Source organism: Hemicordylus capensis, chromosome 3 (assembly GCF_027244095.1).
Source record: "Hemicordylus capensis ecotype Gifberg chromosome 3, rHemCap1.1.pri, whole genome shotgun sequence".
Taxonomy (NCBI): domain Eukaryota; kingdom Metazoa; phylum Chordata; class Lepidosauria; order Squamata; family Cordylidae; genus Hemicordylus; species Hemicordylus capensis.
Window position 1 is genome coordinate 196,115,968 of NC_069659.1, and position 72,089 is coordinate 196,188,056.

At 44.8% G+C, this 72,089-nt stretch overlaps 2 long non-coding RNA genes and 1 other non-coding gene across 3 annotated transcripts; all 3 read left to right on the forward strand.

Annotated features, from left to right (window-relative positions):
• The first annotated feature begins 10,791 nt into the window (after window positions 1–10,791).
• On the forward strand, window positions 10,792–10,953 carry LOC128352629 (U1 spliceosomal RNA). The gene has a single exon (XR_008320545.1). It is a non-coding gene; the product is annotated as a U1 spliceosomal RNA (small nuclear RNA).
• A 4,542-nt stretch (window positions 10,954–15,495) lies between these two features.
• Window positions 15,496–30,202, forward strand: LOC128348845 (uncharacterized). The gene is made up of 4 exons (XR_008318380.1): window positions 15,496–15,594; window positions 17,177–17,271; window positions 24,463–24,635; window positions 29,263–30,202. It is a non-coding gene; the product is annotated as an uncharacterized LOC128348845 (long non-coding RNA).
• Window positions 30,203–56,336: 26,134 nt separating this feature from the next.
• Window positions 56,337–58,550, forward strand: LOC128348844 (uncharacterized). The gene is made up of 3 exons (XR_008318379.1): window positions 56,337–56,605; window positions 57,944–58,177; window positions 58,286–58,550. It is a non-coding gene; the product is annotated as an uncharacterized LOC128348844 (long non-coding RNA).
• The last annotated feature ends 13,539 nt before the right edge of the window (window positions 58,551–72,089 follow it).

Sequence of the window (72,089 nt, forward strand, 5' to 3'; positions counted from 1 at the left end):
GCTCTGCACCCTTGCAGTTATGTAGATAGGCTCTACCTCCCTCGCAGCTCAGGTGGAAGAGGAATGCTGCAAGTCCATCAAACGGTAGAGGAGGAGAAAAGAGGCCTTGAAGAATATATCAAGGACAGTGAAGAAGATGCACTGATCAATAATGAGAAACTATTCAACACCAATGAAACAAAGCAGGCCTACAAGAAAGAACAAGTCAAGGATCGAGCAGAAAAATGGAAAAAATAAGCCACTGCATGGTCGATATTTGCACAATATGTGGAAAATCAGACATCACCAAGACCTGGCAATGGCTTAAGAATGGCAACTTGAAGAAAGAAACAGAGGGTTTAATACTGGCAAGAACAGGCACTAACAAGAACAGGCACTAAGAACAAATGCAATAAGAGCAAAAGTCAGAAAATCCACAACAAACAGCAAGTGCTGCCTTTGTAAAGAAACAGATGAAACAGTGGACCACCTAATCAGCTGTTGTAAAAAGATTGCACAGACTTCAGCCATCCCAGGTCCTTGGGAAGGACTCGATGTCTGGATAAAACAAACCATTCGATAACACCTGTCTGACTGTGTAAATTAATAATAATAATAATAATAATAATAATAATAATAATAATAATAATAAAGTATCATTACATATCATCCTACCTCTGCCAACCAAGATCAATTACAATAAATGATGGCCCCCAGTCTTGCACCATTCCTCGAAGATGCTCAGGCTTGGCCTTTGACAATTCTTCAATGGCTGTCCCAAAGAACACTGCTTTGTGCACACTTACAGTCCTTATATTGTGCACAGATGGTAAACTTCCAAGGGTGAAAGGTAGTAATGGGTTGATCTCCCAGGTACATGGAGCACAGGCTATTTAGTTAATCATAGCCAATGTCTTAAACTGCTCTGGAAGGCAGGCAGGAGCCAGAGCAGATGTTGCAACATCATTGCAAAGTGTTCCCATCTCCATCAGAAGAAGGGTTGCCATCTTCTTCATTAGCTACAGAATCACCAATGGGATTAGAGTCTAACCTCAACATTCCAAAACATTTCAGATGGTAATTGATTGATCCAAACTAGAGCTTTGCCAAAAATGAATTTTTGAGTCAGGTTTTTTTCTGCTCATGCAAACTAACTGAGGAATTTTGAGAGGAGCAAAAAGAATTTCAGTAAGTCTAGAGCAGGCTTCCCCAAACTGCGGCCCTCCAGATGTTGCTGAACTACAACTCCCAGGATACCCAGCCACAATAAATTGTGGCTAGGGATGCAGGGAGTTGTAGTTCAGCAACATCTGGAGGGCCGCAGTTTGGGGAAGCCTGGTCTAGAGTCTAGAGCAGGCTGGCTTAACTTTGCCCCTCCCCCAGCTGCAGGGGCATAACTACTATTAGGCAAGGGGAGGCGTCTGCCTGGGGACCCCCATGCCTCGAGGCCCCCCCCCGAGGCAAGACATATGACTATATATTGTGAAGTGTGTATCAGCGAGGGGCCCATTTTAAAATTTTATCTCTGGGCCCACTCCAGCCTTGTTACGCCCCTGCCCAGCTGCTTTTGGACTACAATTCCCATAATCCCCAGCCACAGTGGCCAATAGCCAGGGATTATGAGAGGTGTAGGCCAACATCTGCAGGAGGGCCAAAGTTGAGCAGCCCTGGTCTAGAGTTTCAGTAAGTATCTGCTAACTGAGCAAAGCACCACTTTTAAAGTGGTGATTCTCATATTTAGCAGGGGGAGCGCAACTGGTCCTATCCAGCCCCAGCACAGCATCCCTCCAGTGGCTGTTGCTGGTATCTGCTTTGTGTTTCTTTTTAGATTGTGAGCCCTTTGGGGACAAAGGACCATCTTATTTATGTATTATTTATTTTTCTATGTAAACCACTTTGAGAACTTTGGTTGAAGAGCAGAATGTTCTTGTTGTGAGGTGGTTGTACAGCCATACCAGAGCCACACATAAATCATTATTGCAGATGTAGTTAATCTGTATTGTGGGGACATGCACATAAAGTTTGATTGGTTAGTGATAAGGTTGCAAGGGGGCAAATATTGTCCTCTGGTCACACAGTTCATCTACCACCATCCCATTGCTGGACCCCTGTGGCTATTGAAAGGAAGGAAAGGCTCTTTTCATAAACTTGTAGTGCTTCTGTTTATTATGATGAGCAGTTCCCCATTAGTTCATTTCCATCTGCTGGTGATGGAATTGGAGTGGGGAGGAGATTATTTTTTTATAGAATGTGAACCATAAGTTCCTTTCCTAACTTTTGACATTAGCTGCCCCCACTGTCTGACCCTGCCGCCTTTTGTAGGGGAAGATTTGTGGTGTGGCGTCCTTCCTCTTTATAGGATAAACCTTTCCAGGCCAGCATGGGACTTCCACAGCCTACACTCCTCTACTGCAGCATGCTTTTCAGAATCAAGGGCAGGAAAGAGGGGCCAGCCACATGGCAAGATGGGTCTAAAAGAACACTAAGGTTGTGAACATGACTGATTGGGGTGAATCCCATAAATAACAGAGTCCTAACCCCAGCTTCCAATTTAAAGTGTCTGCTGATCATCACTCTTTCAACCTTGTCTGGTTACAGTTAAAGCCTTCTTACCTATGTCTAGATCACAGCCAATACTGGGCTAATATAGAAATCATAGAACTAGAGCCAGATAAAAGAGAGATACTTGAGTGTGATCAGCATATTGATTGGGCAAGGCTGCTTGTTATGATATAATCTCACCCAGATGTCTTGTGCACAGGCTGAACAAGAAGGGCAGAAAATAACCCAGCTGGATGCCCCAGGGATAGATGACAGTCACCTATCACTGCCTCTGTAACTTGCCTGCAACCCCTACCAAGTCCCACTGCCTTGTCCTCAACACTCTCTCTTGATAGTATCAAAGGACACAGAAACAAGAGCAAAAGGGTGAAGTTTCCCTAAATAAAATTAGGGAAATCAATCATGTCCACAAGCAAAGTTTGACTGCTGAAAACCAAATCGGCAGATTCTAGAAGTTGGAGTTATTCCAGAGGATCTGGAGAACCACACTCTCACAACTATATCTCCTTGAGTAAAGAAGGTAAGAGAAAGGGCAGTAGGTGACCAGGAAATCTATATGCAGGAAATGTTTATTGAGCATGGGCAAAATGATTGCAGATTTAAGGTTGCCCTACACTCTATCCTCCCTGTATGATGCATTAGGAATATAGGAACATAGGAAGCTGCCATATACTGAGTCAGACCATTGGTCTATCTAGCTCAGTATTGTCTTCACAGACTGGCAGCAGCTTCTCCAAGGTTGCAGGCAGGAATCTCTCTCAGCTCTATCTTGGAGAAGCCGGGGAGGGAACTTGAAACCTTCTGCTCTTCCCAGAGCGGCTCCATCCCCTGAGGGGAATATCTTGCAGTGCTCACACATCAAGTCTCCCATTCAGATACAACCGGGGCAGACCCTGCTTAGCTATGGGGACAAGTCATGCTTGCTACCACAAGACCAGCTCTCCTCACCTCTATTAAATATAGAGGTGTGCACAGAACCAAAAAAAGTGGTTCGGTTCAAATTGGAATCAGTTTGAATCAAACTGCGTTGGTCTAAACTGGTTCAGTTGGACCGACCAGACAGTCCAGTCCATTTGACTGAACCAGTTGGGCAGCCAATATGCTTGTAAACAGGAATGCAGTGAAGATTCCCCTTTACAGGTACAGGGGTGGGGGACACTTCCAAAGGTAAGGGGTGGCTGGGTGGGGAGTGTAAGAGAGGCAATAAGCTCCTTACCAGGCCAGTGTGGCTGCCAGAGCTGCCTCTCACCCTCCCTGGCATGCACCCAGCATGCTCCTCCCTCATTTGCCAAGCTGCCAGCTTGGCAGCAGCTTGGTTCTAGCCTCCGCACATGCGCTGGCTAAGTAAGGAGCTTATTACCTTTCTCGCTGTCCCCGCCCAGCTGCCCCTTACCATTGCTGAACTAGTTCACCCGAACCAGGCCTGGTTCAGTTAGATAATGGACCAAACCATCCCTGGTTCAGTCCGCGATCGCACCTCCAAATGGGACCAGTTCAAGGTGAATCAGTTTGGCAATGAACCATTCATGCACACTCCTAATTAAATAACTTTTTCAACAAAGGGTGTGCAATAATGTATTTTAAACATTTCATTAGTTAGTTCATTATGATTATTAAAAACCTCATTCATTTCATCATCCATTTGTTAAACTCACTTCTATTTAATTATTTCATTTGTTGGGGGGGGATACTTTGTTGCTTCCTACAGTAGAATTGGAACTAATTTTGACAGCCACCACCTTGCAGCCATTGTTTCCTTTTGATCCAGAATGCTTGGATATTGCAGCATTCATTTTGGAGGCAGCCTCCTGGTGCTCATCATGTTTTTTATCCAGAAAGCCCAGGTGTTGTATTGAACTGGGCATTCTGGAGGCGGGGTGGGGGGGGTGGGGTGGGGACATAAAAACAGAGTGAACTGCTTCACCCTCCCCTCCTTTTGCAAAGGATAGCAACAAGCTATTGCACCAATTAACTCAGCAGGAAGAAAACAGATAAGGCTTGTGGAGGTAACCCCCCTCAAAAAGAGGTTGCGTCAGTGATAAGGACCTGGAGATGCACCCATTAAAAGTACTGATTGGATTACTGGACCCTCCATCCATGCAGATTTCCCTCACATCTATGCACTCAATTGTCATGACAATCAGCCTTGCGTGCCTTGGCAATTCCCACATTGTTACACTCAGGGAGAGTAATCAGTAATAATGCAATCCTTGCAGGTTCCAACTAGCACACCTATTCAGCAAATAAGGGCAACAGGAATGTGGCCCCAGGATATGTTCTTGGGTATATGAAGCCCCAATTTCATGATCCAATGTGCACTGCATACTATCTGCCTTGGAGTCACCAGCTGCTTGGGTGATTTACTGTTCACAGGCCATCATGCCAGGTTGTGTTCAGTTCTTCATTCCACCCTCCAGCATGGCTTTCTTGCCTAGCCCGATCTGCCCAGTCTTCCTTGCTAACATAGGACGCTGATTCCACAGAGAAAGCACCCTTGTGGATTTACCTCTGTCAGCTAACCCCTCCAACTTTCACGCTCCTGCCTCTGAATGAGCTGTCCCTGAGGAATGAGGTCCTTTGTTTGTTCCAGGAGCCCCGAGGTTTCTTCATCCACATCAGGTGTTATGAATGTTTGCCCTTTGCTGGGCCCAACTCTATCCCTACTCCCTTTTCTTAAATCCAGCCACCTCTTTCTCTAAAAGCCTCTTTCTCTTGCTTGCCTGGGAATTTATATAATTAGGACTTTAAGCTAAAACACCTCTTTGCAGATGGTCTGGTTAGTAACATATTTTAGTAATATTGCCTTAACCACAAATTTCTTCCTGCTGTACCCCTCCCTCTAATAAAAAAGTTATTTTGATTTTGAAACTTAAATCTTGCTTCACTCCAGTCATTTCCTGGGTCCACAACTTTGCGCAAATTTAATCTGACATGGAACTGTTCCTTTCTGAGCTAATCTCCCCACGCAAACCCAGACGTAAATTTAGAGGTGTTCACCAATCACCCTGGGACAGTTTCATTAAAACTTCCCTTAACTGACTGCAAAAAGGCCTTGTCAGGCCTAGCCTCTGCAAGGCCTCTGGGCCTAAATAACCAACAACAGCTACCCACACGTGGATTTTTCTAGTGCAGAAAACAGCAGTACCACCATCCCAGGAGGAGCTCATCCTTATCGCCACTGTTAAGTTCATGGGTCATATATAAACTGGACAAAATCCTTAGTAACAGATTCTTTATTAACAGAGAGCTCCTACAGGCAGCCAGCAGTGGCTTAAAGTGAAGTAACAGCAGAAGCCCCCTAGAGGTTTGGCTTGGCAGAGGATAACAACAAAAACAAAATGGCGGCCAGCAGGAGGCAGATGCCAAACTGAGCTTTGCTGTCACAGCAGAATTTTCTTTACCCAGAAAAAAGAAAACAAATGAGTAATAAAAATGTGATTTGTCATTCATTTGTTTCCATTGGCATTAGTTTCAGAACGAATGACAAATTTATTAATTATTTATTTAACATATTTTTATGTTAAATGAACTGAATGGGCCCCACTTGCTTCATCTTTTCATTGGTTCTGCAATGAATTTACTTTCATGACAGGCTGAAGACAGAGGTAGCTGCCTTCAGATCTCCAAGCCCCCCATCTCCATCAGCTGGGGAAAGAGACTGAAACTAATCCCAAGAAAGAAGACAAGATTAAGCCTCTGGCTCTGCAAGGGGAGGTGAAACAACTTCATCCTCTCTTACTGCTTGGGACTCTTTAAATGTGATCTCCAGGTTGACACCTGATAACCCTGACGTGAAAAGCAGAAAGGGAGTAATCAGAGCCAATGTGGAGTCATTACAGAGGAATAAAGGTAGTTCAGTGTTAAGTCCAATGCAGTTAGCAGTGACGCTCTAACATCAGTTCTGAGTATTTCAGGGAGACAGCTGACACAAAGCGGCAAATGTTGCTAGTCTGCTACCAAGTCTCTTTAGAAAGGGAGACTCTGTGTATGTGTGGCTCTGTTGTGTATACGGATCTATGTTGTCATTTTCTGTATATCTTCCCCTAACAATATCAAACTGCACATTTTATGCCTTTAATTAGTAAAGTTATTTGGAGTTTGTAGTGGGGGGTAACATTTTTTTCTCCTAACACAGCTTCTGTGCCTTTAACAATTGAATAACAGGTGGAAATTCAACAGGTACCATTTCCACAAGACTTCATTTTTCTCTCAGAAAAAACTGCCCCTGCTGAAATTATGCCTGTGAGGCATCACTTTGACACAGAGCATTTGTCAGGAAGAAAGATGGAAGTGGCCATCACTGGCCAGTGGAGTAGCCATCACCAATGCAGCAATGGAAGGTCAGTGCAATTCAAATGAGAAAATAACTGGAAGGCAGATGACAAACACCCCTTCTGATGTCAGCAGATATCTTAGTTCCCTTCCCAAACCTGTTGAGTTTTTCTAACCCTGGGAATGCTAAACTGTCTCAATGCCATCAAGAACAGAGCCACGGGACATGCCCTCCAACAGGGCTCAAGTGCAGAACTTCTGAATTACAATTTTTAAAAGTATCTTGCTGTTTCACTTAAACAAGGGAACAAATGATGCAAGAGTAGAAAGATTGAAGGAAATAAAATGAAAGCAAGCTGTTAATTAGATGGCCTGTTCTGGAGTGCCCTGCCGTGCTCATTTCTCTTCCTACAGCTCTCCACACCACCTGGCTGAGCACCATTCCCTGCCGCTTATGTCTCTTTTACACTATTGGGAAGGTCTCCACCCCACTTGTTCTGATTTCCCAGGGCCAAGTTCTAGGAGCAACACCGACATCATAAGAGTGTTAGGAGGGCAGTCATTTCTGGCCTCAGACCTCAGCAAGGAATTGTCTTGGGATACACTTAGTAGAGGTCAAAATTGTTGCTGCAGTAGATGGTCCATTCTCAGTACCACATCAAGTATCTGGCAGAGGATCCAGGAAAGCAGGAGGCAAAGAAAAGTTAAGGAAGGTGTTATTATTCTAGGAGGGCTGAGCATCAGGCAAGCTATATCATGGAGCAAAGGGAGCTTAAAGAAACTCCATTGGAGCTCAGAACTTCACCAGCTATGGTGGGATTTCTGAGGAGAGAGAGCCAGGAACTGTAGGAACTAATGGAAGTGGAGGAGGGCTGCCATTTAATATTTCACCACAGTGTTTCCCTGCTGTGATATTTAATGCACTTTCACAGCACAGATGCAGCCATCTCGGCATAGATATATGCCACACATATGCTCCACTCTCATGCACGTGGTTCTGAGTTGACAGATTTTTTATAAAGGCAACCATCTTGTTATCCCAGCCAAGTATATGAAATTGGTGGGAGAATGTGCTCAAAATACTCCCTCCCTCCACTCCAATTGTGGTTACATTCCTCAAACTGGTCCAAGCTCTTCTTGGCCATCCATCATGCAGAATTTCAGCAGCTGCACAGCCCCTGCATCCTCCACCCTCCAGCCCTCGGCTGTTCTGTTCTCGCTAATAAGAAGTGGATGTACACCAGGAAAACCATATTTGAGGTCTTCTATCCTCTTGCACCACGAGCTTCTCTAGATGAGCAGCTTTACTGTGGCAGGAAGTGCCTAAAGTTATGCCATTTTGAGCACTGCATCAAAGCACTACTTTTTAAGGACACATATAATGTGCAGTAACTGTGACTCATCAGAAGCAAAGCTGAAAATTGCCTTCTGTCACCATCGTGCTGTCACTGTAAATGGTTCCCTTGTATGACCTCCCCACCAGCCTAAGTGTAGTGACGCTGCATTCAGTCGCCATTTGGAAAAGCTCCCTGACTCTAATTTTGCCCCAAATTCTGCTCTTCCCAAGGAAGAGTTGTGTATTGGTTAGCATCTCTCTAGCTCTTACCAGGTAGAGTTCTGACGCAGTCAGAATCTATTTGCATAATACCATTTTACCTTTCTCTCTCTCCGCTGTAGTTTCTTGACCTCTGCAAGCCAAAGTGTGATTAACTGAGAAATTCACAGCAATACCACTTTAATAAAAGGGGACAGAGGTTATAGCAGCTCAATATTCACGATAACCAGCCTTTGATTCCCTGAGTTCAGCAGAGGGTGGCAGGCTGGCAATGAGGAGACATATAATTGAAATTCCTGTGGGAAAAGAATTCCTGATTAACCCCTTCAGAAAGGGGTGCATGAAGAAGAGTTACCTCTTCAGCCCCCAATACCTCTAAATGGCATGCCATTCCTTGGCCAATGTATTGAGTAACATTTGATTTTTTGTTTTTTGTTTTTTGTTAAAAGATTCATCCACCCTCGAAAGGAAAGGGGACAGCCTTGCCTATATCATTCCACATAACTGCCAGTTGTGTGCACTGAGTCCATTCTTGCTGCTTCTGTGGTTGCAGTCTGGAAATGAGAGCATGTGGCTGTAGCTGCAACCAATCAAGTGGGTGCTTCACACCAAGGCATGAGGTCAATTTCAAAATGGGAAATGGCTAAGAATGAATAAAACATTTCTGAATAAGATCATTGTCAACAAAAACAGGGAAGAGAACCATTTTTTAAAAATCAAATAAGAGCTGAAACAAATTACCAGAAAACTTTGATATTTTGGAACATTTCAGATTTTGAAATTTGGACTTGACCATCAAAGCTGAATCAGACTTTGTTTTAGACTTAATGGTGTCAGTATAGCTAACATGGAGAGTGTTTTCAATGTTCCAGCACGATAGGCTCTGAACATTCTATTGCTTATAAAAGCAAAGCCATTTGTCTAATCTGCCTGGCCATCAGCTCACATTCACTAGGTGAGATTTGGTGAAGATCCATGGCTTAGATAGCGCAGTTTCAAGTTTTTCTCTTTTGAATAGGGCTTTAAAGGATTGGCGGCATTTTTTTGGATTATGGAAGTGGTACTTGAATGATGGTGTAGGCCATTTGCATAGTTTCAGCCTTTAGACTGCATGCCAGAAAAGATATTATTAATAAATTATTATTATTATTATTATTATTATTATTATTATTATTATTATTATTATTATGCCAGAAAAGTGCCTTTTGTACATCCCTCTGGGACCCAAGTGATGGATATTTCACAATTGATCCTCCAAGTTGCATTTTAGGAAGCAGAGAAATGCATCTTGCCTGTTGAAAGAGTCTGTGCAGTGGGACTTTTGAAGCTGTGGTGCCCACATAATTGGTCACAACCAGTATGGAAGTCTTGCAGTGTGTCAAGGATGAGGCTGGGCTGCCCACAGCCACTACCCCTCACCCAGTCGGAATGTGCCTTGCCCCGGCCCCAGCAAGCTGGCATTCAGGACTCAGACGGTGTCCATGCATGTGTGGACAGTGGGCAGCTTTCCTGCCCTCTGCTGCCCGCTGCCGCACCTCCCCCAGTCCAGCGCATGCCTCAGCCCCAGCAAGCCAGCATTCCCTGCCAGCTGCTCTGCTGCTAGATGGCTGCCAAGCATGCATGGTCTCTGCACCTGCACCAAGACCATCTGAGCCCTGGTGGTGGGGCAGCTGGCAGGGAATGCTGGTTGGCCAGCCAGGCGCTGGGGCAAGGCACATGCCAGCCTGGTGAGGTATCTGACTGCAGAGAGAGAGAGAGAGAGAGAGAGAGAGAGTGTACTGGCTGCAGTGTCTGTGTCTGTGTCTGTGAGGTTTATGGGAAATTTCTGGGAAGAGAATCTGTAGTTTTGGACATGGTTGTTAAAGCATTTGTTATTTTTAATTATCATAGTTTTGTGTGTGTGTATGTGTGTTCTAAGAAAAAGAAAAATTGAAGTACAGATTTAAAGTAAACACAAATTATCTGCTTCTTGTTGTGTCCTTATTCACTGCTGAATAATCATGAGGTGAGATCACACTGTCAGTATTACTGAATCCACTAATTTCATTTAATTGTGTTTTTTCAGGCAATGGGGGGGAGTGTGACTTTATCTTAGTAGAAGGTTTTACAAAGTTTTTGGAGTTCAACATCAGGAAGTTGTACCTTGTAGTTTGGGTTAGCTCTTCCTCATAGTGTCTGATCAGAATTCCCTTTTTAAAATGCCTGAAAATTCAGACATTCAAAAACCTTGGTTTAAGATGAGAGTTAGGATTATTTACATTTTCACTTGTGCTCTAAAAAGAATGGAAATTGCAAGTTAAAAGTGCCCATCTTAACTTCCACACCATATAAGTTGTACAGACTTTGTACAGTCTGGTATATGATGATGGCTTTAGAAATGAGGCTCCATGCACCTACACTTTGCCTTGGTCTTTTGGTTGGGCATTGGGCTGGGGAGACACCTTGATCACAAAGGAGGTTTTCCCAGGATGAGGCTCATCCATTGCACTGTGGGAGTGCTGACCCCTGTAATTTCCCCAAATGCGGGAAACTCGACTGTATAATTTGTGGTATTGTGGCAGATTTGATGTCTACATCCTGTCAGACATTTCCCTAATCACTTCCTAAAGATGCCTCTGATGAATGTCTGCCTTTCTTTCCCCCCATTGCCAGGAATTGTGCTTGTGCGAGACTATGAGGGCAGTGGTGCAATAGCTGTCATGATAAGGATTTAAATGCCATTTAAAAGGTATGCCATATTTTAAAGGATTTAAATTCCCTTTCCCTGCCAAGGGTGGGCAATCCAGTTTGAAAAGCTCAATGCTCAGCACACACCCTTGAAGATCATGGCCACTGGCTGCCACCCTGCAGATGTTCTGATGCCTTGCCCACAGTCTGGCAATGTGAGTGCTGTGCAGCTTGCTGGGATGCAGACTCAGCAGAGCAGGAAGAGGGAGGGGCTCCCCTACCCTCAAACTGGAGGTTGCTGGGCTATGGCTGGACAAATGTATGTAATGCGATTCAGGGTTACAAAAATTAACCTCGGGTTCATCTACCTGTGGTTTGCAATTACGTGCGAATGCAGCCAGAGAAAGAGCAGGGTGGTGGGGTGTGTGACATTCATATCTATTCCCTATCTGAATAAGCATCTGGTGGCAGACCAGTGTTCTCTCTAATTTTTTCATCTGGGTGCAGAATGAGTTTTGTTCTGGGCAGCAGCATCAAGGCAGTGTGCACGCACCTGCATTCAGAATGGGGCCTTCCTGATTCAACCTGAGTGGGTTCTAAAATTAACTGAGCGGACATCAGAAAATATGTGAGCGCATGCACATGCGTATGCCTAAGAGGGAACAGTGTGGCAGACCAAACTTGAGAATCTCCTGGCCGAAAAGACTTATTCAACTCATTTTGATCTGGCTTGCAGGCCGACTGGAGGATAGAAACAACTTTGGAAGTCCAGGTGGATAATCTTCCACTAGAGACCACATCTTGAACCACTTTGTAACTTGATATAATGGACCATGAAATCTTCCTTCAACATGTGGAAGGAACTTTGGGGACTTGTCCTCAGAGAATGTCACTCCTTTCTCCTAGAGTGAATACTGAAGGCAGTCTTTCAGGATGTTAGTTCATCATCTCGTTATGCAGCCTTCCACAGGAGCCTCCAGTCTTATGAAGCCATGAAGTAAGGTCACCCCTAGCTTTGTATTTTAGTGTTATTAACACCCTAATGATGCCCAGCCCTATATTTCATTAACTGACCATACAGGAATAGCTATTTCTGTCTGGAGATCATAGTTTGTGTCTGTTCATTTGTTGGACGTATACTCTGCCTTTTTACAGATACCTCACAATGGCTTCTAGGGGGGAAAAAAATCAGTTTAGAAGCATGATAAACTGTGGCTGCCCACCTAAATTTCAAAGGCAGGAGGATGCCTTTGGAATTTAGGCGGGAAGGGCCTTTGGGAGTGATCTTAATAGACTGGCAGACTGATATGGGAAATGGCAGTCCTTTAATGCCTTAGCCCTAGGCCACTTTGGAAGTCAAACCAGCACTTTGAATTGGGCCCAGAAACAAACTAGAAGCCAGTGAAGATCTATTAAGACAGAGAAGATATAATCAGGGCAGTCAGTACAATCTGGCTGCTCACCCTGCACAAAGCATATGTAGGCAGCCAGGGAGTAGGGCAGGGGGTGGGTTGTAAGTCTTCTTCATCTCTGACTGGCTTTGACAGCTTCATGAGATTCTCCTAACTGCATTAATAACATAAGAAGAGCCTTGCTCGTGCCTCTTAGGCTAGAGGTGGCCTATAGCCCTCAGACTAGTAGCTATTGATAGACTTGTCCTCCATGAATTTATCTAAGCCCTTCTCAAAGCCATCCAGGCTGGTGGCCATCACCACATCCTGTGGCAGATAATTCCATAGATTAATGCTGTGCCGTGTGAAAAAGTACTTCCTTTTGTTGGTCCTAAATTTCCTGGGAATCAGTTTCATGGGATGACTCTTGGTTCTAACATTGTTAGAGAGAGACAAAAGGTTCTCTCCATCTGCTATTTCCACACCATGCATAATTTTATAAACCTCATTAAGCCTCTGCAAGCAGCTAGGGATTAGGGCAAGGAGGGATCCAGCCTCCTGATCCTTGGATGAATTTGACAGTTCTGAGATTCTTCTAGCCACACAAAGTATTTGCAGGCAGCTAGAGGTTGTGAATGCTTGCAAGCACCCTCCTGTCTCTGGTTGTACAAAAAGTTCCTGCAGACAGAAGTTTCAAAAGGGTGGCTGAAAGAAGAAGAGAGGAGGCAAGAAGTGTGGCAGAGGTGGGCCTCCACCTTTAGTGATGAGCCCAATAAAAAGGGCGACCCTGTGTCGTCTTGTTGGATAACCTGGACATGATCCAATGGCATATTTATTTATATCCGGGTTTTGCATATGTTTCAGGATTCCTTGCCAGGGCCTCCACATGAACAGCAGGGCCTCTTATAATATGTTAATGGTCTAAAAGATAAGTCCAGAAAAAATCAAGAAGGCAGCCCTTTCGAATCCCTTCCCATCCCCATGCCTGGAAGGCTCCACTTGAAACTGGGGCCAAGAAGGCAGCAGGAGAATTCTGAATCCTCCTTTATTTGTTGTATTCCCAAGAGTGTGAGTGAATGATGCCCTTCCTGCTCAGTTCTGCTCATTTTGGTGTGTCTTGATTGACAGCACCATTAGCATGGTGAAGCACTGTGGCAAGTTGCCATTGATGGGAAAGAGTGATCTCAAGTCTGCCCTCCAGCTGCTCCCTGTACACCCAGAAAATTTGCATCTTTGGTGGGGTTTCTTTGAGGGCAAATCTTCATGGACAAGGAGCTCTTGTTGAGCTCCTCAATTTAATGTGCTACATTTCAGGGGTGAAGATCCTCCCTAAGCCCTTGAGAAGTTCCTCTATTTACTCTATTTACTGAATACCCCCCACCAAACCTCATAATCCCTGTCTCCCCCCCCCACCAAAAAGATTCTTTCCTGTCCCCCCAAAAAAAGTTTAAATGAGAAATTGCTCCTCAAACTTTCCTTCTGTCTGCACCCCTGGTACTGCTGAAAAATTCAGTACATTTTAGAACTGGGTTTTAAAGTTTTGGAAGGGAGTCTCAGCTGTCATACGCACCACCTGGATGAGCCCAGGGAAACTCACCAATGCCAGTGAGTGATGGCCACAGTGTTGGGAGTCCTGATAGCTCAGGAGGGCTCTGTCCCCAAGCTAACGTGTGTGGATTCTGAGCACTGCTCAGTGGTAGGGATATGCCCGAACCACGGTTCAAAGTATGGTTTGAGCACAGTTCGGAAGCAGCACAGTGGAGCTTTAAGAAAGAAGACAGCAGGTTCTTTCTCAGGTCCTTATTCATGCTGTTGCTGACCACGTAAATGGCACCTTGCGCATGCGTGGGTGCCATGTGTGTGCTGGCGCCGCATGGGGGTACTTGGGCTGAGTGCAACCCCAGCAGGAAACTGCATGGGGTGACAGAGAGCAGGTAAGGACCTGCTCTCCTCTATCTTAAAGCTCCCCCCATGCTGCTTCTGAACTGTGCTGGAACTGTTCTTTGAACCACGATTTAGGCACATCCCTACTCAGTGGTACAGGTTGCCTAATGGCGAACTCTAGGGTTTCAAGGCTCCAGACTAAGCAGTAGTGGTGTTGGCAACCAAGAAAATAACTCTCAAAGAGTTGCAGGAGCTTGTTGGGCATCTCAGATTAGTCTGCAAGGTGCTTGCACTAGATCAAGTATCCTTTAGGCAATCTTGTGAGACCATGAAGGGTATGCATGGCCTGTATTGGTGGATTTGGGTGCCTGGGGAAATGTGGCTACATTTCCCACACCAGATGCGGCTACATTTCCTTCACCATTTCAACAAGGTCTTTTTTTGGCATACCAATCTCCATTCTTCAGCTGCAGGGGTTGAGCTTTTTTTCAGAGGGCACAGGTGCACATGAGCTCGGCCCTTCCCTGACCTCTTCCTCAGTATCCTTCATTCATTCCTGCTATCTGATTATGGATAAATCTGCAGGAGGTGATAGTGAGAGGGAGAGGGGCTACCTTGATCTTGGAGCTCAGTGTTGATGACCATCCAACCCTAAGATGCAAAGATCTGAGTCAAATTAAAAAACATGTTCATTAAATATGTATACTATTAATTGAAGCCCCTCAGCCCCTGTTAAAAGTCACTTAGCATATTTGGTTCTTGTATTGTCTTTTTATCAAACCAATATTATTTTATTTACTACTACTACTACTACTGCTACATCTATGTGCACAGTGCTGTACACAGAATGAGAATACATTGACAGTCTGAAAAAATAATCATTTTGAGTTCAGAGAAAAAATTGCTTGAGTATTAGAATGGATTCATGTAATCTTCTTTCTCAAGGTGTTTTCATAAGTGATGATAAGAAGGCCCTTTAATATTCAAAATAAAGTATAACACCAACAACTCTGGGGAGCAACATAGACTGTACAGTTTAAGAATACACAAACTGAGAGTATGTAATTAGCATATGTAACCCATGCTATATGCAACAAATCATCTCTCTCTGTAATTGGGAGGGTGTGCTCTTGAGTATATAACTGAGATTTCTAACATAAACTCAGACAGAATGTTATTGATTTGATGAGATGATGGAGAGATAGCTGAGGAATGAACAAAGGATCTGCTGCAGAATGTAATCTAGTCAAGAGCTGAGAAGTCTGCTCCTGGATCTGTTGAAAGGTGCACGTAAGGATAAAATATTATAACCCTCTTTCTCCCAACCCTTGGGTCATACCTTCCCTCATTTTTCCTGGGTCTCACACTTGTCAGGGAAATGGGATCTTCTGACCTTAAGGCCTCAGTCTCAAAAGTCTGAGAGGAAAGCTGTGATTATTTGGTGGTGAGTTCAGGATACTATCTGCAGATGCCCAGAGACACCCTATTATTCATTAGCAAATCATCCATCCTTATTTTAGGATAGCTCCTAAGCAAAGCACTTCACCTTTTCCAACAGGACTGAATGAAAGCTATTCACTTAAGTGGGGGAAATTAAAGGAATTTGGGAACACAGAAGGGATGGGAGCTAATTCAGCCCCCAGAGTGGTGTGCTTCCTATTTCCTGTCCTCCAGTTACTTCCATGTTGTTCCTTTATCTTCCCTCTTCCTATGGGCTATAAATGCAAATAAATCTTGGATAGCTGATCCCCTCATTCTGCCATAATGCCCCTAATGAAACACGCCAGAAAGAGAAGGATTGGGGAAGGAAAGCTAGTGACGGGTGGGCATGTGCTGATGGAGAGATTGGACTCTGTGGCCTTGGATCCTTCGAGGTCCATGTCCCCATGCATGGTACTCTATGAACATATGGAATGGAGCAACTGTAAATCAAAGTAAGTAGGATTTGTGTGAGAAGGCCTATGACAACCATCTTGCAACTAGTCAAGAGACAGGCTGTGATGCCAGGCTTCCTGATATGGAACAGAGTCCCACTGATGTTTGAAGGGTTGGGATGACAACCCCCAAGTGGAGAACCAGCCAAAACTTAACTAGGACGTTGTGGCCTCCTGGCTCCTGAGCCCCGCAAGAGGCACTGCTCTTCCTCTCCTTCCTTGTATAGTTTCATTAGCTGGCCCCCGACCTTCTTGAGAATACATTCCCCTGCTTCCTGAGGGCAGAGAAACCCCCTGTTTCCCCCCATTGCCACCATTAAGATGGGTCTCGCATCACTGTGCACCTCACTGCAGCAACATACGCACAGATCCCAACACCTCGGGGCAAGGCACATCATTTCCAACTGGGAGCAAATGCTGTTGGTTTTCATTAATCTGCCAATTTCTTGACTCTCCTTCCTTCCCTCTCTTTCTCTCTCTCTCCCTCTCTTTCTCTTTTCTGCTCCAAGGCAGGTGAGTGCATCAATTTTCTTCTCATCTGTGGCAGTTAAATTAAATGGAATCGGCCTGATTGCTGAAAATCAAAGAGAAGGCTGATAAAGCAATTAAATCCCTCTAATTCCTCCTCTTGAAAAGGTGCAGCTTGGCTCAGAAGCTAATTAACTTCATAATGAAAATCCTTCTTCACCCTTTTAGGCTTTCTTTTCTCCTTGTTTTGGTGGCGGCTTTTCATTGCCTGAGGAAGGGGGGGGGGGTGCCAGAGTGACTCACAGAGCAAGAACCAAATCACACCAACTTTCGTGACTACTTGTGGCATCTCCTTCCATGGTTTTATCAAAGATCATGCATGGCAAAGAACATGCTAGCTTAGGCACCGTGGCCCCACCCACTCATCTTCCACTTGTTTCTCTCACCTTCCCCCTCCATCACAGATTCATGTCCCAGACTTGCAGAACTGACATAGTCTGTACAAGAATGCGACACCCATTGAGAGGAGAAGGAGGAACTCTCTGTTGACTCAAGACAGGTAAAGAACCAGTGGGGGTTGGTTGTAAACTGCAATAAGATGTAGGGGTCTTTGAAAGAAAAGCTTCCTAATTCCATAACAGTGGGTTCATCACTGGAATTGCCACAGAGGCTAGGGATCATTTGCGGTCAAGATAGCCTGACTGGGGATTGTCTAAATGACCCTTGGGTCCTTTTTAAACCTAACAACCTATATTATAACATTCTGAGAGGTTGTGTATGGCCATGGCAGCAGTTAGGTCTCTGCTGCCTATTGACTGCACTGATATACTGAATATAGAATGCTCACAAACTTCCTAAGAGTGGAGAGGATAAAAGTGGCAGTGTCAAATGTTCACAGGCAGCCATCTCTGGGGAAAGGGAGAAGTCAAATGCCCTTGAAGGACACACTAGTTTAAAGGACAGAAGGAGCTCCGCTGGTGAGGTGGGCAGGATGAGAGAGAGGAGATCCCATGAGGCAGAGAAAAGGGGCAGGGAGCCCTGAGGTAGAGCCATTAGGGAACTGAGGTAACAGAAATCGAAGGCAAGAATTGGTGGAGACAAAGGTTTGAGGAAACGACCAAGGAATGGGGAGACCCCTATGCAGGCCCATAGCCAGCTGGTGGCATGGTGTGTACCTGCCACACCAAAAAATTACTTTCCTCCCTGACTGTTTTCACTGAACATTTTATAACTGGCCTCCCCTGACTTCTGCAATTTTGAGGCTGGTTACAGGCCTGTGCCTATGTGAGTAGAAAGGCTCATGGTGAGCCAAAGGAAAAGAAGCTGCATATTGTTGGCAGGAATAGGAGCGAGAGAAAGAAACAAGTCTGTTGGACAACATAGGCACTCGGTCAGTGTGGTTCAAGGAAGCAGAAGTGATTGGGTGACAGGAAGAAAATAATGAGTTTGAGGAGTGGCAGGTAAAAGCATGAGATCAAATGAACAATGACAAACTTCAGAGTGACTGGCAGTGGCTCTCCAAGGTCTCAGGCGGGAGTCTTTCCCAGCCCTGCCTGGAGATGCTGCCAGGAATTGAAGCTGGAACCTGCTCCACGCAAACAAATGCTCTATCACTGAGCTAAGGCCTCATCTCCTAAGGGGATTGTCTTAGAGTAATCAGTGCTCACATGTAGTCACCCATCCAAATGCAAATTGAGATGAGCTCTGCTTAACAAAGGGGACAATTTATTCTCACTACTTCAAGACTGGCTCTCCACCAGTCTTGAGGTCTCCACTTCAAGACCAGCTCTCTGTGTACCACAGCTCCCTTTCCTAGGTTGCCACCTGTGACTGGAAAGGAACATAAACTCTGGTAAAAGAACATAAGAACAGCCCTGCTGGATCAGGCCCAAGGCCCATCTAGTCCAGCATCCTGTTTCGCACAGTGGCCCACCAGATGCCGCTGGAAGCCACAAGAAGGAGTTGAAGGCATGCCCTCTCTCCTGCTGTTACTCCCCTGCAACTGGTACTCAGAGGCATCCTGCCTTTGAGGCTGGAGGTGGCCCACAGTCCTCCCAACTAGTAGCCGTTGATAGACCTCTCCTCCATGAAGTTATCCAAACCTTCCTTAAAGCCATCCAGGTTGTTGGCTGTCACCACATCTTGTGGCAGAGAATTCCACGAGTGGATTATGCATTGTGTGAAAAAGTACTTCCGTTTGTTGGTCCTAGAATTCCCGGGAATCAATTTCATGGGATGACAGCTGGTTCTAGTGTTAGGTGAGAGGGAGAAGAATTTATCTCTATCCACTTTCTCCACACCATGCATGATTTTATAGACCTCTATCATGTCTCCCCGCAGTCATCTTTTTTCTAAACTAAAAAGCCCCAGGTGTTGTAATCTTGCTTCATAAGAAAGGTGCTCTAGGTCCCTGATCATCTTGGTTGCCCTCTTCTGCACCATCTCCAGTTCTACAGTGTCCTTTTTAAAATGTGGTGACCAGAATTGTACACAGTACTCCAAGTGTGGTCGCACCAGAGTTTTGTATAAGAGCATTATAATATTAGCAGTTTTATTTTCAACCCCCTTCCTAATGATCCCTAGCATGGAATTGGCCTTTTTCACAGCTGCCGCACATTGAGTCAACACTTTCAACGAGCTGTCCACCACGACCCCAAGATCCCTCTCCTGGTCTGTCACTGACAGCTCAGATCCCATCAGTGTATACTTGAAGTTGGGGTTTTTCGTCCAAATGTGCATCACTTTACACTTGCCAACACTGAACCGCATTTGCCACTTTGTCACCCACTCCCCCAGTCTGGAGAGATCCTTTTGGAGCTCCTCACAATCCGTTTTGGATAAAGAGTTTGGTATCATCTGCAAATTTGGCCATCTCGCTGCTTATCCCAACTTCTAGATCATTTATGAATACATTTAAAAGCAGCGGTCCCAGTATAGATCCCTGGGGGACCCCACTTCTTACTTCCCTCTATTGTGAAAACTCTCCATTTCTATCTACCCTCTGTTTCCTGTCTTTCAACCAGTTAGCAATCCACACATGTACTTGTCCCTTTATCCCATGACCGCCAGGTTTCCTCAGGAGTCTTTGATGAGGAACTTTGTCAAAAGCTTTTTGGAAGTCCAGGTAGACTATGTCAACTGGATCATCTTGATCCATACACTTGTTGACACTTTCAAAGAAGTCCAAAAGGTTGGTGAGGCAAGATTTACCTTTGCGGAAGCCATGCTGGTTCACTCCCAGCAGGGCCTGTTCTTCTACGTGCTTTACAATTTTATCCTTGAGAATGCTTTCCATCGATTTGCCTGGAATGGACGTTAAGCTAATCAGCCTGTAATTTCCCGGATCGCCCCTGGATCCCTTTTTGAAAATCGGTGTTACATTTGCTGCTCTCCAGTCCTCTGGTACAGAGCCTGATTGCAGGGATAAGTTATATATTTTAGCAAGGAGGTTGGCAATTTCATATTTGAGTTCTTTGAGGGCTCTTGGATGGATGCCATCCAGCCCTGGGCGATTTGCTAGTTTTCAGTTTTTCCAGACAGTTTAGAACATCATCTCTTGTCACTTCTATCTGACTCAGTTCTTTAGCCTCCATCCCAGAGAAGCCTGGTTCAGGAACAGGTATAGGCTCAATATCCTCTGCTGTGAAGATGAACACAAAGAACTCATTTAGCTTCTCTGCAACCTCCATATCCTCCTTAATAATCTCTTTCACTCCCTCATTGTCTAATGGTCCAACCGCCTCCCTGGCAGGTTTCCTGTTTCTGATGTATTTAAAGAAGTTTTTATTCCCCTTGATACTTTTGGCAAAATGTTCCTCAAACTTTCTTTTCACCTCCCTTATTGTCACCTTGCATTTCTTTTGCCAGAGTTTGTGTTCCTTTCTGTTCTCTTCATTTGGACTGGCCTTCCACTTTTGGAAGAAATGCAAGGAGGCAATAAAGGATTCAAAAAGAGAGTTTGAGGAGCATATAGCTAGGAAAATATATATAGGAATAACAAAAACTTCTTTAAATATATTACAAGCAGAAAATGTGCCAGGGAGGCAGTTGGACCCTTAGATGATGAAGGCGTGAAAGGGATTATTAAGGAGGATAATGAGATTGCAGAGAAGCTGAATGAGTTCTTTGAATCCGTCTTCACAGCAGAGGATACCGACCATATACCTGCTCTGGAACTGAGCTTCTCAGGCTTGGAGACTGAAGAACTGGACTAATTTGAGGCCCAGAGAGAGGATGTTCTAAACTGATTTGAAAAACTAAAAATTAACTAATGGCCAGGGCCAGATGGCATCCACACAAGAGTTCTGAAGGAACTCAAATGTGAAATTGCTGATCTCCTAGTGAAAATATGTAACTTGTCCATACAATCAGGCTCTGTATCAGAGGAATGGAAAATAGCTAATGTAGCTCCAATTTTCAAAATGGGATCCAGGGCGGATCCAGGAAACTACAGGCCAGTTAACTTAACTTCTTTGCCGGGTAAAATGATGGAAAGCATACTTAAGGACAAAGTTGTCAAACATATAGAAGAACAGGCCTTGATGAAGGAGAACCAGCATGTCTTTTGCAAGGGCAGGTCTTGCCTCACTAATCTTTTGGAGTTCTTTGAGAGTGTCAACAGGCATATGGATAAAGATGATCTGGTTGACACATGGACTTCCAAAAAGATTTTGACAAAGTTCCCCATAAAGTTCCTTCTTGGGCAAACCTAGCAGTCATGGGATAAGGGGACAGGTTCATGTGTGGATTGGTAACTGGTCGAAGGACAGGAAACAGAGGGACAGTTTTCACAATAAATGGACAGTTTTCACAGTGGAGGAAAGTAAAAAGTGGGGTCCCCAAGGGATCTGTATTGAGACCAGTGCTTTTTAACTTATTCATAAATGACCTAGAAGTTATGGTGAGCAGCGAAGTGGCCAAATTTGCAGATGACACTACACTATTTAGGGTAGTGAAATCCAAAACAGATTGTAAGGAGCTCCCAAAGGATCTCTCAAACTGGGAGAGTGGGCGACAAAATGGCAAATGTGGTTCAATGTAAGCGAATGCAAAGTGATATGTATTAGGGCAAAAAACCCAACTTCACATATACACTGATGGAGATTGTTGATGAAACTGTTCTGGGGTGCTGGCTAAACACTCCAGGGGTCCTTTTGGACTAGGGTGTGGAATCAGTGAGACTATATGGAACAGTTCATTACAGGATCAATTTGTGAAAAGTTTTGGTCTAGAAAATTTCTGATGAGACAGAAATAAGGTACAATAAGATTTGTTTAGGGATAATAAGGGTACAGAAAGATTAAAAAAAATGGTTAGGCAACATGAGGAGGCAATAACATCTTAACTAGAGTCTCACGTAGAAGCGTTTTAATTGTCAATAAATCAGTGTAAGGCTTTACTTGAGAAAGGTCCCAGATGTAGACTTAAAGAGGAAAGAGAAGGAAGTGAGGAATTTCAAAGGGATAGACAGTTAGTATTACAAGTCCCGAACCGCTGGTGCGTTGGGTGCACTTGCAGCTTGGAGTGTGTCTGTAGATTTCCTCACAGTGTCAAAGCAGAAAGAAGAAAAGGCAAGTGGTGCAGGATTTCCACTCACAAACTAGGGAACCAGGATAGCGTTTGATTCCAGGATAGGTCCAGAGCTGTTCTGTTCTCCAGGGTACTTCTCAGAGTTCTCTGTAGTGTTTTCCGTCCTGTTTCATCTGTTTTCCCTCCTGCCTATATGCTTGGGTCAGGAGTACAAATAGGCAAAATCATGCCATGGGGCAATGCAAAAGTCACACTCCCTGACTGCAGGGACTAAAACTCACATCCCACAAAGATGTTCACATTTTCACAAAACAATCAAGTGGGTGTGATCTTTAAGAAAGAAAAGATGGAATGGCTGGTCGAGAGAGGTGTGCATGGAATACTGAATGGGTGGGCCCAATAGCTTTATCTGGGACCAGTACATCTCTTCCTGAGAGAGAGAGATACATTTCCTTTTCCTGTTAACTATCCTGTCTTTGGGTCCTTGCCAGCAGATTAACATAGTGATAGGAGGCTGGGAGTATGCCATGCTTATCTGAGTTGCTATAGGAGCAATTAGCAAAGCTAATCCCATTGCCAAAGAAGGGAGTGTGTTATTTCTCTTCTGAAAGTCTCTTTGATCTGGGCCTGCTTACTAGCTCCTCCTTTTTACAAAAGATACTATGGCAGGGGGGACTCGCTACAGTCCTTTGTTCTTCTAACCTTGGGCAGTGTAGCCCCATGTTTGCTTGTGCCAAGAGACCAAATAATATATATGGGCATGTGCAGAGTTCATGATTCTGTGAGCTCAGGTATCCAAGATGGAGGTTGCAAGCCTGCAACTCCAAATCACATAGAGGGGTACTGTTGGCAGACTCAGGACAAGCTGCTTCAGTAAGAGTGCAGTGACTTTCAAGTAGAGAGCTCTTGGAGTCATGGTATACAGCTTGTTGAAAGTGTCAACTCAGTGCATGGCAGCTGTGAAAAAGGCAAATTCCATGCTAGGGATCATTAGGAAGGGGACTGAAAATAAAAATGCTAATATCATCATGCCCTTATACAAATCTATAGTGCAGCCACATTTGGAGTACTGAGTACAGTTCTGGTTACCATATCTTAAGAAAGACATTGTAGCACTGGAAAAGGTGCAGAAGAGGGCAACCAATATGATCAGGGGCCTAGAGCACCTTCCTTATGAGGTAAGGCTACAGCATCTGGGGCTTTTTAGTTTGGAAAAGAGGCGACTACAGGGAGACATGATAGAAGTGTATAAAATTATGCATGGAGTAGAGAGAGTGGCCAGAGATAATTTTTTCTCCTTCTCTCACAACACTAAAACCAGGAAACTGAAGGCCAGGAAATTTAGGACTGACAAAAGGAAGTACTTTTTCATACAACACATTATTAATCTATGGAATTCTCTGCCACGGGGTATGGTAAGGAGTGCTGGTCTTGTGGTAGCAAGCATGACTTGTCCCCATAGCTAAGCAGGGTCCACCCTGGTTGCATATGAATGGGAGACTAGAAGTGTGAGCACTGTAAGATATTCCCCTCAGGGGATGGAGCCGCTCTGGGAACAGCAAGAAGGTTCCAAGTTCCCTCCCAGGCTTCTCCAAGATAGGGCTGAGAGAGATTCCTGCCTGCAACCTTGGAGAAGCTGCTGCCAGTCTGTGAAGACAATACTGAGCTAGATAGACCAATGGTCTGACTTAGTATATGGCAGCTTCCTATGTTCCTATGGTGATGGCCACTAGCTCAGATGGTTTTAAAAGGGGCTTGGATAAATCATGGAGGACAGGCCCATCAATGGCTACTAGTCTGAGGGCTATAGGTCACTTCCAGCCTCTGAATACCAGCTGCAGGGGAGCAACAGCAGGAGAGAGGGCATACTCTCACCTCTTGCCTGTGGGCTTCCTAGAGGCATCTGGTGGGCCACTGTGAGAAACAGGATGCTGGACTAGATAGGCCTTTGACTAAATCCAGCAGTGTTGTTCTTATGTTCTTATTATTTCAAAAATGTTGGTACCTGGGTAGAGCTGGGGGAGTGGAGCCTGAGAACCAGTCAGAGGGCAAAGTCCAGTGAATTCTAGCAGAAGCAGAGTAGGGGTGTGCATTCATTTCATAATGAATGAAAAGTTAAAACAAATGGAGCCCATTTGTTTCCTTTACTACTAGTAAAGCAGCAGATGCCAGAGGCATGAATCAGTTCAGAATGACCATACATTCATTTGTTTTCTCTTAGCAGCCCAATAAGAACAGATCGGATGGCAGTTGCAGGGAAGGCAGAGAGAGTTCATAGAAAGGAAGACTGAGATAAAGACTGGATAGTTTACAGCTTCAAGCAGATTTTAGCAAGTGTCCAGCATTCTGATAGGTCTTCTTAGGGTCAGAGAACGTGGTCAAAGGTCATCAAGGGTAAGAGAAGGTGGCACAGGCAACTGAAAATGGGCAAATGACTGGTGGTTGTAAGGTATGAGCACCACTGCCTCAAATCACTTGCCTGCCAGAAAAGACGGGGCTCACCACACACCTCCTAGAGCACAGATGCTTTCCCCCCCCCAGTCACCCCCCCCCCCTTGAAAAAGTGAGAGAATGCAGTGGCTGCTTCTTGCCTGAACCACCACTTCTGTGCACTTGCATACCAGCACTCTCCGTCTAGAAGCTGTGGCCTAGTAGGACCTTCTGCTGCACTACCTTCCTGCTGCACTACGGGGGGGGGGGAGAATGAGAGAGAGAGAGAGAGAGAGAGAGAGAGAACGAACAGGCAAGTGGGCAGAGGGAACAGTGGCTGTATCTGGGCAGCACCAAAGGACCCAATTCTTCCCTCAATGCCAGAGAAGTGGGGGGAGGGAGAGAGAGAGATCACAACCCACCATCTCCACCCCATTAGCTCACCCCCTGCTCTTGACAGAAGGGTGGGGAGAATTGTGCTGACAGGCCCGGGGGTGGGGGTGGGGAGAGGAGCATGGGTTCTCTACCAAAGGCATGTTTCTGATGGTTCCCTATAACCAGGAACTGGCCCTGGTCTAGTCTCTGTGAGATGGTGTGTGTGCCAGCCTGGTAGGCTCTTTTTTTATATAGGTAGAAGAGTCCCTGTCTATTCCTCTGTTATAGAGGAATAGGTGGGTTTTCCAGTATCTTATCATCATGAAGCCTGAAAATTCTATTCATTATATCAGAGGTCAGCAACCTAGGGAATGTGTGCCAGAAGCAGCACGCAATATTATTTTGAGTGTCACTCCAAATCCTCACTGGACCCACTGCCCAACTCAAAGATAGACTCAATCTCCCAAGGTAGAGTGGTCCTTGCTGCCAATCAGTTGACCATGCAGGGCAGGCCTCACACCCTTTGAGTCGAGCAGCGGGTCCACCTGTGACATGGTGAGGCAGGGATGAGTGTGCTCATCGCCAGGTGACTGGGGGGAACAAGGAGGCATGGCTGGATATGGCTGGTGCCCTCCAATGCTGGGCTGGAGGACAAGAAGGCAGGCTCCAATGTGGGGAGACAGGATGAAAAGGCAGGAATCGACTTTGGCAGGTCTCAGAAGCATGCAAGGAGTGCACAGGCTTATTTGACAGCTATTTGACAGTTTGCACGTTGTCTGTCTATGTAAAGTAAGATCTGTGTTTTAATTTATTTAAAAATTAAGCTTATTAAACATTATTTACTTTATATACAAAAGTAGTTTTAATTATATTTAGAATATTTAGATTTAAATATATTTAGAATATATCTATCCTATATAGAATTATATATAGGTCTCTATGTATAAAGAGACCCAAGTTAAAATGTATTACTGGCATGCAAAACCTTAAATAAATTAAAATAATTTAAAATTTAAGTAAGTTAGAAAATAATCTTAAATAACAAATTTAAAATTGAAGTACATTTTTATTCTGCTTTACTCTGTCTTTTAATTAATTTTGTTGTAAGCTGCCATGAATGTATTTATGAAGTAAATAAATAAGTACTAAATAAATAAAATAAACAATAAATAAGTAAATGAATAAGTAATAAGTAAGTAAATAAGTATTTGGCACACCACTACTGAAAGGTTGCTTACCCCTGCATTATAAAATGATGGTAATTTGCCCTGTTCTTGGGAAATTGAGCATTGAGGATGTACCTTGTGAGGGGTATAACCTGATCAAATGTCTGAAAATTCTGATAAATTGAGTTATAGCAGTTTTAAATGTTTGCTTCAAACCAGACACTTCTTTCCCCCACCCCTCACCAAAAACATATTTTTAATTTCTCCTTTTGGCAGTTCAGTTTGTAGAGGTTAATGCTGTGCAGTGCAAGTCTGATGTTTTGAGAATTTAGCCACTTCCTCCTTTCTCTTGGGGTGTGCACAAAACCAGGTTGCCCAGTTCGGTTCAAGTCCAGACCAGACTTGAACCAGACTGGGCATGTTCTATGTTGCCACCCCCGGACCCCGCCCTCCCAGGTTCGGTTTGGGTTCAGGTTTTTAAATGTAATTAAACTCACCATCACCCAGTCCAGGGTGGTGCCTCTGCATAGCTCTGTGTGTGTGTTTGTGTGTCTCCAGAGGTTCCCCCTCCCACCACTGCCTCCATTTAATTCCAAATGGGTATTCAGGTTCAGGCAGTCTTTGGCCCATTCTGGGCCTGTCCACCATGGCAGTAGGCATTTTGGAGGCCACCACACATGCTCAATGGGGCTCTGCATGGCCTGGGTCAATTTTTTTTAACAAACCCCCGAACCTGAACTGGAGGTTGTTTGGTCCGAGATCGGACCGAACAGGGGCTGATTCGTTTTGGGGGTGGTTCCACACAGAACCATCAAAACAGCCATGTTCAATGTCGAACGGGTTCAAATTTGAATCCTTTCACACATCCCTACGTAACTCTTGATTTAAACGGAAGGGGTTTTGACCAGAATTCATTACAGCAAAGTAGTAGTTACTATAGGTAGTAAGTCAGAAAAGTACATGGACACATAGGTTAATTGCCTGTAAAATGGAGGCCCACTTGCTAACTACTTGAATCTTGGCAGGTGTGATCCCTTGAAAGGTAGTAGAAAGCTAAAAAATATGACAATTGGATGGAAATGTAGAAGTTACAGGCAGCAGGTATCCCACTGGAAATAATGGGAAGCAAAAATGAATGGGAATAATTAAAACAAATGAAATAATAAACAAAATGCATGTGATTTTAATAAATTAATAGCTAAACAAAAAAATTTAATGACAAAATCAGTGGAATCACTGCATGGGGTTGGAAATCGCCTCCTTCTAGTTAATAGTAAAAGCTCTCCGTTTGCTGCTGATGCTGGCAGATATGATGATCTGAGACTGTGGTTGAGTTCTGTTGTTAATGAAGGAGCAATCCCCACAGCTGCTACTGCCACTAAGTAGCCACTTGGGTGTATCCCTGCCAGGCTTGCCTCCCTTGGCTCAGCAGAAGGGTGGGGGCGGGGAGGGTTGCAACAGACATGCACTTTTCAGTCTCTGATGTACTCACATGTGAGATGATGCTCTGGTGATGGAACTCAACAACCCAACTATTTAATACGTGTGCACTGAGCTCACATACACACATGGGCATATTAAGTGAAAATGCTGATTTTTACTCTGGCTTCTGGCTGTCAGCCCCCAATTCTGGCTTTTAATTGAACAATTCTGCCCAAACTGACTGGCCCAGAGGCCAAACATTTGGCCTGGAAACCTTACCCTGGCACAAGAGTAGCTTGCCACCCATTCCCCTCCCTTGTCTGTGATGTGTTCTGCCTTTCTTGCCATTCCTTTCCTGATTAAATCAAAGCCCTCTTTTGGGATGGGATGGAAATAAAAGCCCAGGTCTCAGGCTTAGTATTTCCATCTTCCTGACTTTCAGAATGGTTTTCCCCTGCATTTCCTACCCTTAAGAGCAGGATTCCTGATGATCAGCTGCTACCTTTTGCAGCGGGAGTCAGGAGAGGCCACTGGAAGCTTGTCTGAATGGACACATCACCCCACTGGTTAAGCAGTGGAAACCTCGGCTGCTCAACTTTGGCCTCCCTGCAGACGTTGGCCTACAATTTCCATAATCCTTGGCTATTGGCCACTGTGCCTGGGGATTATGGGAGTTGTAGTTGGGGGCCCCAAGTTGAGCAGGCTGCTCTAGATTCATTTTGGTGCTTGGAATTGCTTCCATGAAGAACTTTATTCAGGTCATGCATTCAGGTATTTGATGGAAGCAACAAATAAAGAAAGGAAAATAGGGCCTGGTGTTGTCCCTTTCCCCAGCTTTTGCTTCACTTGCCCTTCTTTAGAGCCTCTTCCTCTTCTTTAATGTGTGCAAAAATGTGCATGGTCTCCTCAAGGTTCCCTACTCTCTTTCCAGCACAGTGCATTCAATGTACTGAGGAAGCTGTTCTGCAAGAATTCATATGTGCCAAGTCAGCAGCTGTTAAGACCAAATCCAAGCACACAGTTCTGGAAGGCAGAGGTTCATCATGTCTATAGGAAAACAGAAAGTGGGTGTGAAGTGAGATGTGAAGAAGAAAGCAAGAAGGAGAGGAGGAAGAACAGAGTAAATAGCCATGCACAAAGCAGTAGTGAGTGCTTCAAAGGCAGGGACTAGAAGTGCGAGGGTGATGTGAAAAGGGAACGGGAGTCAGTACAGAAACTTAAAGTTCAGCACACATGACATGACTGCAGTCACACCCACATGCAGCCAGGGACATGGGCCCACATTGCAGACATTTGGGACTCTGAAATAAAGGGCCTTTGACTTTTTCTTTCAGAAAGCAAGTCACAACTGTGGAATATAACCAGAGGCTGGGAGTTATCCTCCTACAGCCCATAGAGGGTTCCCAGGAACAACATTTGGCATCCTGGTTTATATAAGCAAGAATATAAATATGGAAGGGGAAGAGGTGAGGACTGGGCTTCAGCGACACAGAGGCTGCCTACATGTTCTGAATCAGAGGGCTTAAAGCCTTGTTAAAAGCAGTGGTGCAGCGTTCTAACCAGAGGCGTTGTGTTTTCATACAAATGAGATAAGTTTATTTTCTGAGTTGTGCCATTTGTTCTGACAGGCAGGGTGGCTGTAAAAGCTGGAAACAGAACAGCAGGGAGGCCAGCTCCATGCTCAGTGCGAACCCAAGAAGAGGAGAGGCAGAGCTGCATGAAAGCTTGGACCCAACCCAAGTGCCTGCCTCAACCTTCTGTTGCAGCAGCTTTGGAAAGCATGAGAAAAGAAACAGCCGGCTGTAATACTGTGGAACAAATGCATTCAGCTGAGAAGCACCTGGCCACCTCACACGCACACCACACCTGTACTTTGGAAGGAAGTTGCTCACTCAGCATCCATCATAGGGTCCAGAGGGAATACCAGCACACAAGAGCCCTATGGTGTTCAGCACATGTACAATTTGTATACAGTGTATGCATGTAAAGTTATTCACACACTGTGTTCAACACACATATGCTTCCTATTTGTATCCTGCATTTGAGGGGATCTGCACCCAGGTTCACTTTTAACAAGAACACAAGTACAGTCGTTTCAGTTATGAAATCTGGCAGGTATTGGCAGGCCTCTGTGTAATTTCTTTTTCAAAGCTATGGGTCAATCTCCTGATTTTGGGTGATTTTTTTTGAATATTTTCTCTTAAAATTGATGAAAATTGTGAAACCTGACTTGTTTCAAGGCAGTACTTTACAAAATATTCTAGATCTGAATGCCCTCCTTAGACCATCATTTCATCCCAATGTGGAGGGGAAAGGACATTTATTTGATTTTATATTGATTTTTTTCATTTCTATTGCAGAAAGAGGCAGACCTTTAAAAGGGGTTAAATGGACTTCAAAGGAATGGAAGGGAACATGAGGAATTCTTTCTAACCACAAAAATAGAAACATTCAAAGTACTTTCTCTTTTAGTGACTGTGTGCTTCTGCAGTGGGGAAGACAGACATTTCAAAAATCCACCAAAAATCAGAGGATTAACCCATAGCTTTAGAGGCAAAATACACAGAGTCCTGCCAATGTGGACTTCATGTGTGCCAGATCTGATAACTGTATTATTATTATTGTTGTTGTTGTTGTTGTTTACATAGTCAGACAGGTGTTATTGACTGGTTTGTTTTATCCAGACATCGAGTCCTTCCCAAGGACCTGGGATGGCTAAATTTTATTATCAATGTTGTTGCTGTTATTATAGATATCATCGCAGAATATAGGCTGTTCCCAGTAAAGTTGCTTTTTGTAATTGGCTGATGGTGATTTCTGTGGCCCCTATGGTGTTGAGGTGCTCTTCAAGGTCTTTTGGAACTGCACCCAGGGCGCCAATGACCACTGGGATTATTTGGGTCTTTTTCTGCCACAGCCTTTCAATTGCAATTTGTAGATCTTTGTATTTGGTGATTTTTTTCTATTTCTTTGTCTTCTATTCTGCTATCCCCTGGCATTGCTATGTCGATTATTTTCACTTGTTTTTCTTTCTTCTCGACTACAATTATATCTGGTGTATTGTGTGGCAGATGTTTGTCTGTTTGTAGTCAGAAGTCCCATAAAATTTTTGCATCTTCATTTTCTACAACTTTTTCTATTTTATTGTCCCACCAATTTTTTGGTTGCAGGTAGCTTGTGTTTTTTGCAGATGTTCCAGTGTATCATCCCTGCTACCTTGTCATGCCTTTGTTTGTAGTCAGTCTTCTTCTTCTTCTTCTTATTCTTATTATTATTATTATTATTATTATTATTATTATTATTAATTCAATTTCTATACCGCCCTTCTAAAAATGGCTTAGGGTGGTTTACATAGAGAAATAATAAATAAATAAGATGGATCCCTGTCCCCAAAGGGCTCACAATCTAAAAGAAACATAAGATAGACACCAGCAACAGTCACTGGAGGTACTGTGCTGGGGATGAATAGGGCCAGTTACTCTCCCCCTGCTAAATAAAGAGAATCACCACTTCAAAAGATGTCTCTCTGCCAAGTTAGCAGGAGTGCCAAGTTAGCAGGTATGCACATCCATTCAGGAGATATAAATGGGGGGAGGGGCATGCTGTTACCCCTTTTCATGAAGGCAAAGGGCAGATTCCTCCACATGCTGAAGGAAAGATGGTGCAAGGGGGATCTTCAGTTTCAGAAGTTTTTGTAATGTTCTGGCTTGAAACAAGCCAGATTTCACAATTTCTAGCCATTTTTACAAGAAATTTAAAAATTCACAAAAAATCAGGATATTGATCAATTATCTTCAAATGTGCTTCAGATGATCCCAATCTGCTTTCCCATAAGTGTGGCAGGTTTCAAGGCTCTAGGGCCAACCAATGATTTGTTGTGATTTTTTTTCCCATTCATCTCTATGGAGAAAAATCCTATGGGGGGAAATCCTATTCCATTGTGCTAATTCTGAAACTCTGAAGTACTTCCAAAATTAATTTTTATATTTCAGAATTAATTCCAACTTTACTGATCCTGTTATAAAAATAATCAGATTCGGATTTTAACTATTTTTACCAATTTAGGTTCATTTCAGATAAAAATACAAATGTTCAAATCTGAATTTGCATAGTCCTAGTAGCCACCCTCTTCACTTCTTTTGGTGGGGAGTAGCTGGGACATATGTGGCAAAGTGCTCTCTCTCAGGTAACCCAGTTCCAAGCCATTTAGGGCATTAAAGGTTAAAACTAACATTTTTAATTGGTCCCAGAAATGGGCTGGGAGCCAGTGAATACTCTGAATAATTCAATCCAGGTTGGTACAGTTATCAGTTGTACAATTCTATAATTTCTTTTCTGTAGCCACAGAAGAACCATTTTGTACTGTGTGTTTTACGCTAAAACCCGGCAAGACAGTGGTAGATCACTTTTTTTTAACAAAGAAAGGCAAATGCAGCCTTGTGGAGGGGTGTGTGTGGTCCTAATCAGACCAAACCTGCAGCACAGAGAGACTGAGGATTTAATTCCTTCCCACTATGCCAGCTGAAGTGCCCATCCAACACTGCTATGGATGGACCCCATGGGGCATGTACAGGTCCTCACACCTAAGAGAGGAGTCTTTCTCAACCATCAGAAATGCAGTCCTAAGCAAGCTTCTGAGTGCCATATCCAAAGGCTGATAAAGGTGCTAATTAGAAGCGCTGTCTATGTCACTTTCAGCCATAGGATATTTGGAGCTAGACCCATGGGAAGAGGCAGCAAATCCTGGGAAAATCAATCTTAATTCAAGCCAGTCATAAAAACAAAACTCCTCTTGGAGGGAACAGTATGGAGTCTACTTGGTGCAAGCTGCATAGCCTGACCTCTGACCCTATCAAGCAAGTGGGTGGAGTAGCCTGTTAGACACAGATGCCTTCCTTTCCCTGTTCTATGTTTTGTTCCTTTGCTTTATGGAGAGCTGCAGCAAGGGAAGAGACAATGCAGAAACTCCTAATTTCTCAAATAAAACAACCAAATGTGTAAAGATCAGTATACCTCTGTATCCCTGTAAGATGGAGCTAAATGTTATGAGATATCATCCTGAATGGAATGGGAGGGCCCGTGATGGAAGCAGAACCAGCATTTTCTAGAAAGGGATGAATCTTCTAGAGTGACTGGATACCAGAGTAGATAAACATTGTTTTGTAAAAATAAAAGATCAGGTTTTTTATTTAAATCAGATTTTTAAAATTAAAAGATGATTTATTAAAAAGTAAATAAAATACCAAATTTCCAATTATCACATTAAATTAATATAGTTAAAATTAAATCTCATGACAAATATTCTACACCAACAGTCTCCTAAAAATGAATTAATGGCTGAATTCAGATGTAGCATGAAACCAGAAGTTAGTGAACCCACAGTTTCAATTTTAAGCTTTAAATTGCACCACAGACGTTCTTCCAACCACGCTCCACCAACCTCCAGTTCCAGGGGAGGGGAGCCCCTCCCTGCTGCTTGGCCACCGAGGTTGATCCCAGCAAGCTCCATGATCAGACTGTGGGCAAAGCATCAGCAGAGCAGCGGCAACTGGCCACAATCTTGAAGGGGGTGTGCCAGGCATGATTGGGCATTTTCGGAGTGATCCGCCTGTTCTAGGCATGGAAATGGTGTTTAAATACCTTTAAATCCCAATCCATGCCAGCGCTTCATCTGACAGCAATGGCAGCACTGCCCTCCTAAAAGCCCTGCACCAAAATAGTCACACACAAGCACAATTTCGGGGGTGGGAGTCACTATTTCCCTGTTATTCAGGAAAGGGAAGGAGACATGAAGACTTCCTAGGAAAGGTATGTATATGAGGGAGGACAAACGATCCTGGGCGGGTGGGGGTGTTTCTATCCCGTCATGATCTAGGATGCTGTTGCGAGGGATCGCCTCGTCAAAGCAGTCCACACAGAACAAACTACACTCCATAGTCCATGCAGTCCCCTTTATGCAGAAAAGCCTGTCCACGCATGTGTGTGCAGAAAGGCCCGAAATCAGGTGATAGCTATCATTTGGGAGGTAGGCGGGCTTGGGTAAGGAGGGGTATTGCCGCCTTCTCTGCCACCACACTGCCGCACTGCTGCATGGTGGTGTTTTTAACGTAAAAAATTAGATTTAACTCCCCACCTTGCCACTGGGGTGGCAAATCTTTGGCCACCTACGGGCAGCAAAGAGCTTAATCTGCCCCGGCCCCATTTAACTCCAGTTTTGTCCTACATCTGAATTTGGCCATTGTCTGTCTATCACATACATTGAGTTACCTACCAATCAAACATGGGCTCTCATTTCAGTTTCATGTCATGAAGATGGCTCTTGGCTGCCCTGCAGTGCCCAGCAACGAACAGCTCTTGCTTTTGGAAATGTCTGGATTTTCAGTTTCTGTTTCTACTCCTGTTTTTCTTAGGATAGTAGGGTGGTTGTTTTGTGGTGGGGCTAGGCCAAGGCAGAGGAGTTAAGACAGAGACACAGTATAAGGAAGAAAGTAGGAACACAATGAGAGGAGGATGGGGAAGCATTATTCAGTACACAGCTTCCTGGATTGCCTCACAATCTGCCACTGAAAAACTGTCATAACTTCTAGGTGTAGGAGACCTCTTAGCTGGGAATAATTGTAGAAATGTAGAAACTGGGTAAAAAGGAAAATACGTCAAGTGTAAGCAGTGGAACTGCAACAAAGAGATCCAGGGCAGCTTGACACAAGTAAGGTAATGAAGTAAAGGGATCCATTACATTAAAACCAGGTATTATATAATCTTTCCTAAATGAGTAAAATTTATTATTATTATTATTATTATTATTATTATTATTATTATTATTTATTCAATTTCTATACCGCCCTTCCAGAAATGGCTCAGGGCGGTCTACACAGAGAAACAAATCAAGTCATCTTAAAAAAAATAAGAAGTATAGCCTCCTAAATATTGTAAATGCTCTGTTGAGTTATAAATTAACCTGCTTTAAATATCAGATTTGCACCATTGTTTACGAAATATATGATGAAGTATCAGAAATATAAGATGAAGTATTGATTGAAATCAATGATTTAAAATGAGGGTCTTTTTGGTGTTTTAAATCACCTTGATTTAAATCAATCCACCCTGCTGGACATACCTTTATCTAAGAACCACACATTCCAAGTCTTCTTTGATCCTGGTTACTATTGACATTTCTGCTTCCATTGGCAGCCTACTTCACTTGTCTGTGGGGTTTTAAGGTCCGTCCCCCCCCCCCCCACCCGCCACCACCATCACCACTAACTTCTGTAAAAATTTTAATTATATACTTTCAACTAATATCTTATGGAGTAAAAAGATTCTGGGATATCCTTTTTTTAAAAAAGGATAGTATATCAATTGGCATGAGCTAAAAATAAGATGAACCACAGAAAATCTTAGTAGGGTTAGTTGTATAATTAAGGAATTATACAACTTGTTTAATTATATACCAAACTCTCAGAATACAGCTTTCAGAGTCTGAAAACCTACTACTGAATTGATGACTAAGTGTACTATTTAGTCATCAGTTCAACACTAGGTTTTCAAACTCTGAAAGGGATCATTATCACTAATTTACCAGCTATTATTAAGGAAGGAATTGCAGAAAATGGTAATTTCAAACAAAAATGGGAAAGAATGACAGGAATGTCAATTAGTGAGGCAGAATGTAAGCTGACTTTCACAACTGATGCAGTAAATTCCATGTGTGTTGATTTAAAGGAAATTATAAGGTGGTGTATTGTTGGTGTTTGACACCTAGGAAACTGAATAAAACATAGAATATAATTAATTGTGCATGTTGGAGATGTGGGCTGATAGTAGCAAACCACCTGCACATGTGGCGAACTTGCTCTGCCATACAAAATTTGGGGGTTCAAGTTCTATTTTAAAAATAACCGATTATGAATCAAAGTTGGACCCTAAAACAATGGTGCTTGAAATATTACATCTTGCTCTGCCATGAGTTCAGTGGCCTTAGGCAAGCCATTGTGTGAGATCCAGCATGGTGCAGTGGTTAGAGGTTCAAATCCCCACTCAACCATGACATTCACAGTGTGATCTTGGATCAGTCATTCTCAGCCTAACTTTACCTTACAGGGTTTTTGTGAGGTTGTTGTGGGCAGTGGCCATGTGTGACTCCCGGACTTCTTTGGAAGAAGGGTGGGATAAAAATGTAATAAGTAAATGTACCTAAGCAACATCAAGCCTTGATATCTTACCTATTGACAGCAGCAAAGCTGGTCAATGGGGGAAGGGGAGGAGGAGAGAAAAGGACAAAATAATTACCCTGTTTTTAAAGAATAGATGCCTAGAATGGATCCCTAGGAATACTAGAAGAATAAGTGAGACGTTTAGTTTAACAAAGAGATGGAAGACTCTTTATTTTGACCAATCCTTGCTGTATAATGGCAGACATTTATAAATGTGAAATGTAGTTACAAAATTGATATTAACGTTATTGACTGTTTTTCATGCTTTGTAGGTGTGACTTCATTTTAATCTTACTCTTTAGCAAAATTTTAAAATGATGTTGACTTCTGGCAAGATCCTAGAACAGATTATTAAGCAGCCTGTCTGTGAGCTTATTTAGAAGATAATATGGTGATTAGCAGGAGCCAGTATGGGTTTGTGAAGAATAAGTCAGGCCAGACAAATCTTATATTCTTTTTTGATAGAATTTCTAGTTTTGTTGATCATGGCAATGCTGTGGATGTAGTGTATCTTGATTTCAGCAAAGCATTTGACAAAGTCTTCCATGATACCCTTGTTGACAGGATAGTAAAATATGAGCATCCTGCTAAATGATGATGCTCTTCGGTGGATTCACAGCTGGTTGAACAACTGTTTCCAATAGGTACTCATTAATGGCTCCTTGTTAACCTGGAGGGAAGTATCACACATAGTGCCACAGGCACATCATGCCTATATCCTGGGCGCTAATCAACATTTTAATAAATGACTTGGAGGAGGAAGTAAAGGGGACACTTTAGGCAGACAACACAAGCGGCAGTGGCTAACACCTTAGAAGACAGAGAGGTGCTTCACACGACTCATGAGAAGCACCAGGAGGGTTTGTGTGGGGAGAGTGGGCTTAGTGCACTCTCCCTGAACACGAGCAGCCTCCAAGCCCTGGGTAGCTGGATTGGCCGCCCACACGACTGCTGGCTCCATCACGGAGCTGGTGGGGGCTGCAGGGATCAGATGTCGCCCAGCCCCCGGAAGTTCCAGGATGCCCCCCATGAGTGTGTGGGGGCTTCTGGAAAGACCCCTGAGGCCAAGGGGTTAGCTGCAGCCTCCCGGTCAGGGGTCCACTCGTGTGTCGCTGCGTGCCACAGCAAAAAACCGAGGTTAACTGAGCACTTGCTCCATTAACCTCATTTAAGGGGAGGGGGGATTAGGTGGGCTAGCCACCTTGGAAGCACCTGCAAGTTCGCCTATGAGCCCAGTGGTTCCCATGATCAGTAGAAAGCAGACTAGGCTCCCTTAGCCCTCTTTCTACTGATCGTGGCAATAGCTTCTGAATGAAGCTACACAATGATCTAGGCAGGCTCAAGCATTGGACCAAAACAACAAGATGACACCCAACAGAGACAAATGTAAAGTCCTGCATGTCAGTGACTACAATAAAATGCACAAGTATAGTATGGTAGAGAATTGGCTTGGCAGCAGTATATGTGGAAAGGTCAAGATACCTTAGCAAATCACAAGTCAAGCTGAACATGAAGAAGCAGGGTAATGCCGTTGCTTTAAAAGCCAGTGCAATCCTAGACTACATTAAAAGATCATGAGGCGGGTCCCACGATCTGTGAGACCCGCTTTTGTAACAACTGCGGGGAGAGCGGGCTAAGTCAGCTCTCCCTGCAGATGAGCGGGCAGGGAGCCCTGGGTGGCCGGATCGGCTGCCCACAGGGTTGCCGGCTCTGTGACGGAGCCGGTGGGGGGTGGGGGGACCGGGGGCCGTGTGGCCCCCGCAAGCCCCAGTATGCCCTGCGCGAGTGCACAGGGCATACTGGGGAGACCCCCGGAGCCGGGAGGCAGCTTTTTGCCTCCTGGCCGGGGGTCTACTCATGAGTAGGCGTGGCGCAAAGCCACGCCGCGGCTACTCACGAGCCTAAAAAGCAGGTTTGCTGGAGCGCTGGCTCAGCAAACCTGCTTTTTTAGCAGGGGTTCTCGAGCGGGTTACCTGCTGCGAGCCCAGTGGTTCTTACGGTCAACAAAAATCGGGCTAGCCTCTGCCTAGATTTTTGTTGATTGTGAGAATCGCCCCCATGACATATAATAGTTCTACTCTACCCTGTTTTAGCCAAACCTCACTTGGAATACTGTGTCTACTTCTGGGCCCCACATTTTAAGAAGGACATTGATCAAATGAAATGGATTCAGAAGAAGGCAACAATGATGATGAGGGGTCTGAAAACCAAGGAAGTGGGTCTTAGGAGCTGGGTGAAAAGAAGCTCTTCTTCTTCACCCAAGGAAAGATATGATCGCTCTCTTTAAATATCTGGTGGGCAATCACATAGAAGAAGCAACAAACTACAGAGCAGAACAGACAAGAGAAGCTTTTGCTCCACTAGAACTGATGGGTTGAAGTTACAAGGAAACAGATTCAGATTAGACATTAAGAAGAATTTCCTCACCATTAAGAGCTGTTTGACACTGGAACAGTCTGCCTCATGCAGTGGTAAGCATATCTTCCCCAAAGGTCTTCCAACAGAGACTGGGCAACCATCTGCCACAGTTACTGTAGCAGTTTCCGGCACTGAGTAGGAGTTGGACAGGATCCCTTCCAACTCTTAAAAAAAATCAATAGTTCTATATATTTACCATTTGTTTAGATAGCAGTTGGGCTATATCTGCATAACCATTTCAGTATTAAAATCAGTATCCTTTGTTGTAGCTCTCTGAAGTTTTGCAGACATGATCCCTTAATGGGGTCTTTAAATGCCTGAAAATTTTGCACAGATTGACTGGAAAACTGCTAGGTTATAGGTATGAGAATTGGTCCTGATTCCCCAGTGAAATCAATGGGATGGTTCAAGTAGATGCACTGTTCTCCATGTCCTGTAGTAAAGGTCCCCTTATTGCTATGCATTTTAACATTTTAAAAAACATTTTATATCCTGCTCTTCCTCCAAGCAGCCCAGAGCGGTGTACTACATACTTAAGCTTTCTCCTCACAACAACCCTGTGAAGTAGCTTAGGCTGAGAGAGTAGCCCAGAGTTACCCAGCAAGTATCATGGCTGAATGGGGATTTGAACTCAGGTCTCCACGGTCCTAGTCCAGCACTTTAGCCACTACACCACACTGGCTCTGAAATATAACAGGCATCATCTTTTGGAGGGGTCCTCAAATGCCTGCAAATTTAATGAGGATTGGGTGGAAGTTATGAGCAGAAGTGAAGGTGTTTCCCTCTTGAATCAATGGGGAATAAAAATGAATGTATCAGTGAACTAAAATGGATGATTTGTGTAATGTCATGAACGAGACCTGGAATGACCCAAGATGTTTTACTGCCCAAGGCAAAGAAGCACCTTCTCCTCCGTTCCATAAGGGCAGCAGAATCAATGCAGCAGAATCAAACCTGGCCAATCTTTTTCTGGTCTTCACTACTTCAGTGTTCCTTCATCTAAAAATATTGCTCTACACAGAAAAGTCACATGCCAGGAAAAAGCATTCAGCCCGGCATTCTTCTTGACACACTTCTTTCTATGTGCAGGGCAGGGGACAGGCTTGGTCATCGCAGTTTGCAAGACAGACAGGAAATAGTAGTGCAAAGTTAGAAGGGAAGATTAGTAAGGATTAGGGAAATAGTCTTCAGTTTGTCAAGAGCTGGGACCCACTTTGAACCCCAACTTGCAACATGAGAACCACAACCAAGAGCGCATGCATCCATTGGCAAAGCCAAGCACTAAGGTAGGGAACACCATGTACTCAGAGCTGGAGCCAAGTAGTGAAGCGCAGAACCCAGTAAAAAAGCTAATTGAAGATGTAGAGCAATTCCAGAATCCTACCACCACTGAGAAATACATCCATCCATCATGCAAGACCAAAGTTCTAGTGATCTTATTTTTCTTCTGGTCTTCTTATAAGTTTCAGAATCCTTGCAGGGGAATCTTCTTGTTTTTGTATGCTTAAGATACTTTGTGGTGGCTTTCTCTCACTTGCATGACTTGTTAGATCATATTTTGGTTTTCCTGCACAGCCCTCAAGGACATATTTCTGAAGTCAACAAGTCCTTTTGGAGGGAGGAGAGAACAGTGAAAATTACCCATTTTTACAAAATGGGTAATTAACAAATCCCATCTGGGGATGGGTCCATAGCTCAGTGGTAGAGCATTTGCTTTGCATGCAGAATTCCCCAGGTTCAATCCCTGGCATCTCCAGGTAGGGCTGGAAAAGGCTTCTGACTGAAACCTTGCAGAGATGCTGCCAGTCAGTGTGTAGACAATAATGAGCTTCCTATGTAAGAATGTTTAATTAATCCATTGATTAATGTTCTAGCCCAAATGTTTTACCTCCAAGAGAGCTACCTACATGTTCTGCTTCAAGCACCACAGTACCTTGTACCATCAGTACAAGGTGGCTATGAAAACATTGTACACACTTAGCAAAATGAGAGGGAACATACGAGGCATAGCAGGACAGGGGTTGTAACTGCAGTCATCCCTTCTATGCCTCTTGCAGCAGGTCCAGCAGCAGGTCCAGGAGCAAGCCTCAAAGTTCTTGGAGGGGCCTATAGTGACTAGATTGCACTGTTTTTCTGCAGCAGATCCCTTTTTTACCTCCCATGTATCTCTCCATCATTTCTGCCAATCAATAGAATTCTATCTTGGCTCTTGTTAGAAATCTGTTATAAAAGAAATCAATAAATATTTATGGTCTGTTAAGACAGTATGGATATAATTTAGTACAACAGGCCCACCAGTATAAAAAGGCAGTTTAGGATTTTCCAGTCTGATAATTTACTGTGATGCAACCATATAGCATCAGCCATAAAATGGTTTGTGGGATCTTAGACTTTAACATTAGGGATGTGCATGAATTGATTTTTTCAGTTTGATTTGTGCCCAAATCAAATCACCCCCAATTTATTTTGGGCCCAAATCTGCCCCCCCCATAACCCCCAGATTTGATTTGTACCTAAATTTTCTGAATCTGAATCCAAATTGATTTGGGGCAAAAAGGGGGGGGGGAGTTCTGGGAGCAAAAGAGTGGGATGGGTGGTAGTGCCCAATGGGTGGAAGCTACCATCCAAATTTCAAAGCAATTTGGAAAAGGAGTGTTTTAAAACATTTTTTTTTGAAGTTAGCATGTCTTTGTGGCAGATTTGGGGCAGAAAGGGAGTTGGGGGGGCAGAAGAGTGGGTCAGGTGGTAGTGCCCCAATGGGTGCCTGCTATCACCCAGATTTCAAATAAATTGGTGAAAGGGGTGGTTTTTAATTTTCCCCCTGAAGTTTGTGTGTCTTTAAGCTTCCCCCCCATAGGGAATAATGGGAAATTTCAGCAGCCCCATAACTCCACTTGGGGGGCACCAGGGTGGCCCAGGATGGGTTGTGGTGTAGTGCACATAGGGTGCCAACTACCCCCACAACGGCAAGCTCATGGGGCACTGGGGTTTGTTGTTTTCAATGTCTGATGTTTTCTGAGAGTTGATTCTCTGGTAGGAAATGAGAGTGGATCCTTTTTGTCTGTCTGAACAGGGCTAAAGACTCCCTGAATGTTGCACAATGGCTTCAAAGAATAACCAATTTCATAGAAAATTTGAAAACCATAGACACTATCTTAACAAACTGTAAGCTGTATGGATAAAAAACTAAGCCCAAATTTCACATTTAACATTAATATTTTCTAATGATGAAATTGCAAATTGTAGAACTAAAACACTTGTCAAGCTGACATTTAACAGAGATCAGCAAGTCCTAGATGACTGGCCTCCATTAAATGTCAAGTTGGCACAGTTCCAACCCAACATCACCAAAAATTTCCAGGTTCTTATGACCAGAAATCTGGAGTGTGTATGTGCAGGCCTTGCCAATCTTCTCTTTCCCATTCCTCCAGCATCACATGGGTGGTCATGGGAGCCTGCCCGTGTTCCTGAAACCTAAGGTATATGTTCAACTATGCAGATCTTTAGCTTTCTGTACGATCAAGGATTCCAGCATGGATCAAGGATTCCTCCTCAGACATTATTGATGTAACCATGAACGCCACTTGGAGTGCCAAAAGCAGGAAGGACGTCCTGCCCCAGCGCCATTATTCACCCTCTCCTGCTAGCCATCCATGGTTATGACTCTGTTTGTCTGAAGGGGGAAGCACAGTAACCATGATGGCCAGTGTGGTGACTTGGATCGCCCGAGGTCACCACTCATGGAAGCACTGGCCATCGTGGTTACAACGGGATTTCCTCCCCACTTTCAGCGCACCAGCCAGTGTTCATAGTTACATCGATAACATCTGAAGAGAGCTATGGTCATTTTAAGCTCCCACTACATTAACCTCATTGACCAACTATTGGTTAGGATCAAGTCAAAGATAGCCAATCCCCCTATTCCTTCATTAACCTCCTGAAAGATGAGGTCATCAGCAAGGTATGTAAGGAATTTGTCCAGACTTGATGGTTAGTGAAGTTTGTCTCCCAACAGATATCAGGGTAACTGAATTAGTACTACCAGTACAACTAATTTTTGCTTTCTTGAAAAGACTGTAGTTTGTTTCAGGTATTCACGAACCACATCTTCTCCTTGGTATGGTGGTCTGTGTAGCTCAAATAGCAATATTTATTTTTCCATTTATTTTTATTCAGAAGCTTGCCACTGGGCTAGCATGTTCACTCTTTTGGATTTCTGTGCAGCTGGACATATATTTTTTTAACCTACTTTCCGGTAGGCTTATGAGATCACCCGGCATTCCTTGTGTCCGTGTGTGTGTGTCCCCCACCGCATCAGCTTCACAATGCCTGGACCCATATGAACCAAATTGGGTACAGTTGTAGGGACACATAGGGATGCCCCAATGGCACAGCTTGTGATGATGTCATCCACCCTGATTCAAGATGGCAGATGCATAAACTTTTGAGGCACAAGTGGGCTAACTTGTGAACCGCCTAACTGATTTGAACCAAATTTGCTACAGCTGTAGGGACATATAGGGATGCCCCAATGGTGTAGTTTGTGATAATGTCATCCACCCCAATCCAAGATGGTGGACACATGAACATTTGAGGCACAAGTGAGGCTAACTTGTGGACTGTCTAACTGATTTGAACCAAATTAAGTACAGTTGTAGGGACAGTGAAAGCAAAGTAGGCAGATTAGTTCTTATTAGAACAACTTGTTACTTATAATGCCACTCCCTCACCCTTTCAAATCTTTCTGGAGAGATTTGTCTGCAGTTGCCACCTCGTCTGGTGGCTACTCAGGGATGGGACTTCTCTGTTGTTGCTCCTAAGGTTTGGAATGCACTCACTACTGAAATAAAAGCCTCCCCATCTCTGATAACCTTTAAGAAGGCACTTAAGACATTTTTGTTCACCCAGGCTTTTAATTAGACTTTCAGTTGTTAACACTGTGTTAAATTTTAAATTATTTTAATGTTTTAATGTTTTAATTTTGTTTTAATTTGTACTGTTTTATTGTAAACTGCCCAGAGACACAAGTTTTGGGATCAATCTATCTATATGTTAAATTAAATTAAATTAAATTAAATAATGATCTTTTTGAACAAATCATACCCTTTAATTCAACTCCTTCTGTGTAAGGATTCCTGGAGGATCTTGCTTGCTGCTCTTGCTGCCTTCACCACAGTCTCTTAATCCATGTAGGATACTGTGGAGTCCCTGTGTCTGACTGGTTATGTATTCTGTGTGTGATGAGGAGATGTCATACAGGTGTTTCGCTATCACTGTGTGTGGATTGGCTCAGTCCATACATAGCTAACATGAGAGCATTGTTGGCATGCTGTTCCATGGTTGGTGTGAGCATGCAGTGCTTCCATAAATGCTGGGAGAGTGGCTAGCAGTGTTGCTGTGTTCACTATAGTTTGCACTGCTGCTATTTTCTTCCCAACATTTGTTCTGAGAGTGCATACGAACCTGAGTATGCACTATACTGATGTCACTGAGATCGTAGGATCGCTCTGCCATTCAAGAGGTTTTAGGATAACATCTCCCAAGGGATCCAACTATTTTATTTCTCAATTATCTGAAGGGCAGAACTGAAACATGTGATGTGAAATTTATAGTAAACCTCTTTTGTGCTGCACAAATCTGTGTTGCAGGCGAGCAGAAAAAATATTTAAGCCTCTTCCCTTAATGATGATCTAAATTTTTTTGGCAGAACGCAGAAATGAAGGCCCTGAGGAGGCATTACAAATAAACAACAGGAAGATAAATTAATTGAAAATTGGATAATGTGTATTCAATACTAGGACAACAAACATAATGATGCAGTTCAACCTTTTCCTCTGTTTTTGTTATTTTAAAGAATGTTTATAATTTACTATAATGTGCATATATATGACTTCCCGCTCTTAAAAAAGTCTCCATTATAGTCACAAGATCATATTTTCCCGATTATACATAAACGATCCGTTGCAGATAACACAAATCATGCAGTTTAGTATTCCCAATGTATGTGTTCATAAACTGCACTATCACTTGTCCCCAGGTTGTTCTCTGTTTGGTATTGTGCTCTAATTCAAAAATGTGGTCACCCTACTCTGGGGCCAGTGTAAAGCCATCATATGTATCCACCCTAAGGGAAGGAGAGCTGATCTTGCAGTAGTGAGCATGATTTGTCTCCTTTGCTGAGCAGGGTCCACTCTGGTTTGCATTTGGATGGGGGATTGAGTCTACCACTGCTACCACTGCTGTAAAGTAGTCCCCTTGAGGATGGGTCCATAGCTCAGTGGTAGAACATATGCTTTGTGTGCAGAACATCGCAAGTTCAATCCCTGACATTTCCAGATACGGCTTGGAAAGACCCCACCTGAACTTTGGATGTAGCCAGACCAAAAAAATGCTGGAAAACTACAAATTTCAGTATGCTGGGGCTCATGAAATACCCAAATAATATGTGGAGGTGTACTTGGAAAACTAAAAGTGCTTAATTCTCTACTATGCATTGTAGCTTCACCATTAAATAAGTTTTAAAAATAAATGGAGAATTTGACTTTTCCCAGATACTCTGAAAATAATTAAAGGATATGCAGAGTAAACTGTGTCACTGCTTGGAATATATTCTAGTCTTTCAGAAAGACAGTTAAAATGAGAGAAAGAGAGCAAGAACTCCCAGTGGGCCTTAATACTAAGGATTTCACACTGATTCAAAGACAAATTCAAAATTAATAGCCATATTATTAAGACATCACATTTATCACAAGAAGCAAAGGAAGAGCAAATGAATACAAACCCAGCTCATAAGCTTCAGCTCAGTATTCACAAGCCCTGATTACATAGGGCCAATCTGAATATGTGTACAGTGTCATCCATATATATATATATATATATATATATATATATATATATATATATATATAATATTTATATAATATCTTATCTTATGTCATATTAATTTTTTTAAAATAAAAATTACCTGTAGTCCCTTTGGAGGGCTTCTTAAAGGCCATGGGGGCATCTGCAAAGGTTCCCCCTCCCCCCGCTGGCCTCTAGGGCCTCGCAGGGACCATTTGAGCATGTGCGGTGGCCATTTTAAAAAATAATCTTTAAAAAAATATGGCCGCTGAAAACACAATGGCCACCATGCATGCTCAAATGGCCTCTGCAAAGCCTGGCATGGCCTAGAGCATCACAGAGGCCATTTGAGCATGCACGGTGGCCCTTTTGCTTTCAGCAGCCATTTAAAAAAATTCTAATTTTACAAAATGGCGCCCCCCTTCAAGTGGCACCCAGGGCACGTGCCCTGCCTGCCCTACTATAGATACACCCCTGTGTGAACTGATCCTTTCTTAACTAGAGATGACAGGGACTGAATCTGGTACCTCTTGCATGCAAAACATGAATTCCATTACTGATCTGTGGCCCCTCTCCTATCTCGCTACTTCCTCCCCCCCCCCCCGCCCCGCCCGCCAAAACCCATCCACACTGTCATTCCCATTCCTGCTACAGTATGTATACAGCATGCATCTGTTCAGGAGACTAACCAATGGCTCTCACTTCTCTGTTAGGAGACAGGACATTTACCAAGGTGTGGTGGGGCAATTCCTTGTCTTCACATACCTACCCTCCGTTTAGGGCATACAGGCCTCAGAGGGATGGAGAGGGGGTTAACATCAACCCTCATCCTCCTCCACTTGTGACAGGGAGGAGTTGCCCTGCTCCTCCCCGGGAGCCTTAAAGCCTTCCAGCTCTCCTCTCTCTTGACCTTCTCATCCCGGGCCAAGCTGCCTTTTAAATAGAGCCCTGCATTCAGGGCACTCCTCCATCTCTCCCTGGGTCCCTGATCCACCAGACAGCCTTTAATATGGCTGTCTTATTTGGCCCTGCACCCACTTCCATTGCCATCATGTAGCGCCGTAGCAAAGGAATGGAACCAGCCTTCCTCCCATCGCCTACAGGCAACAGCCTCTTGGACCATGCCGGCCCAGCCTGTAATGGTCAGCCTGCCAGTTTCCTCGCCCTCCCTGTGAACTGGAGGCAGGCACTGCTGGCTCCTGAGGGGTCTGGATGCAACACGGCCTCCTCTTCTGGCACCTCACAGCCCAGTAAGTGAATCGCCCCTTTGGGAGCCAGTGGGGAAGCCCGGCACAAGGTGTGGAAAGGCTCTGATGTGCACAACTGAGAACTCAGTTTAGTAGAATTGGGGTGGAGAAGTAAAGGATGTAGCTCTTATTTGGGAGGGTCATGTGCAGGCAGACATTCATTGAGTTTGACTGCTGCACCTGACCCCAGAATGCCAGCTCAACTTGAATCATGGACTTCCCACATGAGGTAAGTCAGCATCATCCCCATTCTATAGATCAAGAAATGGAGGTTCAGAGGTAGTGACTTGCCCTGACTATCCACTGACTTCACAGCTTAATTTGAGCCCAGATCTCCCACATCCAAAACCACTAAACTGGCACCATCAAGGACAATTAAAACAAATTGCTTCTGTTGTCAGTTGTATTTGTGTCCATCCCACACCTAGGCTTGGATTGCAGTGGTGAAAAAAGGGAGGCTGAAGCCCTCGCATCCACTTGCACAAAGCCTAGTTTAGAGCCAGCCCGTGAGTTTTCCAGAACCGGTTGCCATGATACCAAGGGTGAGGTTGATGGACAAGGTCACTAGAAGCTTGGGATGTGTAGCAAGCCTGAGAAGTCTGCTGCTGGGTGCCATCAAGCAGAGCTAGACTGGATTTTTGTGGCATTTGATTTGTGCAGCTTTGATGAAGGAGCATATGAGGGGGCCTCTCCCTAAGGTTGGGTTGGGTTGGGTTGGGTTGAGAAGACTCCTCCGAGAATACCAGGCTCCATTGCTCCCAGGCTCCTCTGAGCTGTGCCCTGGGAGCTCCTCCCTTAAGGTCTGCACAATGCCCTGGAGTCTTCTTGCAGCTTCTCCTTTGGCAAGCTTCCTTCTCGCATCCATGGCTCGGAAAGAGAAGAACCCACGAAACTCTTGCTTGCACCCTGGCAAATGGAGGTGCTTTTTGGCAAGAGCGAAAACGAAACTAAAACGGCGGGTTCCGCTCGGCTTTCCCACCACCAGCCCTCCTTGCCCTTGCTCGCTCGCTCGCGTTGACTTCGGGAGGTTTTCACGCTGAGCGCAGCACTGCCATCACCGCCTTTATCATGCAAATAACAAGAGTAAATGGGCAAATTCCCCAGCGAGCACTTGAGTGAAATGCAGAGCTTCTGGCAGTGGGGAGTAGGGAAAGGAGGGGGACGTTTATTTGTAGGTCTCTGTTCTCATTTAACTAAATGGCAATTAAAGGAGACACCAGGGAGCTTCTCTTGTCTCCAGCAGCCCCTGTTGCCAACTGCCAGGAGTGGTCTGAAACAAGAGAAAGAAAGGAGGGCTCGTTCGCGGGCCAGGGGCGGAGGGCTCGGCTGCTGGGAGGACTCCCCCTCCCCTGCCTGCTCGCCCGTCCAGGACTGGGGTGGGGGTGGGGAGCAGTGATGGGGGGGCAGCATCCTCTTCAAGGGGGTGCTGCTGACGCTCCCATTCACAGAGCCTCTCTTTCCCCCCCCCCCCCCCCACTGGAGTCATTCATTTGCGAGGAGAGCGACGGCAGCACAGGCGCACTTGCCACAGGAGTGGACAGCTGACTCGGCAATCTCGAGGCTGGGCTGCTACAACCGGCTGGCAGCTTCTTTTGCATCAGCAAAGCCAGGAATCAAACAAAGAGGGTTCGCAAAGACATTCATTCCAGAGAGGAGGGCTGGCAGAGCACCTAGTTCTGCTGCCAAACACCTAAGCCAGAGTCAGCGGAATTATACGGCTGGGCAGGTTCCGAAGATCATCTAGTTAGTAGTATATGCCCCTTGGGGGTAGCGTCTCCCAACATCAACCTGTATCCCACCCAAACATGAATCCAACGGAACCAAGCTGTGTCACAAAGAAGGGGAATGAATGAAATGCTCCACTATTGCTAGGGGAGAAATCAGCTCACACTCATTTTAGTGGGACTTGTGCGGAAGAACTTTCTCGTGAATGGGTCCTTTGGTGACATGCGATTGAGCCAAGTTGTCCACTGCGGGAGAAGGCAATGCTGCCTTGACCAAAACTAGCAAGGTACTGAGTCAATGCTTTTATCTGATTTTGCTGAGCATTGATATAAAAAGAGGGCCAACACATACATCAAAATAAAGAATAATAAACTTTCCATAACAACCCATCTCCTGCTCCATTAAAAAATAATCACCCAATTCCAGAAAATAGAATATCCATTTACAGTTTACATACACAGTATCAAGTGTCCAATTCCATCTTCCCCAACTATCTCTTCTTTTCCATATAACTGCACAACTGGTACCACAGGCACACACAAAAAGGTGTCCACACAAAAAAGAAGAAAAGAAATGAAGACAGACAGACAGACACACACACACACCCCATAAAGAGCCAGACAGAGTCCCAAATGTCTGATCAGTCATTCTCTGAGCATTAGCAAAATCTACCAACAACATCAACTTAATCGTTTTGTTCGGTACAGCTCCCTGCTGCCACCCTTCTGCTCTCTGTAGTATCACTCTCTGATGCCCCACAGGAAGAGACAGGGGACTGAGATCCTGTGCAGGATGAAAGGAAAGCTCTTCCTGTTCACAAGCTCTTCTTCTTTATTTTGTGATCCATTTTAACCTCTGTGCTTCCACAACTCTTACAAAGGGAATTCCACATTTCAATCTGTTCTTCTGATTTCAAGCTAAATTTATTAATATCCTATTTTAGTCTTTGTTGTTTGTTTGTTTGTTTGTTTGTTTGTTTCTTGTTCAGTTTTAAAATTCTGGTCTCCACAGCCTCCTGTAACCTAACTAGCTCCTTTTCTTCTTATTTTATTTATTTATTTATCATATTTCTATACCACTTCATATAGAATCTCTGGGCAGTTTACAGTTAAAACCAAACAACAATTAAAACCTAAAATCATATAAAACAAATTAAAATAATCTTCAATAAAACTTAAAAACATTTTAAACAAGAAGCTTGATTTTTTTTTTAAAGGTTTGTTTTCAAAAACCAGAGCTGTGTTCATCTCTGATTTCATTTGGGAGCGTGTTCCAGAACCCTGGGGCAGCCCTAGAGAAGGCCCGGTTTGGGGTCGCCACCAAACGAGCCAGTGGTAACTGCAACTGGACCTCCGCTTGATGATTACCGTATTTTATGGACTATAAGACTCACTTTTTTCCTTGAAAATTATCCGCCAAAATTCAGGAGCGTCTTATGTTTTAACAGTTTAATATGTTAAAACTCTGAAAAACTGGATTAAAATTAAGGTGCGTCTTATATTCTGTAGCGTCTTATAGTCCGTAAAATACGGTACTTGCTCTAATAGTACCAATACTTTGCTAACAGAGTGCTAGTACTATCATCCCTTCTATCACATTTCTTTCTTCCAGAAAACTAGCCAGAAACTGGAAAACTCAGTGGAAGCTAATGCATTAGTTTGGAATGGTTGACTTTTAATGACTTTGTGTTGCCTTGTGTCCTGTTTGATCCATATTGTGCAATGCAATCGTATTAAATTTTACTTGGAAGTGAGTTCCACTGAGTTTAAGGGGCTTACCCATAGGATTTGCTGTCTCAAGAATTTATTTTGTTTAATATTTGTTCTAGTGTTTTACCTATCACCAAACTGAAACTGAAAGCTTCTACTACTACCACAAATATTTATATACCGCTTTTCAACAAAAGTTCCCAAAGTAGTTAATACAGAGAAATAAAAAGAAAGAAAGGAAGATGGCTCCCTGTCCTCAAAGGGCTCACAATCTAAAAAGAAACATAAGAAAGACCCCAGCAACAGCCACTGGAAGGATGCTGTGCTGGGGTTGGATAGGACCAGTTGTTCTCCTCCTGCTCAATAAAGAAAATCACCACTTTTAAAAGGTGCCTCTTTGCTCAGTTAAAGGTAAAGGTAAAGTATGCCGTCCAGTCGGTGTCAACTCCTGGCGACCACAGAGCCCCGTGGTTGTCTTTGGTAGTTAGCAGGGACTAAATCTCTGTAGTTGCCAAGGTCACTTTAATTCATTTTCTTACATATTGGTACAATAAGGTGAGCTACTACAGTACATACAGCTCAGTATTGTAGACAATACTGAGCTAGATGGACCAATGGTCTGACTCTATCTATGGCAGCTTCCTATGCTCCTAAGCTATTCTCCAGCCAAGTACCTATTCAAAGTCATGATGTTTATCACAAGTCAGGCCTTCTGGGGTGTGTGTGTGTGTGTGTGTGTGTGTGTGTGTGTGTGTGTGCACGCGCAATCCCTTTTAATGATTTTGGATAGAGATGATCTGTCCCCAAAAAGCCTTTGAGACTTGAAAGCTTCTTCTCAGCCTCAGATGCATTTACTTCCCTAACCTACAACTAGGATGGCCAGATGTCCTCTGTTATACTGGGCAGTCCTCTTTTTTTAATGGTTGCCCAGTATTTGTCTGGTGGGCAGAGCTGTCCGGAGTTCTTCTCTGGGGAGCAGCTGGCTTTATTTAAAATCTAAAAAATTAAAATTTGCAGTAGCACTACAACAGCCAATATTTCATAATGCTTTTTATAAAAGCAAAACAGGCACTGTAGGCTAGTTCCCATGACCGACAGCTGGGTGGGAGGAGTGGCCAGCCAAGCTCCAGGGCCCATGCGCACTCCCGAAGAACAGTAGTGTGTCAGCAAAAATCGAGGGGGGAGGAGGAAGTGATCATCTCTTAGCCACGATCTGGACAAAAATGGTGGTGGCCAGTCCACATCATGTACCCAGGACTGTATTGAGGGTGGAGGGAAAGTACATTTCATGCCATCCTACCCAGATTGCAGCTAGCACTCCTCCAACCTCAATTTTTGCTGACACATGACCGTTCCTCAGGAGCTGCTCGGAGCTGCCAGACACTCCTCCTCTTGCCCAGCTGTTAGTCATGAGGACAAGTCCCGAGGGTTTGGAGCATACCAAAATACGGCATGTAATCCCATTTCTGTCCTGCAAAGCAGCTGTCCCCTCTGTTTTGTTGCATTTAAAATAACCATAACTTTTTTGGTCCTTTGCATTTTTGCAAGGCGAAATTCTACCTGCTACAGCTTACTTTTCTTTCCTTCCTCCATTCTCTGACCATCCTTTCCTTTCCTGATCCTCTTTGTTTTTTCTTTGATATCCTTTCTAAGCATATCTGAAGTATTTTCTAGAATATATATATTTTTTAAAAATCTTGCTTGGACATTTTGGATATTTTTTGGCCTACACATCTCAGGGCATATGGCACCTCAGAGCACCTCAGGGCACACCAACACAATGTGTGCAGCTGTGTTGCAGTGCATAACACTTTAGGTCTGTTCGTACAATCATCAAAATAAAGGTAGGAGGCATTCTACCCTGGATTGAGTATTAATTCACAAAAATCCCTCCGATCCAGGTTGCTCAAAACAGGGGAGCCCAGCTTTTGCACCCCACTCTTAAAGGAGAGCTCTCCTGCCTTGCTTTTCTGGTTGTGTGGATCCACTTACTTCTTATACTACTCAGCCACTGGGACCCAGCAGGCCTGGAAACAACAAACAGCTGTGGCTACAAATGGCTGCGTCCATGGATGTGCCACTCTTCAAAGCACACTCTATGATCCTGTAGCTGAAGCCACTTCAGCAGATCTGGGCCCGCCTCCTGCTCCTTTGTGGCCAGTCAGAGGACAACAGCTGATGGCTTTTCTAGGCTACTGGCTGCACAAAGGATGCTGGGAAGGCCTAATAGGCATTCAGAAGGCTTTCCGTGCTTGTAGCTCCCAATTTCAGCAATGGACACCTCACCTGGCTTAATTGTGTGTTGCCTGGGTTTGCTGGCCCAAACAGAGGTTCTGATCATCTGCTACTACTGGAGTAGAAGCTCTCCAACACTCCAACCCATGCCAAAATGGTTGTGTGAACGGAGCTTTTGTTTACCCATTTGACTGTTATCATCATCTATGTCCAACACCCCTTTAAGCAGTGCATTGCTGCATCTCCTCAGGGCAACCTAACCCTCATCTCTTGAGTTCCAAGGGAGTGTGCCTTGATAGAGAGATTTCTATTGTGACCCTTCTCCAAATATCACAAGAAATATTTCAGGAAAGTGAGTGCTGCCTTAATGAAGAGCTAACTTTCCCTCAGAGAAACATGGACATGGGCCCCTCATCAGGAACAGAACTTGGCATGATGTACAGATTGCACCAGCTGTTCCTGGAATATTCAGGGACCTGTCATCTAAAAAAAACAGCTGTTGCAGACATATAAATATAGCCTTTCAAAGTCATATGAAGCTGCCTTATACTGTCAGACCATTGGTCCATCTAGGTTTCCTCTGACTAAAAATGAGATCTCAAGCCAAAATATTTTCTAGTCCTGCTCCTTGAGATCCAGGAACTGAACTGGAACCTTGTGTACACAAGGCATGTGCTCTATCACTGTGTCATGGTCTCTCCCTTCAAAACACTGTCCTTCCAATTAGATCAAACTGGACTAGTCACTTGATTCAAATTTATTTGCAACAAGTAATTTTTTCTATCACATTTCTCCCTTTATCACATTAGCACAACTGCCATTTCTTCTTGCCAGTTGAGTGCCAAGGCAAAGTAGATTTTCCCATTCAAACCTCCTTTCTTTGAGGTAGATTAGGGTTGTCAAAGCTATTCGCTTCATAACTGAGCAGGAATGTGAACCTGGGTCTCCCCAACCAATATGCTAACCACTACCCCACACTGATTCTCCATTGAGGAAAGCAAGCACACAACACATTGTGTGCTAAGGAGTAGTTGAGCTCTGCCATTGTTTCATCTTATATTATCTGATTTATAATTTTGCAGCACTAATTGAAGTTCTTCACACTCCTTGTAATGGCCATCAAATCTCTTTCCTCATACTGCAATTACTCATGATCTTGCTTTCTCTGGGCCATTTCACATCATTAAACCAGTATCCAGTAACCAGCAAATCCAAGATTTTTGTGGCATGCCCACTCCCACAGGATTCTCATGGCACACGTGCTCCTGAAGATCATATCATGAGAACCTGGGGAGAGTTGGCGATCTCTGGTTGGTAGCATGGCAACCTGGCATTCTCCTGAGGTCAGTAATCTTAGCTTTGAACTCAAGTTCGCTGCTGAATCTGGGTGAATACTGGTTGTGACACTGCCACCCAGAGATCACCAATTTTTTTCCTGGTTCTCATGACATGCTTCTAGGGAGCATGCATGTGCAAGAATCTCAGATTTACCATTTACTGGACATTGCTTTAATCATGTGAATTGATATAAAACAACATACTATTCTGATTTTGAAGTAGTTAGGCTGGATATGAATGTCCTTTTTAATGTACTGTAATTGGGTGCCTTTGATCCTATCTGTCTTAAATTTGGCAGAATTGATCCTTTGGAGGGTTTCTCAAATGCTTGCAAATTTCATGCAGATTAGCTGGAAACTCACAGTTTTATAAGAAGGATAATTGAAGATGGTTTTCCCATTGAAACCTATGGGAGTGAACAAACAAATCAATGAATGACAATGGGTGAATTTCATGATAACACAAACACAGTTTCTATCCATGCACACAGACACAAGGAAGATCTTAGGAATGAAAGTAAACAGAGATACAAAATTATTATTTTTTCACTACAAAAAACCCCATGTGGACAGGATAAGTCATGCACAAACAACAGGCTTCCAAGGAAATCAAGGACTTTTAGAATGATAGAGCTAACCTACCCATCTAAAATGTTGTGGTGTTCAAAGAGAAGATAGTAATTATGAAGTAGATGCTCCCAGATGCAGATGCACCTGGCAGGTGCTGTCAATGGATTTGTCTGAATATAGCAGCAAGAGCTTTCTACTTTATAGTTGATTGCTACAGCCTGTACTTTGAGGTGATACAACTGCAAAACATGCTTGCAAGCAGTGTAATAAATCAGATGAAGGCTATATTTGCCAGGCACAGCATTTGCAATGACTTAATCTCAGGCAATGGGCTCTACACATCAGGAGAATTCCAAACATTTGCACGACACTAAGAGTTTACTCACACAACCATCAGCACATATTAATTGCAAGTCAACAGTCTAGCTGAAAGACATGTAAGGCAAAGGAAGAAAGGCACAGCCCACACCTTGGTTGATGAACTTATTGGAATACATACCTTGCTTTATTAACTTATCAGAACACACTCTGAAACTGTGTTGCATCTGTGTTGCTCATGATCTGAAGGCTCAAATCTGTCATTCCAGCAAAGGAAATGCTTCTACAGCCAAAAGTCACAGATCATGAGAAAATAAAACAGAACTGGATAGAAAATAAATGCAAAACAATTGCAAAACTGGGGAGTGAAAGAGGTGCTGAAGGCCTATAAATTAACAGAGGGGTGAAATTTCAGTTGATCCATCTTATTTATTGTTTCTCTATGTAAATCGCTTTAGAAATTTTTGTTGAAAAGAGGTATATAAATATTTGTTGTAGGAGGAGGAGGAGGAGAAACTCCCTGGCTGTCGGAGTGTTTCATCCAAGTGGCCACTGACGGTGCCTCAGAAGCCCACTTTCCGATTATGTAGCATTGCTCTGGCAGGGTCATTCACATGACCCGGATACTGTGGCAGGGAGGGATGTGGGCGTGCAGGATTGCACCTATCTTCCCCCAGACAATCCTTGCCCTCAGTAGATGTGCGGCTGCTACCGTGGCCCCACCCCCGCATCTGATGTCAGACGTGCCCGGCTAGCCATGCCCCCGTGTCTGGCGTCTGATGCGGGGGGGTGGTCTCCCTTCCAAATGGGGCCATGTGGCCCCATTTGGGAGGGAGATCGATCGGCCCCATTGCGTTGGCAGCAGGACCAGGAGAGGCTTTCCCTGCCTTTAAGGCAGGGATAGTCGCTCTGGCCGCTCTGCCAACACAGCACGGGCTGATTTCATCTCCAAACAGGGCCGCACGGCCCCATTTGGGACTGAAATAATGCCCCCACATCTGACGCCAGATGCGAGGACATGTCTGGGGCCACGCTCGCTGCCCCTGATTGGGCGCGGCCCGGGTTCTTTGAACCCATTCGCCCAATAGTGGCTCCGCCCCTGCTTGCCCTCACATGCCCACATGAGCTGCACTGCAGGGAGTGGCACAGCCATCTGGAGGCTGGGGAAACAAAGCCAGACGTCAGGCAGGCAACACAGTGTATTGGGGGATTTCCCTGCTGTTGGGTGCTCTAGCCACCTGGCTCTGTGAACACTCAGGCTGTAGGCAGCCCAAGCATTCATACAAGCAGGAACTGGGGTAGAAGGGTGCACTCATACCCTTCTACCTCAGTATTAGCCCAGGTAAAAAATTTGGGCTATCCCAATGAAGAGTGCTGGGATCAGACCAGATCAGACTGGGATCAGACCAGATTCCAGTGCTCCACACAAATAGCCTACCTGGGTTAGGGCCGTGCAAGCCCATGTAGGGTTGCTTGCATGAACAGCCTATGAGTCCTTTCTTGGCAGTAGGGGCTGCCTGTTTTTTTACTAAGAAACCCCATCATAATTATGCTGCTTCATCACACATCATTATTCAGGGGTGTTCTGGATAAATAATGGCAGGTAATAGCCAGCAACTGCTGCAAGGAGCATTCCTTCAGCTGTTGAGTCCTCCCACAAGAATTTCACTCCCACTCCTGAAAATGCTCAAATGTCCCCCTTCAGGGAATGGGGTAGCAAAGGCAGAGGAACCATTTTCTTTCAGCCCTTGTGGAGACCAAAACCCAGAAGCTTAATAATCACAGTAAGAGCAGCTGCAGCAGCAGCATGAACTATACAACCAGCCAGGTTGTATAGCACTAGCAATAGCACTTACATTTATATACCGCTTTATAGCCGGAGCTCTCTAAGCAGTTTACAATGATTTAGCATATTGCCCCCAACATTCTGGGTACTCATTTTACCGACCTCGGAAGGATGGAAGGCTGAGTCAACCTTGAGCCCCTGGTCAGGATCGAACTTGTAACCTTCTGGTTACAGGGCGGCAGTTTTACCACTGCGCCACCAGGGTATAGACAAAGGTATAGACAGAGAACGTACATGTTCAGATGCTAGAGCACACATCTGAGACCTCCACATAGGGGTCCATTCCTGCCAGAGAGAGACATTAGAATCAGCTGTTAGCTAGCACAGTCACTCCCACTCCCACAGATCCCCAGCTGAGCCAAACAAGGAGCTGACACAACCTACCAGCACAAGCCACATCTTTGTTAGACAACTCAGACAAGGATCCAGACTAAAGCACTGCACACTCCCGAGATGGGAGGCATTTCAAGTCCAGAGAATGGAAGAGTTATGACTCATCTTAATAACAAGGTGAGCAGACATCACCATAACATCTATCTATCTATATATATAATTCTCCTCGGTGTGCCTTGGAATGTGAGTCCCAGCGCCCAGCTGATTGGCTGGGTGGCGGACAGGCCTGATTGGCTGAGGCGCACCCAGGAGGATTGGTTGCCGTGGCAGCGGCAGGCCTGGCCACAGAGGCCAGAGGCAGCGGCAGACCCAGCCCAGCCGCAGAGGCAAGGCCCAGGAGGGGGGGAAAGAAAGTGGCGGGGGGAGGCAGAGGTGGCAGTGGGGAGGAGAGGTAGCTGGGCCTGGAAGGAGAGACTGGGGCAGAAGAGGAGGGGGAGAGGTAACCGCCGGCCCCAAAAAGCGCACAGATGCTTTGTGCGGGGTCGGCTAGTGCTATCTATTTTGCTGTTTGCAGATGGTATGTGTGCCATTCAGACACAGATCTGGTTCACACAATCATGAAAGCTATTCACATGAGCAGCCTAATCCAGGCTAGAGCAGCCCAGCCTGGGTTTGGCTGCTCATGTGCAGCACTGGGATTGGGGCCACTCCTGGTGCTGCCACCACACCCAACCCTACTTTTGACCCTGGCCTTTAGGCAGTTGGGGTTATGTGTGTGCTCCAGCTGCACAGAGCCCAAGCATACACACAGTCAGGCACCAGAGTGCCCAACTCCTGGGGGAATCCCCAATGCACCACACTAATTGCGCAGTGCATTGTGGGATCCCCAGAGGCTGAGAGGACGAGTCCCACCCTCTGTCAATCTGCTTTCTACAGAGCAGTGCACAGAGCAGTGTGGATTGTGTGGGCATGTGGCAGCACAGCCGTGAAGGGCTCCAAAGATCATCTGAGGGGAAGGTAGGTGAAACCCTGCCCCCCCTTACCTACCCTCCCTCCCAGTCTTCTGCATAGCCTCTAAGTTTAAAGTCAGAGAACCCAACATTAACATGATTGTGTGATCCCATGCCAAGATTACCATTGTTGGTTTGTGTCCCAAAATGAATATGAGATTCTCACATTGGTGGGTTCACACAATCATGCAAATGTTAGTTACTGACTTTAAACCTTGATTTGAACAATTGTGTGAACAATTGTGTGAACTAGTCCATAGTAAATTAACTGTGCTCTCTCCTCAAATGAAGTTTGCAACTTCTCATCCCTTACACTAGGAGAAACCCTGTGCAGGGCTGTTAGGAGCCCTGCGAACCAGCTGTATATCATCTGATAAATAAATCAGTAAAGTTGCCAACCTAAATTCCATAGTCAAGGTTCAACAGCCAGCATAAATGGGTGCTATTATATTGACTATGAATAATCCAAAATAATGACACATTTGTCTAAACACTTCCATCTTAGATTGTGCTGGGCATGTGAATTGCAGTGCAGTCCTGGGGGAGGAACACACGGCAGCTTTGCTGAGGCTTCAAGAAATGTCGCAAGAGTGAGAGGGAAGTATATGTCAACATTTTGCAGGAATTACAGGGAAGCTTGTATCCTTCTCACTTAACTCCAGAATGGAGTCTTATAGGTTCTCAAATTCATGTCTTCTCTGCCTGCACCAAATGTCTCTGATCAGGACTGCTGAAGGAGGTTAGTAGCCCTTCTCCACAAAATGGCAGGGTCTTCCATTCACTGGGTGGGGGGCAGTGGGGAAAGCATGGCATTGCAATTGTTCTGGCATTTTTTATTCTGAGAAAGTACAGAAGCCTGGTGCCAGCAGGAGGTGGATGAACACAGACACCACTTGCATTAGCAGATTCTCCCAAATGTCAAGGAAGGACACATGGTGACATTGCAAAGAGCAGGAGTAGGGAAGAACTGATTGCAAGCCATCTCTCAGGGCAAGAAAAGGTTGCTCTCTGCAGCATCAGTGTTGAGCCTGGATTCCTCAGACAGAATATCAGAGGCCCTCTCTGACAGTCATGTATATGGACATGCAATTAAAAATGGTTGGTTTTGATGGCATCTGTAGCCATGTGTGGTGTTTTTGGTCAACCCAGTCCTTGATCCAGGCCAGCGTTTGAATGGGGCTTTTTGAAGGAGTTACTTGTATTCCAGTCCTGGAGTAGAGGTGAGGCTGACAAACAGCCAGCAGCAAGAGCACGGAAAAGCAGTCTGCAGTGCACTTGCCTCTCTGTACATAATATCTATGTCATTAAACCATTAATATTCCTTGCATACCACAACTCTTTCCTCTGGATTCTACACCATGGTGCAGCACTCTTTGGAAGAGGACACACCCTGTACTCCCCATGCAAGCAATATACAATCCATAGCTTAGCCACAGTCTTATCTTCCCTCTATATCACATGATGTGTGACTCTTTCTCATCTCAGGGTATGGTTCGTTCACAGGCCAATGCCCTTAAACTGCAAGGAGTCAGTGCCCAGAAAGAATTATGCAGGATGAAAAAGATGCCTGAGCTGTTAGCCAGACTCTGCTCCGTGCAATATTTCTGGGAGGCATTAAGGTCACCAGAATTGAAGCAGGTCCTAAGTCATATTGATACTTGACAGTGGCTATAACAGCCTTTGTTAGTTGCAGATTGAGGCTTTTTGGTTGCCCTGAGCAAATTATTCCTGCCTAGTCTGAATTAGGCTCCAAGCCCCACCTCAAGTTTTTCTGTGTGGGATTCTGAGGGTCCGAGCCCAGTTTGTTTCACCATCCTCACTGCTCTTTGATTCCAGAAGGCAATTTTATATGGGGGAGGGAGTGCATCATGGTAGCTGCCCAGCAAACAACCACGGAAGCTCCACTTCCGGCAAGTCCTTCTCTTCCTCCTTTCCTGGTCAAAATTGCCAGGCAAGGTTTCATTCCTCCATGGAAGGGCCTTCACCGCCTGCACCGTTCTCCTTGCTGCCTTTGACTACTAGTGAGGTCAGTAGAGATGCTTAGGCAGCTCAATACAAAGCTCCTCTACCTTCTCAGATGATTGTCCATGTTGTCCAAAGGCAGGGCCAGTCTTGTCTGACAGCAGCAGATACTCCCCATAGCCCTTTTCCTCCCCTCCTGTTACCAACCTGCTTTTTAAGCCTCTTTCTTCTTTGAAGAATCCAGTCAGTATATTGTTTCTTCCTTTAGTCAAAGATTCTTCCGACTCATCTACTCACAGATTGTTTTACTTCAGTTTGGAGTGTAGTTTACCTCTTTATCTGTTCTGCTACTCTGTCCCTTCTTCTTGCCGGAAACCTCTCCAGCTTCCCTGTGCCAATTGAATTTTCTGTCTCCTCACTTGCTTCTATTTTTAATCTTCCCTGGCCCATCTGTAGAGGTCACTTGTTTAATTTGCTCTCTGCTCCTGGTCTTCCTTCTATCTGTCCTTCTCCCTTGGTGCCTCCTGAATTCCCCAGCCACACACACACACACACACACACACACTGCATTTGCTCATTCAGCCTCCATCTGCATCTCCTTTCCTGGATTCTTCCCCAAGTCTCCGTGATAAAAGTGCCAGATTGGAGTTGCTGTGTAAAAGTGTTCATTTGCCATTTGCCACCATATGGGCCCAAAAGCAAAATCGTCAGCTAGGCGATTAAATCAAGTATGTCGAACAAAATGTTATGAACTGACATTATGGGTATATAATTTTATGCCATTTGTTGCCATCTGTTTATCTAAACAGTGCCTGCTCCACACAAACACAAACAAATCTCTGCCACCCTCACAAGGCACAGAGCACAGCAGTCAGCTCTTCACTCTCAGTACTCAGCTTCTCCCTTTGCCCTTCTTTCCTTCTGCCTGCCCACCAGTGGGGGAAGCACATCCCAGCGCAGAAAGAAAGAAAGCATTGCCTACAATAGAATGGGGGGAAATGGAATCTCTCTATTAATAGAAGCACCGCTTTCCCTTTCTAACTTCCCTTTCTCTCCTCTGTATCTGAATGTTAACTAAAAGTTGATGTTACAGGGGAGATGATATGGTAGCCTGAAAAGGAATATTGAACACGCAGTGTTTATACGGCTTCATCTGAGAAATTCATTGGCTTTGCAAAGGGGTAGTAGATAATTCACCAAATGCATAACCCAGCACAACAAGCCCCAGATCTGCTTGAGAAAAACACAGAAGCAGATTGTTCATTCACAGTCAGAATCTGATAATATATGTAGAGGCTGTAATAATATGTGGGAATGAAAGTGTGGTTCATTTTGGGATTTAGGAATCAGAACACTGGATATTGGTATCCAGAACTTGGTTTATTATTAGTCTGGATTCCCAAATGGTCTTTGTCTTCATCAGCATCATTCATGCCTTTCAGGGACTTTTCTACACAATAACTGTGTTTCGAATGTGCATTTGCACATTCAAACTTTGCAGCCTGCACTTCTTTTTGTACAGGCTGTGTGTGGGGGGATTCATTTGCCAGGCTGTCAAAACACAATATTTTCTGCCTAGGAAAATATGAATCCCCTTTGAGATAACACAGGGCCATTACTAAAATTGAACGGGGGTGGGGGTGGAGGAAGGAACAAATGTCCCTGGACCCCACCAGCAGAGTGACAACTTGTCTTTGCTCTGCCCTTGTGCCTTGAAGAAGATGAGGGGAGTGGAAGAGACCTGTCTTTGCTTTTTGTCCCAGGGCCAACTCCAACTTTGCTAAACCCTTGAGATAACATATTCAGAGCTTTCGTCTCTGTTGTGGGGGTTGTGCTGCAATATATTTGCCTTTATTCACAGTCCCATTTCAAGCGTGGGCCTGAGAGCATGGATCTGATCTTCTGAAGCAGACAGAAGCTGCTGCAATTAAGGCTCTGTGTTGCTCAACAATAAAAAATGAATAGTTGTTTTCTAGTTAGTTTGCTCTCAGTTAAAATACAGATGTCCTGATTTCAGGGTATCATTAGGTGTCCTCAGGAGTTGCTGTAAGGAAACTTGCAAACTGGCTCTGTCACCCAGTTGAAGAAATCTTAGTTGATTAACCATGGAAGTTTTTAATTTATTAATGGATTAATTCTACCTGCATTTGCATGTGCATAAAATTATAGTTCTGAAGAAGAAAAACACATACTTGCTTAGTTCTTAGATGATGCACTCTCCTCATTGCTATCCTCTTTCATGTGGATTGGCCTAAACTTATCTCCACTCTTGTGACTCATTTGTTCCCAGGCTGATTTACTTTTCATGAAGTAAAGTTTACCTGAAGTGTAGTTTACCCACTTCATCACTTCTCCTATCCTCCTGAGGAGAGCCAAACACCAAACCATGACTTTTGAAAGGCTGGACAAGGCTAACCTAGGAAACCAGAGACATGCAATCATCCTTCCCTCAGATTTACAATGCTTCATTTACTTCTGCTTCCTTTCCCTCACCTTCTCTGCATATCCAGCACCCCTATCTTTACTCCCTCATTTGGGCCAGTACATTCACTGGCGCCTCTGCATCTTGTGAGGGAGTACTCTGTGTGGCACATGCTGCTCCACTGCCACATAAACTAGGGGTGTGCACAAAACTGGTTTGGGTGGCTTGGTTCAAATTCAAACTGACCTCAAACTGAGGTGGATAGGTTTGGTTTTGGTTTTGCTCAAACCCCTCCCCCGGTTCAATTCAAATTCGAACCCAAATCAAACTGGTTCTAAAAGGTTCTACATGGGGTATAATGGGAACTTGAACTGGCCCATTATTCCCTATGCAGAGCACCTAGGGTCACAAAACCAGAGTAGGTGGTAGGCACTCATGGGTGCCAACAACCAGCAAAATTCCAAAGCAATCGGACACTCCTGTGATTTTAAATTATTTTCTGAAGATTTTTTACATTTTTTGCATTTTCCCCATAGGCAATAATGGGGATTTGAGGCTGCCCCATCTGCCCCCTTGGGGGGTGCCTGGGCACCCCAATGTGTATTTAGGGGCAAGGTAGATCTGGCTACAACTACCCCCAGGAGCCCCAAGGTGATGGGGTTCATTAAAAAAAAAAAGACACCCCCCCACCACCATTTTTGCCATCTCTTCAATCCATGCATTGGATTCCATTGAGAAATCCTACCTGTGTGACCTGACCTAGTGACCTGTGTGTGAACTCATGGATGCTGTTCTGAATAGTATCCATGAATGAATGTACTGGCAGCGGCAGCAGGCTCCTCCGGATAGGAGACCCTTCGCACCATCACCTCTCCTGGGGCAAAGAATTCACCAATGGGGACTTGTGATACCCTGTGCCTACCTCTTCTCTGCCCCCCCCGGGCCTCCCACACCAACTGGGACACCCCTCCTGCCTCTGCTTGCCACCCTGCTATGAGCCTTGCTCACAACACAGCAATCAGACATCTTCCCAATCCCTAGGGCATTTCAAAAATTAGATTTTTTTAAAAAAAATGGGTTTGTTTTTTCCCCCTAAAAAAACCCCTATCCAAACAACCCATTAATGAAACAAACCTACCCACCCATAACACCACAATAGAACTGGGGGGCAACTAAGGGGACCCACAAAAACAAGAGACAACCTGTTAAAAAAAGCACAGAATATACCTCCCCCAAACTCAATCAAAGCCACCTAATGGTGCAGCAGGGAAATGCTTGACTAACAAGCAGAAGGTTGCCAGTTCAAATCCCCGCTGGTATGTTTCCCACCTATATCGGGCAGCAGCGATATAGGAAGATTCTGAAAGGCATCATCTCATACTGCGTGGGAGATGGCAATGGTAAACCCCTCCTGTATTCTACAAAAGACAACCACATGGCTCTGTGGGCACAAGGAGCTGCAATCAACTTGACGGCACACTTTAAACCCAACCAAGGAGGCCCTATTCAATAGAAACTAAGGACAAAGGAGGCACCAAAAAGCAATCATTTATCCCCTCGTTGTCCTGAAGTCTTCTGCCCCAGAGACGCAGCACACGTGCACAGGCTGGGGGCGGGGGACCTGATCAGTGTGGCACAATCACCTGGGGCGCGGGGGAGGGCAGATGGGCAACTGTGGGCTACCCACCCACCCACCCACAACAAACAAATTAAAATAAACACTGAGTAATTTTGGGAAACTGCTGGGGGGAAATTTGGGAAACTGCTGGGGAAAAGGTGAGAGAAGCGGCGGGGAGGCTAGGCCTGTGAGACAGGCAGAGGAATCTGGAGTGGCCGCTGCTGGAGCAAGCGATAGGGTTAGGGGAGGAGGAGCGCCTGCCCCAGATAAAAACAGCCCCCCCAAAATCCCCCAAAAGGAAGGCAGGGTTGGTGAGGGATTAAAAAAAAATGGGCCAGGGACCTGTGGCCCCCATGGCTAGTTAGGCAAAGCAGGAGGGGACTCACTGCAGGGAGTGGAATCCAAAAGGGAAAGCACACCGCAGCCAGACACAGCCAGGACAAAAATCCTTTTAAAAAGAAGGGGAGTTGAGGGGGAAAGGAACCAAACAAACAAGCAGGCAGGACAGACCACAGCAGCACAGCAGAGACCCGACGGAGTCAGAAAAGCAGCCACAGCAGCCACAGCTCTTTCTCCCACCTCAGCAAGGCGTGATTTTGCAAGCCAAGAGACAGCCTTGAAGTAGAAGTTGAACCTGCCTCCTTTCAGAGCCCCCACCCTTGTCACTCCCCCAGGGCCCAAAGGGTACCAATTCTCCAGGACTGGCACCACGGCAAAGTCTACCAGAGGGTCAGACACATCTGGCCAATCGGGGAAGCAGAAGCTTGCACATCACAGCAAGTTACAAAATGGCCACCAGCACCTAGAATGGAAGTTCAAGCCTTCGAACCTCTTTGAACCGGTTTGATAGAACCAGGCTCTGTTGGGTTCAAATTGAAACCAGCATTGCCAATTCAATGCCCTGTCTGGTCTGAGTTTGAACCTTCGAACTGAACTAGTTCATCCAAACCACCCCTCAACACACAATTCAAATAGTAGTAGTATTCCCACATGCAGGAGCATGTCTGATGTGAGGAAATGTGTAGGGGCATATTCTCCTCCTTCATGTGAGGCAGTGGGACAAGCTGTATTGTCCAAATTGGCCCACTGATCTTTTATTACCCTCTCAGAACCTGCACCTTTTGTCAACATTCGTTATTTTCTTTATTTTAAAAGTTTTTAAAAAAGAAAATTGTGGGGCTTTTAAAAGACAAAACAGTAACAAACAATAGTAACAAAACATTTCCCCGGAATCCAAGTCCCCCCCCCCCATTCCCATGATTTGCTAAACACAACATATTAAATGAAAGATAAATGTGTTTCTGATGCAGAAGACAACAACCAGGCAACCAGATGACCGGAGGGACAATTCACATAATTGTTAACATCTAGTTCTGACCATTACCCCCCTGAGCATCTAGTGTTTGTAAATACTCTCCATCACATCACTGTAGCTCAGGGCCAAGTTACATATTAGGTGCTAGGGGTGTGCATGAAACCAGTTTCCATGCATGAAACCGGTTTCAAACTGGAACTGAATATGAACTGGACTGCCAGTTCATGAACTGGTTTGATCGAACCGACTGGCTGGCCCAGTTCGTTTGTTGAACCAGTTTGCCCATAGGGAATAAGGGGAACTCAAACCAGCCCATTATTCCCCATAGGAAGTGCCTAGGGACACCAAAGTGGGTTTGGCAGTAGGGCATGATGTGTTACCTACCATCCAACCTGCAAAATATTCAGGCAATCAGGTTCTCAGAATTGAGCGAGTCCATGCCAGAGCGTGTGATGTTTCCTCCTCTCTCCCCTTTGTCTAGGTGATTGCTCTAGTGATCTCCCTCTCTGAATATCCTTTGTCATGGAGCATACAGGAAAACAGTACCTAATCATAACTAATATTCACACCTTATCAGTAACTCCTGAAGTCATCAGGAAAGGAGATGTTTTTGCCTATAAGAACCCCTTTCAAACATGGGATCACACTTTTGATTTTGGGATCACACCTTGCTGTTGCCATTGCATCTGCCAAATTTGATGCCCATGCACCTTCATTGACCTTACCATGGCACACTGCCTGGGTATGCCCATGAGCTCACTCTGTGCTTGAGCTCCGCAGAGAGAAGAATTCCCACAGTGAGATCTAGGTAGATATGACAAACAGCTTTGCTCCTTCTCTCTCTCTTTTATCCCCAAACCACTATCTCCCTTCCTAGTATAGCAACTTGGTAACTTGCCTAACCAACCACTTTTTCATTTCCAGTACCCCTATTACCCCTCAATAAAGCAACTCTTTTTTCGGGAGTCACATCTCCATCCTCTTTCTTTCCCTTTCCAATGCGTCCACATCGCAGCTACCTCCTGTACAGCTCTCAAGGTATTTTTATTGCTGTTCATGGGTCTGTACTCATTTGATGCTAATTTCCTCCACTTGAGCCAAAACATAGTCATGGAGGGTGGTAGCTGACATGCCTCCTGTAGACCTCATAACAAGGGTGATAGGCAGGAGATGGGCAACCAGAGGTGCACCTAGGTAATTTTGGAGCCTGGACCTAAAGGCCTTTGAAGCTCCCCCCTCCCTTCCTGCAAACTAAGCATCATCATGCTTGGTTGGGCAAGCACACCATCCAGGACAGACAGGTTTGGGGGTCCCAGGGGGTGTGGAGACCCTGGACTTCAGCCTGGAAGTCCAGGGGGAAGAGTACCTCTGTGGGAAACAGTACATTGCTAGATTGTTTATATGTCCTCTTTTAATGGGAAAAATGCTTTGAAATTTTTACATTGTTCATGCTCACAACATTGTTGCAAGGAAGTCACTGCTTAAGACATCACTTAGGCCTATTGTTAGTAGGCTACACCAGCTATTGCATGAATATACAATATTTATTTAACTTCTTATCAAGACAGTGGCTAACAACTCAACTAAATTACTCGACGGAAGGCCTATTGAAATTCATAGGACAAGTTAGTCATATCTTCACAATCATATTAATTTCAGTGAGGCTTCTGTTGAGTAATTTAGTCAAGATAGCCAATTAGACAAAAGGAAACATATCCATGGTTGTTTCATGTTAACCCTCCCCTGACAGTTAAAATATCAATTTCCTCTGAAAAAGATTTATGGTGTCTTTAAGGGATATTTACCCGTGTTTAGCTTGTTTAGCAGTTACTGAGGGTGGGTGCAGGAGCCCAGAATCTCAGCCAAGTGGGAGCATTTCCCTTTTCAAAACCCCTTCTTCAAAATTCCCTTTGCAAATTGGCTTCATCCCCCACAGACATGTGTGTGAGCCTATCGTTCCTATTCCATTGTTCCTCTCAACTCACATGTTTCATCTTGCCCAAGGGAGGGAAATGGAAATGTCCCTATTTTGTATGATAAAAACTCATGGCTGTAATATTATTATTATAAAGTGCTTGCAAAACTTTACAGTAAAAATGCAGGGCAAGGGCAAGCCACATCTAAGTGTGATGGGAGGTGGGGAATATCAGAATGAGGCCTCAATTTAAATGACATTGTCTTGTAAGGACCTTTAACATATTTGTAGCCTGCCTTTCTGTTTCTTTCCCCCCAAGAATTGTCTTAAAGCCAAGATTAAGAGTCACCAATCAGAAACTGAGCTGGCTTCCCTGCCTAGATTATCTTCACCCATCTCGACATTTATAACTCTGCCTTTAATGATTTACTCAGCTATTTTTCCTGGTCCAGATGTGAGGCTCATTGAGACCTGTAATTCTCATGATTGCCCTTTACACCTTTTGTAAAAAGATGTGAGTTTTGCGGTCTCACCTCCAGCCCTCACGTTGTCAGCTGTTTTTAATGATAAATGACACAGCTTTTCTTGGAGCTCCTTTAAAACACACAGACACACATACGTTTACTTCCAGGCTTTTGGAATAAGGGTTTTCAAGTGCTTGGAGGTTTGCTGCAACTTATTTGCCTGAATCCCCCTGGCCCTCAAAATCATTTTTGCATACCCTTGACTCCAATCTTTGGGTTCCTTCCTTATGCCAGCCCAACCACCATCTTCCCAGTAGAGCAATGGTTATCCATACTGGTTTGTATCCAAAGTGCCCTCTTAGTGAGTGGAAGATACTTCCATTTGCCCAGGGGTGGGCACTTACACACACACACACACACACACACACATGCACACACACCTATCTACCTGCCTTCAGCCCAAACATTGCCTGAAAAGCTGCTCTGGAGGGTCTCCTGTGGCAAGGGCACTCACACAGCAGGACCTATTTGGACAGATGCAATAATTTGGGGGATTCCGTTACCAGAAGTCAAGGATAGTTTCCCAATCCTACAAAGCTTGAACCTCATAGTAGTTCTTCATCCAGAAGATGAATTGTCAACCACAAATGGTGGAGGAGACTCCTTCCAACAGAAAACAGGAAGAATGGGGATAAAATTGATTGTAGACTGATATGCAACGAACTACTGGAATAGTGAGAGCAGTGTATTATTTCCCTTTTAAAAAGCCAAGGGCTTTGCATCCCTGCTGAGACCCTGAGGTGGGGTGGGGTGGGGGGAAGTACCAGGGCTGCATCCCTGCCTGACCCTGGAAGATGACACCATTGCAAGGGAGATGCAGCCACAGCTACTGGAGAGGTGTACTGCAGGGCTGAAAAAGGATGGTTGCTCCCCTCTTGCTAAATATTAGACAGCCACCTCTTTATAAGGCAGCCATTTGCCTGATTATCTTTATTCAGGCCTTTATCCCATTCAGTGGGCTTGGGCCAGTTAGCAGTGCCAACTTGGTTCCCAGTTCCTAGGGTGGCTGTGCAGCTATGAACTATGGGTGTGTGTGCAGGGGCATAGGGTCTAGGCATAAGGCATAGACAAGAAGGGGCAATTGCCCCCAGGTGTCAAGGTCTGGCCAAATGCCAGGGAAGTTCACGGCTTGGCTGAACGCTGTCGACTGAATGATGTACGTTGTTTTTCAGCAAGGAGTAGACGGCTGGTGACAGGATTTATAGTGGAAGCCGATAGCTCCCAGCTGGCAATAATTCACGGCTTATCAGCCTTCAGCAAGAGGCATTTGCTCCTTCTAATAGATTCTAATTGCGTTCTGCGTTTATTGCGCCTGCGTTGTTGTGGTGTCAGTGTTTCATTGCCTAGTTCTTCTTCCGATTGGTCTCTCACGCTTTCTGCTGACTCAGGTTGTTGTGCCTGCTCTAAATCATTAATTGGATCTACCACAGCCGTTTCATGAACGCCGACAGCCGGGCTCTGCCCCTCAGACACTCCTGACTTGGCTGGAAAGTTGACAGCTTCCCCTTCCTCCTTGCTGTCAGAGATCGAGGGCGTGACACCAGGCCCAGAGGGTCAAGCAGCCCCTCAAGGCTCTACAGACCCATGAGTAGGGTGTGACATTTCCCCCAAAACATTTCTCTTTTCTCCCCACCCCACCAGCTATGTGACTCCCAATCATGGCCAGCAAGCAGTTTCTCTTTTTTCAGGCAGGAGGAGGAGGACGACTGCTGAGAAAGGAAAGAAACCAGCCCAGCCTTTGATTGCTCCTCCTTGAGTTGTGCTCCTCTTCTCTTCTGCTCAGCAATTCAATGCAGAGTTGGCATTATCTGTTTTTTTCTGTGAAAGTGATTTCTTCCCTCAGTTATTTTTCTCCTTCCCACATTCATGAACCATATGTGTGTGTGTGTGAGAGAGAGAGAGAGAGAGGGAAGCTGGGAGCGGCACACATGGGTGAATAGTGATAGGAACATTGCTTGGGTTGTATGTATGCATGTATCAGATCACAGTAGTAGGCATATTTGTTAAAAATGTTTCTGAGCTAAGGGAATATGCATGCACAAGTATGTGTGTGAAAGTGTATGCATATATGAAGAGGGTGTAATATATGCACAGAAAGGAAAGAAAGGGCATGCTAAGAATCTTTTTATTAACATGTCCTTACAGTTTTTCTGCAAAAAATATATGGGGGAGAGCGGAACAAAGAAGACAGGGAGCAAGGGGGCCCATCTTCATAAGAAGAGCCCTGCTGGATCAGGCCCAAGGCCCATCTAGTCCAGCATCCTGTTTCACACAGTGGCCCACCAGATGCCGCTGGAAGCCCACAAGCAGGAGTGGAGGGCATGCAGGGCCTGTTCTTCTATGTGCTTTACAATTTTACCTTTGAGGATGCTTTCCATCAATTTGCCTGGAACAGACGTTAAGCTAACCGGCCTGTAATTTCCCGGATCAGCCCTGGATCCCTTTTTAGAAATCGGTGTTACATTTGCTACTTTCCAGTCCTCTGGTACAGAGCTTGATTGCAGGGATAAGTTATATATTTTAGCAAGGAGGTTGGCAATTTCACGTTTGAGTTATTTGAGGACTCTTGGATGGATGCCATCTGGCCCTGACGATTTGCTAGTTTTCCATTTTTCCAGACAGTTTAGAACATCCTCTCTTGTCACTTCTGTCTGACTTAGTTCTTTCTTCTTTCTTCATTTCTTCAAAATGGCGCCCCCCTTCAAGTGGCGCCCGGGCCACGTGCCCTGCCTGCCCCACCCTAGATATGCCCCTGCTTCCACCCCCCGGAGGAGTATCCCCTGTGCGAGAGGATATGGATTCATCATCCATGGAAGGGGGCCCTTCAAAATGAGCATTTCCTGCTTCCTCAGACCAATGTCCTCCTTCCCCAAGATCTTCGTTCTCCCTGACAGCAGAGGAGCTACCAGCCCTGGAGTGGGATGCCTCTACCACGTCCCTGAAGTTCTTGTCCACATGCCTCTCTGACTCTCTGAGTTTCTCCAGATCCCTCACCTTGGTCTCGAGGGAACAAAGTTGTTCCCTGAGAGCCAGCAGCTCCTTGCACCAAGCACACACCCATGACTTCTGCTCATGGAGCAAGTAGTCATACATGTGACACTCTGTGCAATACACTGGGAAGTGCCCCCTCTCCTGCTGGCTTTCTAGCTTCATACTGGTTTTGTTGGCTGTTTACAGTATTTAGAGATAGTTTATTACAAGGGTAGGTTTCTGCTGTATTGATCAGCTATTTAACTGTCCAAACAGCCTTTCTCAAGTATATGAGGGAGGGATTTGTACTTTCCTTCTCTTCTCCACTGGTCTCCTTTGATCAACGGGGCTTGTTTCAGGCTCCCCTGCACACTTCCTGCTAAACTCCTGCAAAACTCCAACGTCCTGTTCGCTATCCCTGTTGCTTCACCTCTTATGTAGAGAATAGGCTTCAAACTGAGACACAGGATGTGTCTCAAAGGAATGTGAGGCCTCCTCCAGTGCCCTAGCTGACTCCAACCCCTCCAGGCAGGGACAAACTAAAACAAAGGAGTGTGTTAGCCCTGGCAAATAACACACAGAGAGACTAGGACTTATCCCTTAAAAAGAAACCAGCTGCTCAAAATCTCCCCTTCTCCTGTTAGTTATTTTAAAGGGGGGAAAGACTAGATGTTGATGATTAGAAAAGCTTGCTCACCTCCTGAAGCTGCCCTTGCTCTTCCCAGAGTAGGCTTCAAACTGATACACAGGATGTGTCTCAAACGAATGTGGGGCCTTCCCCAACCCTAGCTGACTCCACCCCCTCCAGTCAGGGACAAACTAAAACACAGGAGTTTGTTAGCCCTGGCAAATGCTAGCCCTGGCAAATAACTAACACACAGACTAGGACTTATCCCTTAAAGAGAAACCAGCCCCTCAAAATCTCCCCCTCCCATTAGTTAGTTTGAAGGGGGGCGGAAGCTAGATGTTGTTGATTAGAAAAACTTGCTCACCTCCTGAAGCTGCTTCTGCTCTTCTCAGTGAATCTTCATTCACTGAGTGTGTGCCTTAGTTGCCCCATTGATATAACTGCAGCTTGGCGTGCAAGTTGCAAGGTCTTAGAAAGTGAGACGAGATGCTAGTGACCTCCTCCTCCTCATAGGCATGTTTGTCCTGGGGCTGAAGCTGAGGTGAGACTTCCAAAGACAATGAGACTCTTCTCACGATTAGTGAGAGTCTTCTCACGACTCTTCTCACCCTCTAGGGGGTTTGAGGGGAGAGTGGGCTTAGCCCGCTCTCCCTGCAGATGAGCAGCAGTCTGCTCTGGGCGGCTGCAGCAGCTGACCATATGATGGCCAGCTCTGTCACAGAGCTGGCGGGGGCTGGGGGGTTTGGGGGCCATGCGGCCCCCGGAAGCTCCAGCATGCCCTGGAGCATGCAGGGCATGCTGGAGAGACTCCCAAGCCAGGAGGCTGCTTTTGAGCCTCCTGGTCAGGGGTCTACTTGTGAGTTGCTGCTGTGCAGCCGAGCCTGGTGATTCACACGATGGGAGGAAATTGGGCTAGCCCACACTTGCTCAATTTTCTCCCATCATGTGGATAGCCTCCCCATCTTTCTTCAGAAACACAGCTCTATGTTCTGTCCTCCTGTGATTTCATCTCAGTACACAAGTGCTCTAAGAGTTTATTGCTGCTATAGAATGTGCTACTTTGAAGTGCCAATGGAGGGGAAGAGACTTGTGCACATAATGCCCTGAAGGGAGGGGGATCGTACATGAAGGGAAAAGTCTCTGCTCCACCCTCCCCATCAGCCAGAGGTTCCCAGTTTTGAGTCGCCCATATGTTGTTTGACTACAACTACCATCATCCCCCTGTCACAAGGGCTAAAGCTGTTGTGTCTGGAGGACCGATGAGAGTCGTGATGCAACAACATCTGGGGACGTAAGG